This window comes from Oncorhynchus masou, chromosome 5, assembly GCF_036934945.1.
Source record: "Oncorhynchus masou masou isolate Uvic2021 chromosome 5, UVic_Omas_1.1, whole genome shotgun sequence".
NCBI lineage: Eukaryota > Metazoa > Chordata > Actinopteri > Salmoniformes > Salmonidae > Oncorhynchus > Oncorhynchus masou.
This window is the reverse complement of record NC_088216.1, coordinates 882,060-954,148: the sequence shown is the minus strand read 5'-3', so window position 1 is coordinate 954,148 and position 72,089 is coordinate 882,060. Positions and strand designations below refer to the sequence as shown.

The following is a 72,089-nucleotide window of genomic DNA, read 5'->3' as shown; positions in this document are numbered from 1 at the left end:
TTCTCCCCTGTATGTGTCCTTTCATGCTGCTTCAGGTTCTCTAACCACCTAAAATTCTTTCCACATTGGGAACAGAGGTAAGCCTTCACTCCAGAGTGAATTCTCTCATGTATTTTTAGGTGTGCTAATCGAGTATAACGCTTTCCACACTGGGAGCAATGGAAAGGCTTCTCTCCTGTGTGTATCCTCTCATGCTCTTTCAGGTGCCTTAACCATGTAAAACCCTTTCCACACTGGGGACATTGGAAAGGCTTTTCTCCTGTGTGTATTTTATCATGCTCTTTCAGAAGTGATGACTGGTTAAATCTCTTTTCACAATGGGAACATTGGAAGAGCTTTTTTACTGCGTGTGTTCTCTCATGCTCTTTGAGCTTAGATAACCACTTAAAACTCTTTCCACACTGGGAGCAGTTGTGTCGTCTCGTTGGTTTGGGAATCTCTGGGTCTGGATTCTCTGAAGGGCTCTTCCCACTGTCAGAGTGAGAGTCTGGTTTCTCTCCTGCCAAAGATAAAACAGATTATTTTGTTAAACAGAGACCTGAATGAATGATTAAACTGTTTTCCTATGAGGTTTAATCCAGACTAGATCCTTCAAAATAAAATCATTATAAAATGCTGATTGGTTGATATTCGCAATAATCTCAGGTAATGCCTTTTAAAAGTTCCATCCATCCTATTTTTTTAGGGGAATATTTAGGCTTTCTGATAATGTATTAACAATAATAAAACAAACAAATGTAAACCCACCCACACTGTGCCATGAGGTCACTGTTCAATCTGCTTTCTGCTGTTAAGGGAGAGGCAAGATCTAAAAAAAATGTTTTTTAAAAAGCCCACTTTAAATCTGAGATTTGTTTAACTATCTCATCCATATCTAAAAAAAACAAAACATGAAGTCTTTGTCCAAATGCCCAGATATTTATCGGAACCTGATCGATGGGAAAAACCATCCAGTGAATAAATATATAGTCCATCTGAAACATCCTGAACTACAGAACAACATGTATTTAGTCTTGTCCACATTACAGTACAAGTTTTAAACCAACCAGGGCGTTCTGTTAGGTAACAAGGTCAGATTGAAGGTCTAACATAGGCTGGCCAACAGTTGGGTCAATGGCATACCTCCAGTGCCTTCGGAAAATATTCAGACCCCTTGACTTTGTCCACATTTTGTTACATTACAGCCTTATTCTAAACATGGATTAAATGTTTATCCTCATCAATCTACAGACAATAACCCATAATGACATCACAATACCCCATAATGACATCACAATACCCCAAAGTGACAAAGTGAAAACAGGTTTTAAAAACCCCCAGAAATACCTTATTTACATAAGTATTCAAACCCTTTGCTTTAAGACTCGAAATTGAGTTCCGTTGCATCCCGTTTCCATTGATCATCCTAGAGATGTTTCTACAAGTTGATTGGACTCCACCTGCAGTAAATTCAATTGACTGGACATCATTTGGAAAGGCACACACCTGTCTATATAGAGCCTTCCCGAAGGACAACCATCTCTGCAGCACTCTACCAATCAAGCCTTAATGGCAGAGTGGCCAGACAGAAGCCACTCCTTGGTAAAAGGCACATGACAGCCCGCTTGGAGTTTGCAAAAAAGGGCACCTAAAGGACTGTCCGACCATGAGAAACAAGACAATCTGGTCTGATGAAACCAAAACTTAACTCTTTGGCCTGAATGTTAAATCTGGAGGAAATCTAGCACTAGCCCGACTGTGAAGCATGGTGGTGACAGAATCATACTGTGGGAATGTCGTTCAGCGGAAGGGCCAGGGAGACTAGTCTGGATCGAGGAAAAGATGAACGGAGCAAAGTTCAGAGATCCTTGATGAAAACCTGCTCAGGACCTCAGACTGGGGTCCTCATCTTTCCAACAAGACAACGACCCTAAGCACATATCCAAGACAACGACCCTAAGCACATATCCAAGACAACGACCCTAAGCACATATCCAAGACAACGACCCTAAGCACATATCCAAGACAACGACCCTAAGCACATATCCAAGACAACGACCCTAAGCACATATCCAAGACAACGACCCTAAGCACATATCCAAGACAACGACCCTAAGCACATATCCAAGACAACGACCCTAAGCACATATCCAAGACAACGACCCTAAGCACATATCCAAGACAACGACCCTAAGCACATATCCAAGACAACGACCCTAGGCACATATCCAAGACAACGACCCTAAGCACATATCCAAGACAACGCAGGAGTGGCTTCGGAACAAGTCTCGGAATGTCCTTGAGTGGTGGAACCTGATCGAACATCTCTGTAGAGACCTGAAAATAGCTGTAAAGCGACACTCCCCATCCAACCTGACAGAACTTGAGAGGATCTGCAGAGAAGAATGGGAGAAACTCCCCAAATACAGGTGTGCCAAGTTTGTAGCGTCATACCCAAGAAAACTTGAGGCTGTAATCACTGCCAAAAGATGCTTCAACAAAGTACTGAATACTTATGTAAATGTCATATTTCAGTTTTTATTTTTGTTATAATTAACAAAAAAATTATAAACAACCTGTTTTTGATTTGTTATTATGGGGCATTGTGTAGATTGATGAGGGGGAAAAAACGATTGAATCACTTTTAGAATAAGGCTGTAATGTAACAAAATGTGGAAATGCACACAACAGAGAACATGGAGGAGAGACACACAACAGAGAACATGGAGGAGAGACATACAACAGAGAACATGGAGGAGAGACACACAACAGAGAACATGGAGGAGAGACACACAACAGAGAACATGGAGGAGAGACACACAACAGAGAACTTGGAGGAGAGACACACAACAGAGAACTTGGAGGAGAGACACACAACAGAGAACATGGAGGAGAGACACACAACAGAGAACATGGAGGAGAGACACAACAGAGAACATGGAGGAGAGACACACAACAGAGAACATGGAGGAGAGACAACAGAGAACATGGAGGAGAGACACACAACAGAGAACATGGAGGAGAGACACAACAGAGAACATGGATGAGAGACACACAACAGAGAACATGGAGGAGAGACACACAACAGAGAACATGGAGGAGACACACACAACAGAGAACATGGAGGAGAGACACACAACAGAGAACATGGAGGAGAGACACACAACAGAGAACTTGGAGGAGAGACACACAACAGAGAACTTGGAGGAGAGACACACAACAGAGAACATGGAGGAGAGACACACAACAGAGAACATGGAGGAGAGACACAACAGAGAACATGGAGGAGAGACACACAACAGAGAACATGGAGGAGAGACAACAGAGAACATGGAGGAGAGACACACAACAGAGAACATGGAGGAGAGACACAACAGAGAACATGGATGAGAGACACACAACAGAGAACATGGAGGAGAGACACACAACAGAGAACATGGAGGAGACACACACAACAGAGAACATGGAGGAGAGACACACAACAGAGAACATGGAGGAGAGACACAACAGAGAACATGGAGGAGACACACACAACAGAGAACATGGATGAGACACACAACAGAGAACCTGAAACAGCATGAATACCATTGTTGCTGAGTGGCTGGGGGACAGCATGAATACCATTGTCGCTGAGTGGCTGGGGGACAGCATGAATACCATTGTTGCTGAGTGGCTGGGGGACAGCATTGATACCATTGTCGCTGAGGGGCTGGGGGACAGCATGAATACCATTGTCGCTGAGTGGCTGTGGGACAGCATGAATACCATTGTCGCTGAGTGGCTGGGGGACAGCATGAATACCATTGTCGCTGAGTGGCTGGGGCACAGCTTGAATACCATTGTCGCTGAGTGGCTGGGGGACAGCATGAATACCATTGTCGCTGAGTGGCTGGGGGACAGCATGAATACCATTGTCGCTGAAGGGCTGGGGGACAGCATGAATACCATTGTCGCTGGGTGGCTGGGGGACAGCATGAATACCATTGTTGCTGAGTGGCTGGGGGACAGCATGAATAACATTGTTGCTGGGTGGCTGGGGGACAGCATGAATACCATTGTCGCTGGGTGGCTGGGGGACAGCATGAATACCATTGTCGCTGAGTGGCTGGGGGACAGCATGAATACCATTGTCGCTGAGTGGCTGGGGGACAGCATGAATACCATTGTCGCTGAGTGGCTGGGGGACAGCATGAATACCATTGTCGCTGAGTGGCTGGGGGACAGCATGAATACCATTGTCGCTGAGTGGCTGGGGGACAGCATGAATACCATTGTCGCTGAGTGGCTGGGGGACAGCATGAATACCATTGTCGCTGAGTGGCTGGGGGACAGCATGAATACCATTGTCGCTGAGTGGCTGGGGGACAGCATGAATACCATTGTCGCTGAGTGGCTGGGAGACAGCATGAATACCATTGTCGCTGAGTGGCTGGGGGACAGCATGAATACCATTGTCGCTGAGTGGCTGGGGGACAGCATGAATACCATTGTCGCTGAGTGGCTGGGGGACAGCATGAATACCATTGTCGCTGAAGGGCTGGGGGACAGCATGAACACCATTGTCGCTGGGTGGCTGGGGGACAGCATGAATACCATTGTTGCTGAGTGGCTGGGGGACAGCATGAATAACATTGTTGCTGGGTGGCTGGGGGACAGCATGAATACCATTGTTGCTGGGTGGCTGGGGGGACAGCATGAATACCATTGTCGCTGAGTGGCTGGGGGACAGCATGAATACCATTGTTGCTGAGTGGCTGGGGGACAGCATGAATACCATTGTTGCTGAGTGGCTGGGGGACAGCATGAATACCATTGTTGCTGAGTGGCTGGGGGACAGCATGAATACCATTGTTGCTGAGTGGCTGGGGGACAGCATGAATACCATTGTTGCTGAGTGGCTGGGGGACAGCATTGATACCATTGTTGCTGAGTGGCTGGGGGACAGCATGAATACCATTGTTGCTGAGTGGCTGGGGGACAGCATGAATAACATTGTTGCTGGGTGGCTGGGGGACAGCATGAATACCATTGTTGCTGGGTGGCTGGGGGGACAGCATGAATACCATTGTCGCTGAGTGGCTGGGGGACAGCATGAATACCATTGTTGCTGAGTGGCTGGGGGACAGCATGAATACCATTGTTGCTGAGTGGCTGGGGGACAGCATGAATACCATTGTTGCTGAGTGGCTGGGGGACAGCATGAATACCATTGTTGCTGAGTGGCTGGGGGACAGCATGAATACCATTGTTGCTGAGTGGCTGGGGGACAGCATTGATACCATTGTTACTGAGTGGCTGGGGGACAGCATGAATACCATTGTTGCTGAGTGGCTGGGGGACAGCATGAATACCGAGGACTGTGAAGAGACAAACACAAAGGTACAGACACATGCATTGTGATATTGCTGTATTGTGTTGTAGATATGTAGTGGTGTAATAATGTTACATGATGTTTTATATTTTGTTTTCTGTGTAATGTAAGTGCCTTAATGTGTTTGGACCCCAGGAAGAGTAGCTGCCTTGGCAGGAACTAATGGGGATCCATAATAAACCCCAGGAAGAGTAGCTGCTGCCTTGGCAGGAACTAATGGGGATCCATAATAAACCACAGGAAGAGTAGCTGCTGCCTTGGCAGGATCTAATGGGGATCCATAATAAACCCCAGGAAGAGTAGCTGCTGCCTTGGAGGAATGGGTCAAAATACCAGCAACAGTGTGTGAAAACCTTGTGAAGACTTACAGAAAACATTTGACCTCTGTCATTGCCAACAAATGGTATATAACAAAGTATTGAGATAAACTTTTGTTATTGACCAAATACTTATTTTCCACTATAATTTTCAAATAAATTCATTAAAAATCCTACAATGTGATTTTTTGGAAAAAAATGCTAATTTTGTCTGTCATAGTTGAAGTGTACCTATGATGAAAATTACAGGCCCCTCATCTTTTTAAATGGGAGAACTTGCACAATTGGTGGCTGACTAAATACATTTTTTTGGCCCACTGTATTACAATTCTATTAATACATCATAATGTATTACAATTCTATAGCGCTTTTCATAACCATCTCATGTCTCAGTTTCAGCCTAATGGAACTACCTCCCTGCTTTGAGGAAATACAGTATTCATTTACATTATTCACAAACAAAGGAGTAAAACAAGCTTATATTTTGGGTTCGGAGTTCAGTGGACATTTATAAGCTGTATTCTCCAAGAATCAATGGCGAGGCCCAGAGCCAGATATTAAAACGATATATTAATTCAACAAGGACAGTTTGTGGCCCTGCTTTTAAGACGGTACTCACTGGTGTTAATCAGATCTTCAGTCTCCTCTTCCTCTCCTTCCACCTCCTCTTCATCTCCCAATACGTCTTCCTCCTCCTCTTTACGTAAGATAGCCTCCTCTTCCTCTCCAAAAGGTTCTTTCACTATAACATCCTCCTCTTCTTCTTTAAATGTTATGGCCTCCTCTTCCTCATTTTTCATTCTGAAAGCTTCTACCTCCTCTTCTTTCACTGTGACAGCCTCTATCCCCTCTTCATCTTTCACTCTAAAAGATTCCTCTACCTCTTCCTCCTCTTCCATTCTGAAAGCCTCTTCCTCTCCTTTTACTGGACCATCTTCCTCTTCTTTTACGACAATGTTCAGACCCAGAGCTTCTTTCTCCTTCCAGCAGACCTCTTCTTCTTTAGCAAGAGGGGAGTAGCTTAGTGAACTCATGGTTGATGATGCTAGTTAGCATTAACGAGTAGCCTGGTGCTAAGCTAGCTAGCTGTCTAACAACGTGAATATGAACTTAAATGGGGCAACTGGCTACACGAAAGAAGTTTAAAACACAAAGGCAAATATACACCGAAAGCGTCTAAAGAGCTCCAATGTTTCGACTATTTTGGATAGCAAGCCACAGAGGTGACTGACTACTGTCGTGAAACAGGTAAAATGAACTAAGTACTTCCGGGTCGCGGATTTTTAGAATCCTTCAGAATAAGAGTCATGCCCTGTATACTTTCTAAATGAATAATTAGTGAGAAAATTATGTGATTTATTTGTTTATTGTTATATATATATATATATATTTTTTATCCAACTGGTCAACATTTATTTTGTGTGTACTCCTATCATGTATTGTGGCGGCAGGTAGCCTGGTGGTTAGTGCGTTGGACTAGTAACCAAAAGATTGGATCGAATCCCCGAGCTGACAAGGTAAACATCTGTCGTTCTGCCCCTGAACAGGCAGTGAACCCACTGTTCACTGGTAGGCCGTCATTGTAAATAAGAGTTTGTTCTTAGCTGACTTGCCTAGTTAAATAAAGGTAAAATAAATATATTGAAAAAATTCCGCCGTACATAATCACCTGTAAAAAGGGTCCATTCTAATTTTCTTTTTTTTCATATCGGCCATAAAAGTCACAAAGTCAGAAGGCCCGCCTACTCGTGTGACGACACTATTACCGCTTTTACTGCTCTCGGGAAATGACCAATCAGATGAGGGTGTGTGATGACGCGTATGCCGACAGGCTTGCAGGGGCAGACAAGAGACAAGCATGTATTTTATCCAGCGTTTCATCAATTATATTTATCAGCTATAATAAAACCAACCGTTATAAATGATCCATCAATGATATGGTTATTTATTATCTATAATAAAAACCAACCGTTATAAATGATCCATCAATGATGTGGTTATTTATTATCTATAATAACACCAACCGTTATAAATACAAAATGGTAATTGGACGTCTTATTCAAACTCAGCTTGCAAACTCATCATGATGTTGGCTACTTACTTGTCCTAACTTACAGGTTTAACAAACTCATCATGATGTTGGCTACTTACTTGTCCTAACTTACAGGTTTAACAAGCTTATCATGATGTTGGCTACTTACTTGTCCTAACCCAAATGATGTTGGCTCTTACTTGTCCTAACTTACAGGTTTAACAAGCTTATCATGATGTTGGCTACTTACTTGTTCTAACCCAAATGATGTTGGCTCTTACTTGTCCTAACTTACAGGTTTAACAAGCTTATCATGATGTTGGCTACTTACTTGTCCTAACCCAAATGATGTTGGCTCTTACTTGTCCTAACTTACAGGTTTAACAAGCTTATCATGATGTTGGCTACTTACTTGTCCTAACCCAAATGATGTTGGCTCTTACTTGTCCTAACTTACAGGTTTAACAAGCTTATCATGATGTTGGCTACTTACTTGTCCTAACCCAAATTATGTTGGCTCTTACTTGTCCTAACTTACAGGTTTAACAAGCTTATCATGATGTTGGCCCTTAATCAGTTACTTGCCCTAACCCAAAATAGGTTTACTCTAACATCCGCATTGTTTTTTTTTTTTAATATATTTGTATTTAAAATGTGCACAGTTTCACAGCATTGTGCACAACAATTAAAATGTTTGAAATAGACAGATTTTTTTTGTCTGATATTAAGATGAAAACCGTTTAACTTTATGTGCCACTCTGGCACCTTCTTATAGTCATTTATTTATTTAACATCTGGAGATTTTTACTCAGTAAACAGTAAGTTGATATACTTCCTCGTATTTACCTGCAAACCAGGAAAGCAGATAACGTGGGCGCTGGTTAATATTGCCTTGCAGTTCGCCTTTTAAGTATTATGTATCCATTTCTGTCTCTGTACAAAGGAATGATCTTCAAGCTGTGGAAGATGGCAAAACATTTAATAATAATAATAATCGATTGGAATTACGTCACACTTTTCTAGACGCCCAAAAGCTCTTTACAGTGTACAGGGAAACTCAGCTCCCTAACCACACTTACATATTTTTGAAATAAGTGCCATGGGACCACAGCCACAGACCACAGAAGGCCCGCCTCCTCGACCAATCAGATGAGAGTGTGTGTGTGCTGACCGGCTTCATCAGTGCCATGGGATCTTTAACAACCACAAAGTCAGAAGGCCGGCCTCCTCGACCAATCAGATGACCAGCTTCATCAGTGCCATGGGATCTTTAGCAACCACAACGTCAGAAGGCCAGCCTCCTCGACCAATCAGATGACCAGCTTCATCAGTGCCATGGGATCTTTAGCAACCACAACCACAAAGTCAGAAGGCCAGCCTCCTCGACCAATCAGATGACCAGCTTCATCAGTGCCATGGGATCTTTAGCAACCACAACCACAAAGTCAGAAGTCCAGCCTCCTCGACCAATCAGATGACCAGCTTCATCAGTGCCATGGGATCTTTAGCAACCACAACCACAAAGTCAGAAGGCCAGCCTCCTCGACCAATCAGATGACCAGCTTCATCAGTGCCATGGGATCTTTAGCAACCACAACCACAAAGTCAGAAGGCCAGCCTCCTCGACCAATCAGATGACCAGCTTCATCAGTGCCATGGGATCTTTAGCAACCACAACCACAAAGTCAGAAGGCCAGCCTCCTCGACCAATCAGATGACCAACTTCATCAGTGCCAGGGGATCTTTACTGACCACAGAGTTGGAACACCCTGTTATAAAGTCCCATCATTCCATTGTTAGTTTAGTAATTCGACATGATTCTAATAAAGTGTATGTTGTACAAGTTCTAAGGTTCTAAAGTTCTGAACAACAGTGATTCTAATGAAGTGTATGTTGTACAAGTTCTGAGGTTCTAAAGTTCTAAACTACAGTGATTATAATAATGTGTATGTTGTACAAGTTCTAAGGTTCTAAAGTTGTAAACTACAGTGATTCTAATAAAGTGTTTGTTGTACAAGTTCTAAGGTTCTAAAGTTCTAAACTACAGTGATTCTAATAATGTGTATGTTGTATAAGTTCTAAGGTTCTAAAGTTCAAAAGTTGTAAACTACAGTGATTCTGTCTTTGAGCTTACTGCTTTCTTGTTACATTTCAGCAGCACGTTTCTCTTCGGCTTTTTGATTGTCTGTCTTTCCTCTTGTGGAGTAAAATTCTCTGTTGTTCCTTTTCAAGACGTGGACACTAACACGTATGAATACCACCAGAGGAAATGTATGTAATGGACACTAACACGTATGAATACCACCAGAGGAAATGTATGTAATGGACACTAACACGTATGAATACCACCAGAGGAAATGTATGTAATGGACACTAACACGTATGAATACCACCAGAGGAAATGTATGTAATGGACACTAACACGTATGAATACCACCAGAGGAAATGTATGTAATGGACACTAACACGTATGAATACCACCAGAGGAAATGTATGTAATGGACACTAACACGTATGAATACCACCAGAGGAAATGTATGTAATGGACACTAACACGTATGAATACCACCAGAGGAAATGTATGTAATGGACACTAACACGTATGAATACCACCAGAGGAAATGTATGTAATGGACACTAACACGTATGAATACCACCAGAGGAAATGTATGTAATGGACACTAACACATATGAATACCACCAGAGGAAATGTATGTAATGGACACTAACACGTATGAATACCACCAGAGGAAATGTATGTAATGGACACTAACACATATGAATACCACCAGAGGAAATGTATGTAATGGACACTAACACGTATGAATACCACCAGAGGAAATGTATGTAATGGACACTAACACGTATGAATACCACCAGAGGAAATGTATGTAATGGACACTAACACGTATAAATATAGTGACCGTATGTGCATACGTATATATTTGAGACTGTTGGACAACATAAATCTGGGTCGAACAACAGCCTATCGACCAGAACAATCAACTAAATGGGCTCAGCCATAATAGCGATTGATTCTTGAAGAATATAACTTAAAATAGCCTCAAATGTTTGACTGTATTTCCCCATCAGAAACCAAAACATAATCTTTGCATATCGCCACTGTTGGTAAACTAACACTGTATAGCCTCGGAATCAGGTTCAACCTATAATTTTGACCTTATGGATGGTCATATCATTATGACATCATTAATTAATTCTAGAATATACTATATATCCGAAAACCTGGTTAAACTATCATTATGACATCATTAATTAATTCTAGAATATACTATATATCCGAGAAACCTGGTTAAACTATCATTATGACATCATTAATTAATTCTAGAATATACTATATATCCGAGAAACCTGGTTAAACTATCATTATGACATCATTAATTAATTCTAGAATATACTATATATCCGAGAAACCTGGTTAAACTATCATTATGACATCATTAATTAATTCTAGAATATACTATATATCCGAGAAACCTGGTTAAACTATCATTATGACATCATTAATTAATTCTAGAATATACTATATATCCGAGAAACCTGGTTAAACTATCATTATGACATCATTAATTAATTCTAGAATATACTATATATCCGAGAAACCTGGTTAAACTATCATTATGACATCATTAATTAATTCTAGAATATACTATATATCCGAGAAACCTGGTTAAACTATCATTATGACATCATTAATTAATTCTAGAATATACTATATATCCGAGAAACCTGGTTAAACTATCATTATGACATCATTAATTAATTCTAGAATATACTATATATCCGAGAAACCTGGTTAAACTATCATTATGACATCATTAATTAATTCTAGAATATACTATATATCCGAGAAACCTGGTTAAACTATCATTATGACATCATTAATTAATTCTAGAATATACTATATATCCGAGAAACCTGGTTAAACTATCATTATGACATCATTAATTAATTCTAGAATATACTATATATCCGAGAAACCTGGTTAAACTATCATTATGACATCATTAATTAATTCTAGAATATACTATATATCCGAGAAACCTGGTTAAACTATCATTATGACGTCATGGATGGCCAGTCCTTATATTCAGTGTAGTGAATTCAAGGGGAGGCCCTGAGCTGAACTCAAACCGAGGTCCAGCGACTGTCAACACCTTTAACTGTTACACCAAGATGTCTGAACTTCTTGACGAGGTCGCTAGGTGTTGGGTTACGGTTGATATAATAGCTTTCTCTACGAATTTCAGAGTGGTTACATTTCTCCAGCCCCTATCCCTCAGCTGTTTACCAAACCACGTCTCTGGGCAGCCATTTTGTTTCTGTTTAAAACCTATGTTGTCCCTTTAAAACCTCTTCTGGATGGGACCCTTCATCTCATCTTAATTTCCACCTAAAATGACCGAAATCTAACTGGCTGAAGATCAGGACCTGAAGCAAGGACATCCATATTACTGATACTATTTGAACAGTTTGTGGACATTTGAAATTAATGTAGGAGAATATAATAATACTTTATTTAACGAGGCAAGTCAGTTAAGAATAAATTCTTATTTACAATGACGGCCTATCCCGGACAAAGCTGGGCCAATTGTGCGCCGCCCTATAGGACTCCCAATCACGGCTGGATGTGGGACAGCCTGGATTCAAACCAGGGACTGCAGTAAACGCCTCTTGCACCGAGAAGCAAGATGCCGTAGGCCGCTGCGATACAGCCCAGATTCGAACCAGGGTCTGTAGTACCTAAGACCGCTGCGCCACTCGGGAGCCAATAGATCTAAAATCAGATAAAACAAACAGAAAAACATTTGTTTCCTATTTTTATTTGATCATCGTTGAAATGCAAAAGAAAAAGGTCTTTCACATTGAGACAGGAAGCTGACAGGATCATTTAGCTGTTGTCCACAACATGGCAGCAGTGTGTGTGCACAGTGTCAGACTGATACATTGAAGAATGAGAGCGCTACATCATATTTTAGTATCACGTTTTCCCAGGTGTCCTTCGTGAGTTTGCCCAAAAGTTAATGACTATAGAGAACATACCAAAATGCTATGGCAATAAAAAAATAACAATTACGTTGACACACACCCAGGAATGTCATACATGATGGATCATTAGCTTCCCTACGTGAAAGGTACTAACATGAGACGAGAATGCTGATCCAACGCCTCCCAACACAGAAGTGTGAACTATAAGATAAGGGCCAAGTTAGCAGCTGACCCAATGTCATAAACGCACCACAAAGTGAGAAGGAAAAAACTAACAATTTACAATTTGATTTTTTGATTTTTAAACCCACAGTCCTCTACACAAGATTGTGCCCCTGATGCCAAGTCCCATAGCAGTTTCTTTCTGCTGTGAAGCAGAGGGTAACAGCACAAATAGTGCAGGTGATGGGAGATTTCTTGTGGCACAGAACACAACGACGCCTGCCTGCTTTGCTCTTTTGGCCCTGAGGCACATTCAGGTCTGCAGTGATGTATTCTGGCAGGTGAACACCACTGGTGACAGGAGTAGAGGGGACAGGAGTAGAGCGGAGAGAAGGTGCTGCAGTGGCCTTCGTGCCGCAGTCAGCAAGCTCCTGGATGAGCAGCTCTCTGAAGGCTCGCTGTGTCATGGAGGTCTGTCCACAGCTCTTAGCCATTTCCTTATGAAGGACGAATGCATTCACCACAGCAATGTCGATGAAATGATAGAACAATGTCCTGTACCATTTCATGGTCTTGTGAAGAACATTGTTGTAGCCAAGCAGAGCGTCTGACTGGTCCACACCTCCCATGCTCTTGTTGTAGTCCTTCACAGCAGCAGGAATGGGGACATCTTTAGTGGTCCATGCACCATTGGCATCCTTCACACGCCTGTTGACGTGATCGCCACTGAAGGACTTGTGGATAGTGGAGCACATGACCACCTCTCTGGCGTCCATCCACCTAACAAAGAGCAGGTCATGTTTCCGAATCCATCGCTGGTCCCCCGATCAGCCCTCCTTGGCATGGCGTTTACTTTTGTTTTGGGAAAACCTCTACTGTTGGTACGGATGGTGCCACAAGCCCACACATCCAGCTTCCTCAGGTCTGTGAACAGGGTGGGGCTTGTGTAAAAGTTGTCCACAAACAGTTTGAAGCCCGTCCCAAGCAGTGGAAAATCCAATAATTCCACAACGGAATCACAACTAACTCCTTTACCGGTGGCGGAGATGGATTTCCCCTCGTAAACCAAAAAATTCCAAGTGTAGGCACACACAGAATCGGCCAAAACAAACAGTTTGTACCCACACATACGTTGTCTGAGGCCATCTCCAGCCTCTGAGGCTACCATCCTCTCATCTATGGACAGGTTCTGGCTGGGCTGAAAATGGGTCTTGCAGGCCTCAACCATGCTGGAGTAGAGAGGTTTGATTTTGCAGAGCCTGTCAAAGCTTGCTGTGCCTCTCTTCTTGTCATTGTCGTCGTCAACTTGTGGGTCACTGATATGAAGGGCCCGCGAGATAGTCAGAAACCTGTTAGAAGACATGACAGTGGTGGGGAAAGGCAGTTGGTAGAGTGTTGACGTTCTCCAGTAGCTCTTCAGGGTTTTCAACTTCACCAACCCCATGTAAATAACCATTGAGATGTAACAGTACAGGTCTTGGATGGAAATGGGCTTCCATGCCTCTTTCTTGCCTGCTTGTTTCTTAGCCCCATACGTGTTGGTGTTAGAAACCAGCGAATCAAGAACTGACGAGGAGAAAAACATCTGGAAAAGATGCCGGGGCTGTACTCTGCAGTCATGTCCAGCTGAGGTCCCGGCTGCCTTCTCGGTCTAAATGTTGGTGGAAGTGGCTCCACATCATCTTCTAGCACAGTGTGCCAACGGTCCTCTGCCTCGGTGGTAGTTGTCGCTGGTTCACTGGCCCTCCTCTGCTTCTGGGCTGGCCTCTTCACACCTCTAGATGGCCGGGCGGGGGAAGGGGTGGAGCCGGAGACAGCAGGGGGCGTACTGGAGGAACCAGTTCCTACGTTTGAACGAGTAGGGGATGGAGGACTGTGGTCTCTTTGGAGTGGCACCCAGAGGTCATCAGAGTCAGAGTCTCTACCACTATTGAGGATTTAAAAAAAAACATTCAGTTAGATCTCAAGTTGACTGTTATTTTATTTAACCTTTAGTTTAGTAGAGGTGAGCCCGGCATCAATACATTACGGGTGAGAGCACTGCATCAATACATTACGGGTGAGAGCCCTGCATCAATACATTACGGGTGAGAGCCCTGCATCAATACATTACGGGTGAGAGCCCTGCATCAATACATTACGGGTGAGAGCCCTGCATCAATACATTACGGGTGAGAGCCCTGCATCAATACATTACGGGTGAGAGCCCTGCATCAATACATTACAGGTGAGAGCCCTGCATCAATACATTATGGATGAGAGCCCTGCATCAATACATTATGGATAAGAGCCCTGCATCAATACATTACAGGTGAGAGCCTGCATCAACACATTACGGGTGAGTGCCCTGCATCAACACATTACAGGTGAGAGCCCTGCATACAATACATTACCTGCATCAATACATTACAGGTGAGAGCCCTGCCGATTCGACATCAACACATTACAGGTGAGCCCTGCATCAATATGTGTTATTTCCTAGTTTTGATGTCGTCACTATTATTCTACAATGCAGAAAATAATTTTTACTAAGAAAAACCCTGGAATGAGTAGGTGTGTCCAAAATTTGACCGGTACTGTGTGTGTGTATGTACACACACACACACACACACACACACACATATATATATAAAAATGTCTCAAATGAATATGCAACCATTTAAACAACTGCATTAGCACAAGAAGCAAAAACCTATTTTACTTACTGATCTAAAAGTGGATCTTTTCCTTCCAAAAACATTTCTTCCACGCTGGAATCATAACTGTGGTCACTCACAGAGGATTCATCCATTCCTTCTGTGTCACTCTCAATTTCTGCAATAATATCATCAACATGTTTATACTTGGACTTTGATTTAGCTTTTCCACTTTTAGTAGCCACGTTTAACTTTTTCAGATTTGAGAAAAGTTTGTTGAAGAGAACGAACCGCTGCGCAATGTAAACTACCGTGTGTCCTGTTTCCGTTCACATACTGCTGGAAAGCCCAGTTTATTGGCTCTCTAGCTAGGTTTCAAAATGATAAGTGGTCTACGGACTAAACATTTTCAAACAAGTGAACTCCTGTTCTTCTCATTGGTGAGTAATGGTGGTTGACCTTCATGGTATAATTGACATGTTGCATAGCCAATACGTAATGTAGAACGATGAAACAAGTTTGGTTGTCTTCTAGAGTGTCTGGGGGATTGCACAGAAACCAAACTTGACCGGGTTAAACAACGTTTTGCAGATTCGATTTCATCAATTGTTTTGTTGCAAGTTCAAAGAGTCGGAATTCATGCAAAACGCTGTATACAACATGGATCGGGATATAAACATGGATTTTATCAAACAAAACTACTGGGACCCTCGGGATGACAAATCAGAGCAAGATTACTGAATGTAAGTACATTATTTACCATCAGAGCAGCAACTGTCCAGAGACACTGATCCTGTAGAAGTAAAAAGAAAAAGAAAAGCCACATCAATGAATCTGAACTCAAACCTGGGTCCAGCTACTGTCAAGTCAACACCTTATAAACGGTTACGCCAAGATGTCTGAACTTCTTGATGAGGTCACTAGGTGTTAGGTTACGGTTGCTACAATAGCTTTCTCTATGAATTTGAGAGTGGTTACACTTCTCCTTCCAGCTGTTAACCAAACCAAGTCTCAAAGCAGCCATTTTGTTCTGTTTAAATCCTAAGTTGTCCATTTAAAAAAGCCCCATCAACCAATCTGCAGCTCAACCAATAACAAACCTGTAATTCCACCACTATTTTGGTAATAAGATGATGATGGGGCTGGAGAAATGTAACTACTCTCAAATTCATAGACAGACCTATGGATGCAAGGACTGACCATCCATGATATCAACATTATAGTTTTAACCATGTTGAGGCTATACAGTGTTGGTTTACATTGTTTCTAAACAATTGGAGTAAAAAAAAAGCTTATTTTGGATTCTGACAGTTTAACTAAGCTAATGTTATAGGCATGTGTTATATTTAAGCAATAAGGCACGAGGGCTGGAAACGTTGGAAACCAGTTTATAAAAGCAATAAGGCACGGGGGGGGGGTGTGGTATACGGCCAATATACCACGACGAAGGGCTGTTCTTAAGCACGACGCACCGCGGACACAGCCCTTAGCCGTGGTATATTGGCCATTTACTACAAACCCTCGAGGTGCCTTATTGCTTTTATAAACTGGTTTCCAACGTAGTTAGAGCAGTAAAATGTTTTATCAAACCCGTGGCCTCAGCATCTACTTGTTTTTGTATAGTGACATCCTCCTCTTCTTTCTCCTCTTTCACGACAACGTTCAGCCACAGACCCTCTTTCTCCGTCCAGCAGACCTCCTCTTCTTTAGCAGGAGGAGAGTAGCTTAGTGAACACATGGTCGGAGATGTTAGCTAGCTAGGCTAATGCTACTTAACCAGCCAGCAAGATGACCAATAATAACAACACCGTAAATATTAAATTAAATCTGATAACTAAATAGACAACAGAAGTGTGTTTAAAACACAGTGGCTATTTAGTCTATCAAGCTACCGAAGTGTCTGACTAACTGTTGCTGCTGTTGAAAGAAGCGTTCCGTCCACTAGATTATACGTCACATCAGCAGCATCGCCTTAAAGTCTCAGACCGCCATCTGCTGACGGGAGGGGGTAACGCAGTTGAGAGAAATTTATATTTTAATTATCAGACAAGTTGTTAATTAAGGAAGCATGAAATTTTACCCACCAATGTAACAACAGTGTGGTTAAAGACTTAGTAACGTAGTTTCAGTCACGATCTGGCTACCTATATGTACAAAAGTACTAAATGTTTTTGCGTTATTACATATTTCTTAAACTATTTCCGGCTATCTTCTAAATTACCCACAATGCAATATTTTTGCAACGCTATATTGATCTACTCTGTACTACCGAGTTGGTTTGGTCATGTTGGTTCGCAGTTATAATATTGAGAAAGTTCCAGTGAAACTCTGCTTTTCATTAACAGCTTTACATAAGCATAATTTTTCTACACACATATATTATATATGAAATAATTGGGACGTATTGTATAAAAATACTTCTTTGTTTTTAGAATATTGTTTCCTAAATAATATGCTATTGTTGAGCCAACTGGTAAATGCAGAGGGTCTTTTACTTCATTATAAGGAATTCTGATCACTTCCCAAGATCCCTGTAACACCGAAACACGTTGCCATTGGAACTCTGATCACTTCCCAAGATCCCTGTAACACCGAAACATGTTGCCATTGGAACTCTGATCACTTCCCAAGATCCCTGTAACACCTGAATGTGTCAAGACCGTCAGAACATACCTACAATTAAACCTGTTGGCTCATCAGTAGGAATGATGTGTTTTTATTTTAGTCCATTCAACAACAATAGAGCTAAATGTTTCAAAATGATTTTGTATCTATTTTCTTATGTCATGCCTTATTGGAATGGTTTTATTGAGCATATCTGTTGGAAAAAAGTTTGAATGTTGCCACACACAAACCAATTTATTAACAAAATTAAGGAAATTTATTTTAAAATTGTTCATAAATATTATCCTGCCAACCACTCTATGAAGTAAAAAGAAAAACATAAATTCAAATTGTACATTTTGTAATCACCACCCAGAAACAGTGTTGTATCTTTTGTGGCAATGTATTCATGTAAGGAATCTGTGGTAAGACACCAGTAGATTTATAATTGACAGTGGTGGAAAAAGTACTCAATTGATTAGAGGCAGTAGGGATGACCAGGGATGTTCTCCGTTTGGTGAGTCCGTCAGATCAGAGGCAGTAGGGATGACCAGGTATGTTCTCTGTTTAGTGAGTCCTCCAGATCAGAGGCAGTATGGATGACCAGGGATGTTCTCTGTTTAGTGAGCCCGCCAGATCAGAGGCAGTAGGGACGACCAGGGATGTTCTCTGTTTAGTGAGCCCGCCAGATTAGAGGCAGTAGGGACGACCAGGGATGTTCTCTGTTTGGTGAGTCTGTCAGATCAGAGGCAGTAGGGACGACCAGGGATGTTCTCTGTTTAGTGAGTCCTCCAGATCAGAGGCAGTAAGGATGACCAGGGATGTTCTCTGTTTAGTGAGCCCGCCAGATTAGAGGCAGTAGGGACGACCAGGGATATTCTCTGTTTGGTGAGTCTGTCAGATCAGAGGCAGTAGTGACGACCAGGGATGTTCTCTGTTTGGTGAGCCCGCCAGATCAGAGGCAGTAGGGACAACCAGGGATGTTCTCTGTTTGGTGAGTCCGTCAGATCAGAGTCAGTAGGGACGACCAGGGATGTTCTCTGTTTGGTGAGTCCGTCAGATCAGAGGCAGTAGGGACGACCAGGGATGTTCTCTGTTTGGTGAGTCCATCAGATCAGAGGCAGTAGGGACGACCAGGGATGTTCTCTGTTTACTAAGTCCTCCAGATCAGAGGCAGTAGGGACGACCAGGGATGTTCTCTGTTTGGTGAGTCCGTCAGATCAGAGGCAGTAGGGACGACCAGGGATGTTCTCTGTTTACTAAGTCCTCCAGATCAGAGGCAGTAGGGACGACCAGGGATGTTCTCTGTTTGGTGAGTCCGTCAGATCAGAGGCAGTAGGGACGACCAGGGATGTTCTCTGTTTGGTGAGTCCGTCAGATCAGAGGCAGTAGGGACGACCAGGGATGTTCTCTGTTTGGTGAGTCCGTCAGATCAGAGGCAGTAGGGACGACCAGGGATGTTCTCTTGATAAGTGTGTGAATTGCACCATTTTCCTGTCAAAATGTACGGAGTAAAAAGTACATAATTTTCTTTAGGAATGAAGTGAAGAAAAAGTTAGCTGAAATAGAAATAGAAATAGTAAAAGTGCAGATACCAAAAAACGACTTAAGTAGTACTTTACACCACTTATAATTTAACACATTTATGAAGATTTTACACTATTATGGAGAGATGTACTGCTTGGATTCTTCACTTACGATAGAAATAAGATTTGACAATTTGATGCAAAATAAAAATTAAATTATTTTGGCCAAATTTCAAATTCACAAATGTAAATGTAAATGTACAAACAAAACACCACATTTTATTACCTTACAAAAAATAAATGTAACTATATTTTAAGATACTTTAAGATTTTAAATACTTTCTCAACAAAAATACAGTTATAACTGTGAGTATGTCCCTTTTAAGGTCCTTGTGTAATGTGATATTGCCCTGCCCACTCCTATCCCCCTAGCCTAAATGTCTTTCATATACACTGATAGAAACCATGTACTTTTCATATTAATTTGTGGTTAATAAAACATTCAAATAAAGTTTGTATGCTCGCTCGGTAGCTAGCTCAAGTTGGCTAATGTCAGCCACACCTCATGCCCTTCACAGACCGCGTGGCCAAATATTTGTATAATTTACCCAAGATAGACCAGAGCCTGTCGTTTCCAATGGGAGCAAATTAATCATAGTGGACAGAACAAGCAAGGCGGTGGGCAGAGCCCAGCAGGAGCTCGCCCGATCCTATTGGCGCGTTCTGGTATTATTTGCATATTTCCGCTAGGGAACGCCTACTGTGTGAAGTGCGCATGTGCAACAACTCAAAACGTCCTCGCACTCCTTCTAAACAACGCAATTTCTTTGAAACTTTGGCAAAAGGGTAAAGTCTACACCGTAGTCCACTCTGTATGTTACAGATTCTAGTTATGGAAACAGAAAACTCTATTGAGATCAAACGTTTCATCGATAAGAAATTAGCAAAATGTTGGCCAAAATCAATCTCGCAATCTTGTACCACTGAGCTTCCTCTCATCACCATATTTGGTAGTGGGGGTGTAATAAAGGCCATCCTGTCGGGCTATATCACCGCCTGGTACGGAAACTGCTCCGCCCACAACCGTAAGGCTCTCCAGAGGGTAGTGAGGTCTGCATAACGTATCACCGGGGGCAAACTACATGCCCCCCAGGACACCTACACCACCCGATGTCACAGGAAGGCCAAATAGATCATCAAGGACAACAACAACCCGAGCCACTGCCTGTTCACCCCACTATCATCCAGAAGGCGAGGTCAGTACAGGTGCATCAAAGCAGGGACCGAGAGACTGAAAAACAGCTTCTATCTCAAGGCCATCAGACTGTTAAACAGCCATCACTAGCATTGAGTGGCTGCTGCCAACATACTGACTAAGATCTCAAGCCACTTTAATAATTACAAATTGGATGTAATAAATGTATCACTAGTCACTTTAAACAATGCCACTTTATATAATTACTCATCTCATATGTATATACTCTATACCATCTACTCATCTACTGAGGAACGGATCTTTTTAAGGCGATGGGTTCCCCTACAGGAACTCCATCCCCCCGTTCAGCTGAAAAGGTGGCGCAGGGAATGCAAAAATATTCTTTAGACATATTTAACCTCCACGCATTAACCTGTCTGGCCCACCCGGGACGCAACCGCACCCCCTGCCAACAATAAATGCAAATGCGCTACGCCAAATGATAATAGCACTCGTTAAAACTCAAACGTTCATTAAAATTCACATGTAGGGTAGTCAATTCAAGCTACACTCGTTGTGAATCAAGCCAACGAGTCAGATTTGTAAAATGCTTTTCGGCGAAAGCATGAGTAGCTATTATCCGATAGCAGGCAACACGCCGAAATACCAGAAGGGACGTAAACAAAGGAATTAGCGTCGCTGGCGCTACACAAAACGCAGAAATAAAATATAAAACATTCATTACCTTTGACGAGATTCTTTGTTGGCACTCCTATATGTCCAATAAACATCACAATTGGGTATTTCTTTTCGATTAAATCGGTCCTTGTGTACCCAAAATGTCAATTTATGAACACCGTCAGATCCAGTAAAAACACATTTTTTAAACGCGACGTTATTTTTTTAAATTAAAAAAGTTGCCTATAAACTTTGACAAAACACTTCAAACTACTTCTGTAATCCAACTTTAGGTATTACTAAACATTAATAAATGATCAAATTGATCACGGAGCGATCTGTATTCAATAAGCACGAGTTTGGGAAACATAACTAACTTTTCCGGTTCCATTGTTTACAGCTGTGGACTTGTCAACCGGATGTGGGTATTACTCAGATGACCAAGGATTTAGTTTAATCGAAATCACAACACTGGCGACATCATGTGGAAGCTGTAGGAACTGTAATCTCACCCTAAATTATTTTTCCTTCCAATAGACAATACATGGGCTGGCGGATTGATTTTTTCTTCGTCGAATTAGTGACCAGGTTTTCTGGCGATTTTGACCACCGAACTCGTTCTGTTATAGTCACAGACACCATTGAACCAGTTCTAGAAACTCCAGAGTGTTTTCTATGCACACATACTAATCATATGCATATACTATATTCCTGGCATGAGTAGCAGGACGTTGAAATGTTGCGCGATTTTTAACAGAATGTTGAAAAAAGTAGCCCGATCTCTAATTTTAACAAGTTCAATACCTCAAATGAAATATAAACACCTTGTTCATCTACCCAGCGTGTCAGATTTTTCAAATATTTTACGGCGAAAACACAACATATATTTATGTTAGACCACCACCAAACCAAAGAAAAAACGTAGCTATTTTTTCCAGCAAAAGATAAAAATCACAAAAGCAGGATTAAAAAAAAATCAATCACTAACCTCTTGAAAATCTTCATCAGATGACAGTCATATGACATGTTACACAGTACATTTATGTTTTGTTCGATAATATGCATTTTATATCCATAAATCTCGCTTTACATTGACACCATGTTCAGAACATCCTCCAAAATATCCGGAGGAATTATAGAGAGCTACGCCAGATAACAGAAATACTCACCATAAACTTTGACTAAAGATACATGTTCTACATATAATTAAAGATACACTGGTTCTTAATGCAACCGCTGTGTCACATTTTTTTTTTACGTTACGGAAAAAGCCTAACATTGCAATAACCTGAGACGGCGCTCAGACGTAACAATATTTCTCCGCTATGTTAGAGTCAACAGAAATACAAAATTACAACATAAATATTCCCTTACCTTTGATGATCTTTCATCAGAATGTAGTGCAAGGAGTCCTAGTTCAACAATAAATCGTTTTGTTTCATAATGTTCAATTCTAGTGTCCAAGTAGCAGCATTTGCTACAACTTTCAGCTCAAATGCCCAAAAAAATGACTTCTGGTCCTGGATAACTTTGCATCAAAACTTCCAAATGACATATTACAGGTCAAAGAAACTGGTCAAACTAAGTGCAGAATCAATCTTCAGGATGTTATAATCTTATGTATCCAATAGCATTCCAACCGGATCATTGTTTTTCATCTGGGGCTGATTGGAACAGCCGAAGCACTCAAAGGCAAACGTGCCTCAATAAAATGGCATCCTTTTGCGACACCAACTACTTTCCTTCCCATTAGGTCAAAGTTCACAGCAAATGCTCCATTACACTTTCTACTGAATGAGGACATCTAGTGGAAGACATAGGAAGTGTTTCCAGATCCATAACTTGTTGGGAAGGGAGGGGGCGATGACGTCAAAGTTGCCCCAACTTTCAGAATTTCACTCCTTGTTTGGAAGATTGCCTGCCCTGTGAGTTCTGTTATACTCACAGACATAATTCAAACGGTTTTAGAAACTTCAGAGTGTTTGCTATCCAATATTAATAATAATATGCATATATTAGCAATTTAGGACAGATTTTGATGCAGTTCACTATGGGCACGCAATTCCTCCAAAGTGGAAATACTGCCCCCTATCTCTAACTGGGTGTTACTACCCTCTCCGCTACTGTCCCATCGATGTGGATGTGGGGGTGCTCCCTCTGCTGTTTCCTGAAGTCCACGATCATCTCCTTTGTTTTGTTGACGTTGAGTGTGAGGTTATTTTCCTGACACCACACTCCGAGGGCCCTCACCTCCTCCCTGTAGGCCATCTCACCGTTGTTGGTAATCAAGCCTACCACTGTAGTGTCATCTGCAAACATGATGATTGAGTTGGAGGCGTGCAGATGGGTTAGGGCAGTGTGCAGTGTGGTTGGATTGCGTCGTCTGTGGACCTATTTGGGCGGTAAGCAAATTGGAGTGGGTCTCGGTAGGGTGGAGGTGATATGGGCCTTGACTAGTCTCTCAAAGCACTTCATGATGACGGAAGTGTGTGCTACGGGGCGGTAGTCATTTAGCTCAGTTACCTTATCTTTCTTGGGAACAGGAACAATGGTGGCCCTCTTGAAGCATGTGGGGACAGCAGACTGGGATAAGGTTTGATTGAATATGTCCGTAAACACACCAGTCAGCTGGTCTGCGCATGCTCTGAGGGCGCGGCTGGGAATGCCGTCTGGGCCTGCAGCCTTGCGAGGGTTAACACGTTTAAATGTTTTACTCACGTCGGCTGCAGTGAAGGAGAGTCAGCAGGTTTTGGTAGCGGGCCGTGTCAGTGGCACTGTATTGTTTCGTCTGCCTGGGAGCAAGACATCCTGGTCCGCGACAGGGCTGGTTTTCTTTTTGTAATCCGTGATTGACTGTAGACCCTGCAAGCGCGGTAGCTTCGTGTTTTAGTTTCTGTCTACAGGCTGGACGCAACTAAATGGAGTCGTGGTAGAGCCGGGGGTGGTGTTTACCACTCCACCACGCCTTCAGCAGGCTGGAAAAGTGGAATTGATCTGTTTGATCCATTTGTTTGTTTTCATTGTTTGTTTGTTTTAATTCAACATGCACTGGATTCGTTAAGGTCGGTCATTGGGTTAATTTGTTTTGATTTTGTTTTAATCAAATCAAGCTTTATTTTTTTATAGCACATTTCAGACATGGACGAATAAAAACAATGAAAATTAAAACTGAAATATTTACTACACAACAAAACATAAGACGATTAAAAAAACTAAAATAGTGCAACACAACTTTCTTTTTTGTTAATCAAATAAATAGTACTCTTTCAATTCAGAACCTGGATTTTCCCCCTGATGAGGCTAATATCCACATCATGCTGAAATCAATAGAACAGGGGACAAACGTTTAGGGTTCTACATTGTGACATCATTAGAATACTCCTACTACAATGTTAAAAGCATTCAACTCCTTCATGAATGATGTTTCATCAGATATTTTATCAGAGTGTCTTTTGTCATGTTGTTTTCGGCTATGAGACTTCTCTCCTGTGTGTCTCGTCTGGTGTGATTATAAAAGTCCTGACAAAACAAAACTCTTTCCAGTCACAAGAATGATGATATTTCCTCCCCTGTGTGTTTTCTCTGGTGCTTAGTCAGCTGAGTAGATTCAGTAAAACTCTTCCCACATTGATCACAGCTATAAGGCTTCTCTCCTGTGTGTGTTCTCTGGTGTACAATCAGGCTGCTTGAGTGACTAAATCTCTTGTCACATTGATCACAGCTATACGGTTTCTCTCCTGTGTGTATTCTCTGGTGTGATTTTAAATATCCTGATAAAACAAAACTCTTTCCACAGTCAGAGCAGTTGTAAGGTTTCTCTCCTGTGTGATTGCTCTGGTGTAAAGTCAGCTGGCTCAATGTAGTAAAACTCTTCCCACAATGATCACAGCTATAAGGTTTCTCTCCAGTGTGAATTCTCTGGTGTGCTTTCAGTGAATCTGATCTTGAGTAACTCTTCCCACAGTCTGAGCAGTGGAAAGATTTCTCTCCTGTGTGTTTTCTCTGGTGTATAGTCAGCTTGCTTGATGTAGCAAAAATCTTCCCACATTGATCACAGCTATAAGATTTTTCTCCAGTGTGAATTCTCTGGTGTGCTTTCAATGAATCTGATCTTGAGTAACTCTTCCCACAGACAGAGCAGTGGTTAGATTTCTCTCCTGTGGGTGTCCGCTGGTGTTTATTGAAATGTTCTGATGTGGAGAGACTCTGCTCTGCACCATGTTGTTGTTCAGGCTCCCCAGAGGATCCATGATAGTCAAGTCTCTCTCCTGTGTGAACAACAAAGTCAGAAAGATGGTTAAAGGCCCACAACAGCAGAAATCCACTGTTTATTTCAGCTAAAAGCCCATGATGATGTGCAATAATTTGTCCTGAATGTTTTAATGCTTTGATAAACATATTTGACAATTGTCTTAGACAGTCAAGTGAGCAACAATAGTCATATTCTGTCTTATTTATTTCCTATTAGTAGTAAAGTGGATGATTGTAGGCCAGAAATAAGTTATTAAAGTTGCTGAAACTCTCAGCAGACATTGTCACCAATATAGTCCCCTCCAATACCGGACCATCCAATATAGGCCCCTTCAATACAGGCCCCTTCAATAACGGCCCCTCCAATACCGGACCCTCCAATATAGTCCCCTCCAATACCGGACCATCCAATATAGGCCCCTTCAATACAGGCCCCTTCAATAACGGCCCCTCCAATACCGGACCATCCAATATAGTCCCCTCCAATACAGGCCCCTCCAATACCGGCCCCTTCAATACCGGCCCCTTCAATACAGGCCCCTTCAATAACGGCCCCTTCAATAACGGCCCCTTCAATAACTGCCCCTTCAATACCGGACCCTCCAATATAGGCCCCTTCAATAACGGCCCCTTCAATACAGGCCCCTTCAATAACTGCCCCTTCAATACCGGACCATCCAATATAGGCCCCTCCAATACAGGCCCCTCCAATACAGTCCCCTCCAATACAGGCCCCTTCAATACAGGCCCCTCCAATACATGCCCCTTCAATACAGGCCCCTCCAATACAGGCCCCTCCAATACAGGCCCCTCCAATACAGTCCCCTCCAATACAGGCCCCTTCAATACAGGCCCCTCCAATACAGGCCCCTCCAATACAGGCCCCTCCAATACAGGCCCCTCCAATACAGGCCCCTTCAATACAGGCCCCTCCAATACAGGCCCCTTCAATAACTGCCCCTTCAATACCGGACCATCCAATATAGGCCCCTCCAATACAGGCCCCTCCAATACAGGCCCCTCCAATACAGGCCCCTTCAATACAGGCCCCTCCAATACATGCCCCTTCAATACAGGCCCCTCCAATACAGGCCCCTCCAATACATGCCCCTTCAATACAGGCCCCTCCAATACAGGCCCCTTCAATACAGGCCCCTCCAATATAGGCCCCTCCAATATAGGCTCTTCAATACAGGCCCCTCCAATACAGGCCCCTTCAATACAGGCCCCTCCAATACAGGCCCCTTCAATACAGGCCCCTCCAATACAGGCCCCTCCAATACAGGCCCCTCCAATACAGGCCCCTTCAATACATGCCCCTTCAATACAGGCCCCTCCAATACATGCCCCTTCAATACAGGCCCCTCCAATACAGGCCCCTTCAATACAGGCCCCTCCAATATAGGCCCCTCCAATATAGGCTCTTCAATACATGCCCCTCCAATACATGCCCCTTCAATACAGGCCCCTCCAATACAGGCCCCTCCAATACAGGCCCCTCCAATATAGGCCCCTCCAATATAGGCTCTTCAATACAGGCCCCTCCAATACATGCCCCTTCAATACAGGCCCCTCCAATACAGGCCCCTCCAATATCTCTGTCTGTGATTGCAAAACATTGCAGCATTAAGATCTGTGTTGCTGTTCACGAACTCCGCGCCGTGGGAGAAAACCCAGGGAGTTCTAATAGCCTCCATTTACTGGTTACAGCTTATGTGTGTATTTCACACTACTTTCTTAACTACAAATGTAAGGCTCATGTGAATGTCCTGCTTAATATGTTTGTGTCATCGTCGCAAAACAACTGTTTTAATACTTTTTTTTTTTAAAAACACTTCCGACTTCAACCAATAAAATGCTCTTTGGCTAGCTTTGTCAATGAGCGTTAGCATTCTAGCTAACAACCGCTGCATCCAAAATACATATTGTGCAACTAACACAACTTAAAAAAAGGCACATCTGAGCTGATCTTTTTGTTGCAGGTAAATGGGATAACATGAGAAAAAAGAAGAAGAAGAAACTCCCACACTGCTCTTTATTAAGCTTTCAAGGCCTTCGTCAGAGCTTCTACATGGTATCATACACTGTGATTGGAGGAAACATGAGGAAGTAATGACTCAGAGCTTCTACATGGTATCATACACTGTGATTGGAGGAAACATGAGGAAGTAATGACTCAGAGCTTCTCCATGGTATCATACACTGTGATTGGAGGAATCATGAGGAAGTAATGACTCAGAGCTTCTACATGGTATCATACACTGTGACTGGAGGAGAACATGAGGAAGTAATGAGTCAGAGCTTCTACATGGTATCATACACTGTGATTGGAGGAAACATGAGGGAGTAATGAGTCAGAGCTTCTACATGGAATCATACACTGTGACTGGAGGAGAACATGAGGAAGTAATGAGTCAGAGCTTCTACATGGTATCATACACTGTGATTGGAGGAAACATGAGGGAGTAATGACTCAGAGCTTCTACATGGTATCATACACTGTGATTGGAGGAGAACATGAGGAAGTAATGAGTCAGAGCTTCTACATGGTATCATACACTGTGATTGGAGGAAACATGAGGGAGTAATGACTCAGAGCTTCTACATGGTATCATACACTGTGATTGGAGGAGAACATGAGGAAGTAATGACTCAGAGCTTCTACATGGTATCATACACTGTGATTGGAGGAAAACATGAGGAAGTAATGCAATTTCGATCTTGTCTCATCGCTGCAACTCCTCGGGAAGTCGAAGGTCGAGTCATGCGTCCTCGAAAACACGACTCCACAAACTGCGCTTCTTAACACCCGCCCGCTTAACCAGCCGCACCAACGTGTCGGAGGAAACACTGTTCACTTTACGACTGAACTCGACCTGAAGGCGCCCGGCCCGGCCCGCCACAAGGGGTCACTAGAGAGCAACGAGCCAAGTTGATACCAGCAGCTGTACTCAGCTTCAACCAGTTCACACTGCTTTATCCACGGTAGACAGAGCTGTGTTGATACCAGCAGCTGTCGCCAGGACAACCAGTTCAGACTGCTTTATCCACGGTAGACAGAGCTGTGTTGATACCAGCAGCTGTCGCCAGGACAACCAGTTCACACTGCTTTATCCACAGTAGACAGAGCTGTGTTGATACCAGCAGCTGTCGCCAGGACAACCAGTTCACACTGCTTTATCCACAGTAGACAGAGCTGTGTTGATACCAGCAGCTGTCGCCAGGACAACCAGTTCACACTGCTTTATCCACGGTAGACAGAGCTGTGTTGATACCAGCAGCTGTCGCCAGGACAACCAGTTCAGACTGCTTTATCCACAGTAGACAGAGCTGTGTTGATACCAGCAGCTGTCGCCAGGACAACCAGTTCACACTGCTTTATCCACGGTAGACAGAGCTGTGTTGATACCAGCAGCTGTCGCCAGGACAACCAGTTCAGACTGCTTTATCCACAGTAGACAGAGCTGTGTTGATACCAGCAGCTGTCGCCAGGACAACCAGTTCAGACTGCTTTATCCACGGTAGACAGAGCTGTGTTGATACCAGCAGCTGTCGCCAGGACAACCAGTTCACACTGCTTTATCCACAGTAGACAGAGCTGTGTTGATACCAGCAGCTGTCGCCAGGACAACCAGTTCACACTGCTTTATCCACAGTAGACAGAGCTGTGTTGATACCAGCAGCTGTCGCCAGGACAACCAGTTCACACTGCTTTATCCACGGTAGACAGAGCTGTGTTGATACCAGCAGCTGTCGCCAGGACAACCAGTTCAGACTGCTTTATCCACAGTAGACAGAGCTGTGTTGATACCAGCAGCTGTCGCCAGGACAACCAGTTCACACTGCTTTATCCACGGTAGACAGAGCTGTGTTGATACCAGCAGCTGTCGCCAGGACAACCAGTTCAGACTGCTTTATCCACAGTAGACAGAGCTGTGTTGATACCAGCAGCTGTCGCCAGGACAACCAGTTCAGACTGCTTTATCCACAGTAGACAGAGCTGTGTTGATGAAAGCAGCTGAAAGATGTAGCAACACTTTGCTTGTAGTCCAAGATGACAATATCAATAGATCCAAATGGATCTTTGAAATCTCCACGGTAACAGAGAGGGGGGTGTGCCATTTGACAGAGAAGCCTTGAGTCACAGAATGGATTTTCTTTCTCGTGAATGTCCCAGCCCCCTCATCATCTCCACCAATCACAGTATGTCCCAGCCCCCTCCACCAATCATGGCTATGCTACATTCTGTATTTTCTCCATGTCTAAACAGCTTTGTGAAATCACATTTTATTTATATTTCCAGATTACATAAGAGTTTGTTATTAAAGCACATGAAAGTTCACATGTTCAAGGAGGAATTTCTGCCAAAAAAAAGAGACATTTTGATCAAGTTTAGTTTTTTTATGTTCAAATGTCTCTCCTGTGAAGTAGTGGCGTGCAAAACACACCCAGCTTTCTGTAACGGATCACATGACCGACCAGCTCGATTCTGTCTTATGTAGAGACATTAGAAAAGGTGTTTTTAATATTGGATAAAAGTAGAGACTCTGAGCTAGAAAATGGTATATCATTACACTACAGTTGAGGAACGTAATTCTGCTTTTAAAGTTGATAAACTTGTAACTTTTGAGAAAAACGTCCCTTGAATGTTTTGTTAGACCGACTGGACAGCTCTTCTTTGTCTACAAATATCTATATAAGGTCCCACAGTTTCAGAGCAAAAAACCAAGCCATGAGGTCAAAGGAATTGTCCATAGAGCTCAGAGACAGGATTGTGTCAACGTACAGATGTGGGGGAAGGATACGAACACATTTCTGCAGCTTTGAAGTTCCCCAAGAACACAGTGGCCTCCATCATTCTAGAGGCCACAGAGCTAAATAACCTTCAGAACTGTGTTGAACCCAACAAAGATTATCTATTTACCAAGAAAAAGCAAACGTGATTTTACAGAACTTAATTGAAACTATGTTTGTTAGAAATCGGATGTTTATTTTGGTGTGGCGGCAATGATTCTGACGTGACGCAGAGACACACTTAAATGAACGCAGAGTAAACACTGACTGTATATTTGCGACTGTTCGACTAACAGCCTGTCGACCAAACAATCGACTGAATGGGGTCAGCCCTTATAGCATCATACGTCATTATGACATCATAATAGCCATTGGTTCCTGAAGAATAGAACTCATAAATAAATGCCTCAAATGTTTCAACCGTATTACCCCACCAAAAACCAAAACATAAGCTAGTATAACTCCACTGTTGGTAAATTAACACTGTATAGCCTCAATCTGGTTAAAACTATCATTTTGACCTTATGGATGGCCAGTCCTTGTATTCATAGTGTAGTGAATTCAGGGGAGGCCCTGAGCGGGACTCAAACCTGGGTCCAGCGACTGTCAAGCCAACACCTTATAACTGTTACGCCAAGATGTCTGAACGTCTTGACAAGGTGGCTACAATAACTTTCTCTGTGAATTTGAGAGAGGGGTCCATTTCTCCACCCCTCAGCCATTCACCAAACCAAGTCTCAGGGCTGACATTTTGTTGTTGTTTAAATCCGAGGTTGTCCCTTTAAAAAAAGCCACAATCAAATCAACCAATCTGCAGTTGAAACAATAAAGCGTCATTCCGCCACTTATAAACGTTTATGATGTAACAATGATGTGATGATGTAATTACACATTCCAACACTGTTTTGGTAATAAGATGATGATGGGGCTGGAGAAATGTAACTACTCTCAAATTCATAGACAGACCTATGGATGCAAGGACTGACCATCCATGATATCAACATTATAGTTTTAACCATGTTGAGGATATACAGTGTTGATTTACATTGTTTCTAAACATTGGATTAAAAAAAGCTTATTTGGGGATCTGATGGGGTACAACAGTTGAACTAAGCTCATGAGGCATGTGTTATATTCTTCAAGAATCAATGGCTATAAATAAATAATTTAAAAGTCCAAACATGGAATGTAGAAACTACAGATTTCCCCTTTAACACCAAACATCAGTTCAACAACTGCAGAGTTTGTGCCTCTGTTTTTAAGACAGTACTTACTAGTGTTAATCAGGGAACGGTTTCTCAAAACCATCTTAAGGCTAAATTCATCGTTACCATTGGATGCCTTAAGTTGCGTTTGGGAAAACGGGCCCAGATATCCAGTTTCCTCCTCCTCCTCTTTCGATGTGACAGTCATCTCCCCCTCCTCCTCCTTCACTCCAAAAACTGCACCCTCCTCTTTCTCTTCCTCCTCTTCTTTTACTGTAACATCCTCCTCCTCTTTCACTCTGAAGGCATCTTTCTCTTCTTCTTTCACTGCAACAGCCTCACCGTCTACTTGTTTTTGTATTGTAACAGCCTCCTCTTCCTCCTCCTCTTTCACGAGAGCTTCTTTCTCCGTCCAGCAGATCTCCTCTTCTTTATCAGGAGAGTAGCTTAGTGAACTCATGGTCTGATATGTTAGCTAGCTAGGCTAATGCTAACTGAACCAGCCTGCTAGTTGAATAATAATAACAACAACACCGTAAATATGAAATTAAATCGGATAACTAACTAGACGACAGAAGTGGGTTTAAAATACAGTGGCTATATGAAAGCGTCTAAAGAGCTTTATTGGTTCGTCTCTTTTGTCCTAAGCTACCGAGGTGTCTGACTCACTGTTGCTGCTGTTGAAAGAAGCGTTCCGTCCACTACATTATACGTCACACCAGCAGCATCGCCTTAAAGTCGCAGATCGTCATCTGCTGACTGGAGTGGGAAAAATAGTGGGAAAAATAGTAACTTAGTTCTCGTCACGATCTGGTTACCTACTTACTATTAAGTACAAACAGTTATGTTTTTGCGTTATTACATATTTATTATCTTCTAAACTACCCACAATGTACGATGTTGCAATGTCAAATTGATATACTCTGTGCTATGCAGGTCTTATACTAGCTGGGTGGTTAACGTCAGTCAGCAACACATCATGCTCTTCACGGACTGTGTGGCCAAAGATTTTTATAACTAACCCAGATAGACCAGAACCAATGGGAGCAAATTAATCATATTGGACAGAACAAGACAGGTGGGTAGAGCCAAGCAGGACCTAGCGAGATCCTATTGGCGCGTTTGAGTATTTATTTGCATATTTCATTAGGGAACGCCTACTTTGTGAAGTTTACCGGTGTGAAATAACTCAATACGTCCTCGCACTCCTTCTAAACAACGCCATTAAAAAAAACTTTTGCAAAAGGGTCAAGTCTACAAAACGTAGTCCACTCTGTTTGTTACAGATTCTAGTTATGGAATCAGAAAACTGTATTGAGATCAAACGTTTGATCAATGAGAAAATCAGCAGAAGCCATCCGGCTACTTCTTCTCCCATTAGGCTTCCTCTCATCACCATATTTGGTAGTGAGTGAAAAAGCCAACCGGATGTTTCACATTTATTCCTCAGGTGAAACATCTGCCTCATTGTTCTATCTGTAGTGGTTGTGTTATTAGGTGGTGGGCCGAAGCTCGAAAAGAGTTAACTTAATGGGTCCCAGTCGAGGGAGGACCTGATTTTTTTGTATATGACAGTAAAACATTGTTATGATGACTATAACATTTGTTGTCACCTTCAATTCTCGCACATTTTCTCATAAAAAGCACATTTCAACACTCTGTCTTCTCAAGAAAATTTGACTAACTCCCAACTCCTAAACTTGGAACCAATCAGAGTACATACCCCCGGTGATGTAGGCAGCCACTATGGTATTTATCACTATCTATGTGTATATATTTCTATGATCTATGTATGTGCTGTTTAACATTACCTCGTTTCTATAGTTGCTCTCCTGTCTGACTGTGTGTGTGTCTCTTTAATGCTCACAATCTATGTGTATGTCGTGTTTGATGTGTATTTCTCCCTTCTGGAAACTTTATCTATAGAGTTGACTGTCGATCGGACATGAGGTCTCACCCGTACAACTATAAGCTATTACCCAGGGGTCGTAAATCCCTAGTTAACCTCCTATTTCATGTTGTGTCCGAGGACTTTTAAAGAACACCAATATCTTGTATCTCAGTCCGCTGTATTGGGCTTCCCTCTCCTCCTTTCTGGACTTTATTTCAGTACTGTCTGTTGGATCGGATCGATGGACTTTATTTCAGTACTGTCTGTTGAATCGGATCGATGGACTTTATTTCAGTACTGTCTGTTGGATCGGATCGATGGACTTTATTTCAGTACTGTCTGTTGAATCAGAACAATGGTGAATTCACCCTGAGTTTAATTGACCATTCAAGTTATCTTGTACGCATAGAATCACCTTCCTATTTCACCAAGCCCAGTTTATATCCTCACTCTATCTTCTCACACTCTATTCAGGACTTTATTTAGGTAGGCACCTAGATCTATTAAGACTTAATATCCTCTCTGGTCACCAAGATCTATTAAGACTTAATATCCTCTCTGGCCACCAAGATCTATTAAGACTTAATATCCTCTCTGGCCACCAAGGCACCCAGATCTATTAAGACTTAATATCCCCTCTGGCCACCAAGGCACCCAGATCTATTAAGACTTAATATCCCCTCTGGCCACCCATTTACATTTACATTTACATTTAAGTCATTTGGCAGACGCTCTTATCCAGAGCGACTTAGAAATTGGTGAATTCACCTTATGACATCCAGTGGAACAGCCACTTTACAATAGTGCATCTAAATCATTTAAGGGGGGGGGAGGGTGAGAAGGATTACTTATCCTATCCTAGGTATTCCTTGAAGAGGTGGGGTTTCAGGTGTCTCCGGAAGGTGGTGATTGACTCCGCTGTCCTGGCGTCGTGAGGGAGTTTGTTCCACCATTGGGGGGCCAGAGCAGCGAACAGTTTTGACTGGGCTGAGCGGGAAAACTGTACTTCCTCAGTGGTAGGGAGGCGAGCAGGCCAAGGGTGGATGAACGCAGTGCCCTTGTTTGGGTGTAGGGCCTGATCAGAGCCTGGAGGTACTGCGGTGCCGTTCCCCTCACAGCTCCGTAGGCAAGCACCATGGTCTTGTAGCGGATGCGAGCTTCAACTGGAAGCCAGTGGAGAGAGCGGAGGAGCGGGGTGACGTGAGAGAACTTGGGAAGGTTGAACACCAGATGGGCTGCGGCGTTCTGGATGAGTTGTAGGGGTTTAATGGCACAGGCAGGGAGCCCAGCCAACAGCGAGTTGCAGTAATCCAGACGGGAGATGACAAGTGCCTGGATTAGGACCTGCGCCGCTTCCTGTGTGAGGCAGGGTCGTACTCTGCGGATGTTGTAGAGCATGAACCTACAGGAACGGGCCACCGCCTTGATGTTAGTTGAGAACGACAGGGTGTTGTCCAGGATCACGCCAAGGTTCTTAGCGCTCTGGGAGGAGGACACAATGGAGTTGTCAACCGTGATGGCGAGATCATGGAACGGGCAGTCCTTCCCCGGGAGGAAGAGCAGCTCCGTCTTGCCGAGGTTCAGCTTGAGGTGGTGATCCGTCATCCACACTGATATGTCTGCCAGACATGCAGAGATGCGATTCGCCACCTGGTCATCAGAAGGGGAAAGGAGAAGATTAATTGTGTGTCGTCTGCATAGCAATAATAGGAGAGACCATGTGAGGTTATGACAGAGCCAAGTGACTTGGTGTATAGCGAGAATAGGAGAGGGCCTAGAACAGAGCCCTGGGGGACACCAGTGGTGAGAGCGCGTGGCGAAGAGACAGATTCTCGCCACGCCACCTGGTAGGAGCGACCTGTCAGGTAGGACGCAATCAAGCGTGGGCCGCGCGGAGATGCCCAACTCGGAGAGGGTGGAGAGGAGGATCTGATGGTTCACAGTATCGAAGGCAGCCGATAGGTCTAGAAGGATGAGAGCAGAGGAGAGAGAGTTAGCTTTAGCAGTGCGGAGCGCCTCCGTGATACAGAGAAGAGCAGTCTCAGTTGAATGACTAGTCTTGAAACCTGACTGATTTGGATCAAGAAGGTCATTCTGAGAGAGATAGCGGGAGAGCTGGCCAAGGACGGCACGTTCAAGAGTTTTGGAGAGAAAAGAAAGAAGGGATACTGGTCTGTAGTTGTTGACATCGGAGGGATCGAGTGTAGGTTTTTTCAGAAGGGGTGCAACTCTCGCTCTCTTGAAGACGGAAGGGACGTAGCCAGCGGTCAGGGATGAGTTGATGAGCGAGGTGAGGTAAGGGAGAAGGTCTCCGGAAATGGTCTGGAGAAGAGAGGAGGGGATAGGGTCAAGCGGGCAGGTTGTTGGGCGGCCGGCCGTCACAAGAAGCGAGATTTCATCTGGAGAGAGAGGGGAGAAAGAGGTCAGAGCACAGGGTAGGGCAGTGTGAGCAGAACCAGCGGTGTCGTTTGACTTAGCAAACGAGGATCGGATGTCGTCGACCTTCTTTTCAAAATGGTTGACGAAGTCATCTGCAGAGAGGGAGGGGGGGAGGGGGAGGAGGATTCAGGAGGGAGGAGAAGGTGGCAAAGAGCTTCCTAGGGTTAGAGGCAGATGCTTGGAATTTAGAGTGGTAGAAAGTGGCTTTAGCAGCAGAGACAGAGGAGGAAAATGTAGAGAGGAGGGAGTGAAAGGATGCCAGGTCCGCAGGGAGGCGAGTTTTCCTCTATTTCCGCTCGGCTGCCCGGAGCCCTGTTCTGTGAGCTCGCAATGAGTCGTCGAGCCACGGAGCGGGAGGGGAGGACCGAGCCGGCCTGGAGGATAGGGGACATAGAGAGTCAAAGGATGCAGAAAGGGAAGAGAGGAGGGTTGAGGAGGCAGAATCAGGAGATAGGTTGGAGAAGGTTTGAGCAGAGGGAAGAGATGATAGGATGGAAGAGGAGAGAGTAGCGGGGGAGAGAGAGCGAAGGTTGGGACGGCGCGATACCATCCGAGTAGGGGCAGTGTGGGAAGTGTTGGATGAGAGCGAGAGGGAAAAGGATACAAGGTAGTGGTCGGAGACTTGGAGGGGAGTTGCAATGAGGTTAGTGGAAGAACAGCATCTAGTAAAGATGAGGTCGGCGTATTGCCTGCCTTGTGAGTAGGGGGGAAGGTGAGAGGGTGAGGTCAAAGAGGAGAGGAGTGGAAAGAAGGAGGCAGAGAGGAATGAGTCAAAGGTAGACGTGGGGAGGTTAAAGTCGCCCAGGACTGTGAGAGGTGAGCCGTCCTCAGGAAAGGAGCTTATCAAGGCATCAAGCTCATTGATGAACTCTCCGAGGGAACCTGGAGGGCGATAAATGATAAGGATGTTAAGCTTGAAAGGGCTGGTAACTGTGACAGCATGGAATTCAAAGGAGGCGATAGACAGATGGGTAAGGGGAGAAAGAGAGAATGACCACTTGGGAGAGATGAGGATCCCGGTGCCACCACCCCGCTGACCAGAAGCTCTCGGGGTGTGCGAGAACACGTGGGCGGACGAAGAGAGAGTAGTAGGAGTAGCAGTGTTATCTGTGATGATCCATGTTTCCGTCAGTGCCAAGAAGTCGAGGGACTGGAGGGAGTCATAGGCTGAGATGAACTCTGCCTTGTTGGCCGCAGATCGGCAGTTCCAGAGGCTACCGGAGACCTGGAACTCCACGTGGGTCGTGCGCGCTGGGACCACCAGATTAGGGTGGCCGCGGCCACGCGGTGTGGAGCGTTTGTATGGTCTGTGCAGAGAGGAGAGAACAGGGATAGATAGACACATAGTTGACAGGCTACAGAAGAGGCTACGCTAATGCAAAGGAGATTGGAATGACAAGTGGACTACACGTCTCGAATGTTCAGAAAGTTAAGCTTACGTAGTAAGAATCTTATTGACTAAAATGATTGAAATGATACAGTACTGCTGGAGTAGGCTAGCTGGTAGTGGCTGCGTTGTTGACTTTGTAGGCTAGCTGGCAGTGGCTGCGTTGTTGACACTACACTAATCAAGTCGTTCCGTCGAGTGTAATAGTTTCTACAGTGCTGCTATTCGGGGCTAGCTGGCTAGCTAGCAGTGTTGATTACGTTACGTTACGTTAAAAGAACGACAATAGCTGGCTAGCTAACCTAGAAAATCGCTCTAGACTACACAATTGTCTTAGATACAAAGACGGCTATGTAGCTAGCTAGCTACGATCAAACAAATCAAACCGTTGTACTGTAATGAAGTGAAATGAAAATGTGATACTACCTGTGGAGCGAAGCGGAATGTTGACCGGGTTGTTGAAGTTCCATTCGGTAGACATTGGCTAGCTGTTGGCTAGCTAGCTAGCAGTATCTCCTACGTTAAGGACGACAAATAGCTGGCTAGCTAACCTCGGTAAATTAAGATAATCACTCTAAGTCTACACACTCTAAACTACACAATTATCTTGGATACGAAGACAGCAAAGACAACTATGTAGCTAGCTAACACTACACTAATCGTGCCGTTCAGTTGAGTGAATAGTTTCTACAGTGCTGGTATTCGTTAGCTAGCTGCTGGGCAGATAGCAGTGTAGACTACGTTAGGACGACGAAATACGATAATTACGCAATTATCTTTGATACAAAGACGGCTATGTAGCTAGCTAAGAAGAAATTGCTAAGATTAGACAAATCAAACCGTTGTACTATAATGAAATGTAATGAAAATGTAATGAAAAGTTATACTACCTGCGGACCGAAGTGTAGATGCGACCGCTCGCTCCAACCCGGAACCGGAAGTTCCTTAATAATAGTTCCACCCAGATCTATTAAGACTTAATATCCCCTCTGGCCCCCAAGGCACGCAGATCTATTAAGACTTAATATCCCCTCTGGCCACCAAGGCACCCAGATCTATGAAGACTTAATATACCCTCTGGCCACCAAGGCACCCGGATCTATTAAGACTTAATATCCCCTCTGGCCACCAAGGCATCCAAATCTATTAAGACTTAATATACCCCCTGGCCACCAAGGCACCTGGACCTATTAAGACTTAATATCCCCTCTGGCCACCAAGGCACCCAAATCTATTAAGACTTAATATACCCCCTGGCCACCAAGGCACCTGGACCTATTAAGACTTAATATCCCCTCTGGCCACCAAGGCAACTGGATCTATTAAGACTTAATATCCCCTCTGGCCACACAGATCTATTAAGACTTAATATCCCTTCTGGCCACACAGATCTATTAAGACTTAATATCCCTTCTGGCCACCCAGATCTATTAAGACTTAATATCCCTTCTGGCCACCCAGATCTATTAAGACTTAATATCCCTTCTGGCCACCCAGATCTATTAAGACTTAATATCCCCTCTGGCCACCAAGGCCCCGGATCTATTAAGACTTAATATCCTCTCTGGCCACCAAGGCACCCAGATCTATGAAGACTTAATATCCTCTCTGGCCACCAAGGCACCCAGATCTATGAAGACTTAATATCCACTCTGGCCACCAAGGAACCCAGATCTATGAAGACTTAATATCCTCTCTGGCCACCAAGGCACCCAGATCTATGAAGACTTAATATCCTCTCTGGCCACCAAGGCACCCAGATCTATGAAGACTTAATATCCCCTCTGGCCACCAAGGCACCCAGATCTATGAAGACTTAATATCCCCTCTGGCCACCAAGGCACCCAGATCTATTAAGACTTAATATCCTCTCTGGCCACCAAGGCACCCAGATCTATGAAGACTTAATATCCCCTCTGGCCACCCAGATATATTAAGACTTAATATCCTTTCTGGCCCCCAAGGCACGCAGATCTATGAAGACTTAATATCCCCTCTGGCCACCAAGGCACCCGGATCTATGAAGCTAATTGTATTTATGGTAGTGCACCTTACCTCAGGTCATTTCGGACCGGCCCAGTTATCAATATATGTGTATTGGTCATACAAAACCCAGAGAATCTGTTTGGAATAGCGCAGCTCCTATTATTGATACATTTGAAACATTTTAGAACGTCAAATCATAGATATCTTAATTAATTCCCCTCAAATTCGAGAATACAGACTACTGACCTGGTCTCGCAGAAAAGCAATGCCGGTTGGATCTCGTCACCGTTCCTGTCAACCTTGGGTGCACGGTTCTTGGTTTGTTACTTTCAAAGACAGGAACAGATATTTAGATCCAGGTTTGAAGGTCCAAATGTTAGATGAATTCAGTTCTTATGTGTTCCTTAACCAATTCAATTAAAACACTCTGTCCGTTTCTAATTTGTACTGTACTTATTTGCATAAAATGGACAGAGACCAGCCACCGAAATTAATCAATACGATTTCAAAATGTTCAACAAAAATGTACTGGATTGGTTGTTCTGCCTGCGGCTATGGAACCCTGACCTGTTCACCGGACGTGCTACCTGTCCCAGACCTGCTGTTTTCAACTCTCTGGAGACAGCAGGAGCGGTAGAGATACTCTTAAAATGATCGGCTATAGAAAAGCCAACTGACATTTACTCCTGAGGTGCTGACTTGTTGCACCCTCGACAACTACTGTGATTATTATTATTTGACCATGCTGGTCATTTATGAACATTTGAACATCTTAGCCATGTTCTGTTATAATCTCCACCCGGCACAGCCAGAAGAGGACTGGTCACCCATCATAGGAAGAAACCTAGAGAGGAACTAGGCTTTGGCCTTTCTAGGGAGTTTTTCCTAGCCACCATGCTTCTACACCTGCATTGCTTGCTGTTTGGGGTTTTTGGCTGGGTTTCTGTACAGCACTTTGAGATATCAGCTGATGTAAGAAGGGCTATATAAATACATTTGATTTGAAAAGTGATAAAATGTACATAGGATGCACTATTTATTTAGACATAGTGGAAAATACACTTTTTTTTTTTTTTTTTACATTTCATTTTTTTCAATTTAAACTTCATTTAACAAGTCAGTTAAAAACAAATTCTTATTTACAATGAAGGTGGGGAACAGTGGGTTAACTGCCTTGTTCAGAACGACAGATTTTTAACTTGTCAGCTCAGGGATTTGATCCAGACACCGTTCGGTTACTGGCCCAACGCTGTAACCACTAGGCTACCTGCAGCCCTATACTGAATGTATAGTTTATCATACTAAGATCGACCAAGATGTGTGTTGCTTTAGCACATATTTGTTCATTGGTTTAGCAAGAGTATGTTGATTGGTCAGTCATTGTTTGTTTTTGTTTTGCAATATGTTCAAATCAAATCAAGCTTTATTTATACAGCACATTTCAGACATGGATGCAAGACAATGACTTCACAGGAATTTTATTGAAATTAACTGAAATATTTAGTACACAACCATCATAAGGATAACAAATTAAAGAATAACAATAAAAACTGAAAGACTAATGAGTATTCTAAGGAAAATACATTAACATAGTAAGAACAGGATGTAATGTCCAACCAGCAATATAAGCTTGTTTTACTACATTGTTTTATAAACATTTATACAAACTGTAAGTTGGTTGCAAACGTTACATGAATTGAAAATGTTATGTAATATTCAATATCAAAACCAAATGTTCACCCCTTTGTTAATAGGTATTAGCAACAATTAACATAAGGCAATGGAATAATAAAACATGTATATTTTGTCAGGCTGAATGTTTGAAATATGAGGTGATTTGAGTCATGCTTCTTCAGTAGTGGAAAAAAGCCTATTAGCAGAAGACAGTCATCTACATTTTTGGAGTGATGCATTTAAATTTAGGGGTCCCCAAAACGAAGAGAAATGCAACACTTATTTGTCATCACTCATATCGATATCACCTGGAAATACATTTTGTGATGGGGGGGGGGGGGGGGGGGGTTGCATGTCCTGTTAAAACTAACAGCTCAAAAACCACAAGGAATCTGGGAATAATGTGTACATCACTGGTTAGAGGACATCGTGTAGAAAACAGCTAACTACATTTTGAAGTGTTGCATTTTGATTCAAGTGGGCCACCAACAGGGTAAATGTAACAAAACACTTTGTATGTTTAACTCTTTCAATTCAGAACCTGGATTTTTCAACTACAATGTTAAAACATTCTACATTGTGACATCATTAAAACATTCCTACTACAATGTTAAAACATTCTACATTGTAACATTATTTCATTGATATCATGAAACAACTCCATGTATTTTCTGATGTTTAATCAGAGATCTTTTATCAGAGTATCTCTTGTCACATAGTTCACAGCTATGAGATTTCTCGCTAAGAGAGTTCTCACGTGTGTGTTCGCTGGTGTCTTCTTAGTGAATCTGATCTGTGGAAACTCTTCCCGCAGACAGAGCAGTGGTAAGGCTTCTCTTCTGTATGCGTTCTCTGGTGTGATATCAGGTTCTTTGACTGAGTAAACATCTTCCCACATTGATCACAGCTATAAGGTTTCTCTCCTGTGTGGATTCTCTGATGTCTTTTGAGGTCTGAAAAAGTGGTGCATCTCTTCCCACAATAAGAGCAGCGGTGATATTTCTCTCCAGTGTGTATTCTCTGGTGTGATATCAGGTTGCACGACTGAGTAAAACTCTTCCCACATTGATCACAGCTATAAGGTTTCTCTCCTGTATGTATTCTCTGGTGCGCTTTTAAATGTCCTGACAAAAGAAACCTCTTCCCACAGTCAAAGCAGCTATAAGGTTTCTCTCCTGTATGGCTTCTCTGGTGTACTTTTAGGTTCTCTGCTCTTGAGAACCTCTTTCCGCAGCCAGAGCAGTGGTAAGGCTTCTCTCCTGTGTGTGTTCTCTGGTGTGATATCAGGTTGCTTGGCTTAGTAAAACTCTTCCCACATTCATCACAGCTAAAATGTTTCTCTCCTGTGTGTGTTCTCTGGTGTAATTGTGATTTTTTCTCTGCCTCGTCAGCATCATGCTGTTGTTGAGGCTCCCCAGAGGATCCACGATAGTCACATCCTTCTCCTGTGTGAACAACAAAGTCAGACAGATGGTTAAAGGCCCACAACAGTAGAAATCCACTGTTGATTTGAGCTAAAAAGGTGATCCCCATGATGTCGTACAACAATTTACATCCTTAATGAATGTTTAAGTGCTTTTACAAACTTATTTGACAATTATCTTAAAAAGACAGTCAAGTGAGCAACAATAGACATGTTTTGTATTATTGTTTCCACAGTAGTATAGTGGATGATTCCAGGCTATAAATACATTATTACAGTTGCTGAAACCCGAAGCAGTGTGTCAGATTACTTTTTTTCTGTTGTTGTACAGCTACAGTGCTGCTCTTTGTTCACAAAACATTAATCCGTGGGAAACATATTATTTAGAAAAGGAATACTTTCACCACATTGCCTTAATGGATACTCTGAACATTATATCACCAGGTTCCCCCATTAGGCAAACCATTAACAGTATTTATCTCACCAGGTTCCCCCATTAGGCAAACCATTAACAGTATTTATCTCACCAAGTTCCCCCAAACCATGAACAGTATTTATCTCACCAGGTTCCCCCATTAGGCAAACCATTATCATTACTACATTGTCCATTGCTGTATATATTCAGTGCTGCTCTTTGTTCACACCCTCTCAAGCCTTAGACCCGCCCATTTCTTAAAGAACATATTATTTAGAAAAGGAATAGTTTCACCAAATTGACAGTATTTATCTCACCAGGTTCCCCCATTGGGCAAACCATTATCATTACTACATTGTCTATTGCTGTATATCTTCAGTGCTGCTCTTTGTTCACACCCTCTCAAGCCTTAGACCCGCCCATTTCTTAAAGAACATATTATTTAGAAAAGGAATAGTTTCACCAAATTGACAGTATTTATCTCACCAGGTTCCCCCATTGGGCAAACCATTATCATTACTACATTGTCTATTGCTGTATATCTTCAGTGCTGCTCTTTGTTCACGCCCATTTATCATCTTTCACTTCCTCTAGAGCCTTAGACCCGCCCATCTCTTAAAGAATTCACATTGGAACATGAGAATGTGGCCATGTGATAAAGCAGTGAGGCTTAAAAAAACAAAGATGTCAACAATAAAATACTTTATTAACTTCAAGTAGATTACAATTACGAGTGTAGCGAAATGCTTGAACATGGGAATGTGGCTTAAAACAAAACAAAGATGTCAACAACAAAAGACTTTATTAACATCAAGTACTAAAGGTCGTAGATTACAATTGGCCCAGAAGAAGGGTTTGCATATATTTGGTAGCATTGAATAGAAAACACTTTGCCGTTTGTCTGAGGTTTGAGACTATAACACAATTGATATGGCAGGCAAAAATCCAAAGAAAAAACAACCAGATTTTTTGTTGTCGTGAGGTCCCAGGCTCTTATAATAGAAAGGTATGGGTCCTATGTAATTCCGGCTCCCAGATTGCAATTCCAATGGCTTCCACTAGATGTCAACGGTCTTAGTTCATTGTTTCAGGCTTGTTTCTTCAAAAACGAGCACGAATTTTTGAGTTTTTGTACAAAGAGTCCCGGTACAATATCAGTCTGTCGTCGCGCGATGAAGAGGACCCATTTTACTTTCTATTGAACATACTGCTTTCCATATGAAACATTATAGTTTATTTACATTTTAGGGTACCTGAGGATTAAATAGAAATGTAGTTGCGAAATATTATATTATTATAATATAAATAACAAAATTTAGCGGTAGCTTTTTTGATTCCTTTGTTTGCATGTTGAACGAGTGGCGCCAACTAAACTGACTTCTTGGGATATAAAGAAGGATTTTATCTAACAAAACGACCATTCATGTTGTAGCTGGGACCCTTGGGATTGCAAACAGAGGAGGATTTTCAGAAGTAAGTGATTTATTTAAATCGCTATTTGTGAATTTTTACGAGGAGCGCCGTCCTCAGACAATCGCATGGTATGCTTTCGCTGTAAAGCCTATTGAAATTGGACAACGCAGTTGGATTAACAAGAATTGAGTCTTTTAAATTATATAAGATACTTGTATGTTCATGAATGTTTAATATTACAATTATTTATTTGAATTGCGCGCCCTCCAATTTCACTGGATGTTGTCGACATGTGTCCCACTAGCGGGACGGCTAGCCTTAAGAAGTTGTTTTGTAAAATTTTATTTCACCTTTATTTAACTTCTTGAAACTCCCCATCCCGGATCCGGGATCGTGACTAAAGCCTCAGGCTCATTAGCATAACGCAACGTTAACGATTTCTGAAAATCGCAAATAAAATGAAAATAATGCGCCTACTCTCAAGCTTAGCCTTTTCTTAACAACACTGTCATCTCAGATTTTCAAAATATGCTTTTGAACCATAGCAATTCACTAATTTGTGTAAGAGTATGCTAAGCTAGCTTAGCATTTTGAGTAGCATTTAGCACGCAACATTTTCACAAAAACCAGATAACCAAATAAATAAAATCATTTAACTTTGAAGAGCTTCGGATGTTTTCAATGAGGAGACTCTCAGTTACATAGCAAATGTGCAGTTTTTCAAAAAATATTATTTGTGTAGGACAAATCGCTCCGTTTTGTTCACGTTTGGCTATGAAAAAAACCTGTATACAGTTATAGCCTGAAGCTCATTAGCATAATGTAACGTTAACGATTTCTGAAAATCGCAAATAAAATGAAAATAATGCGCCTACTGTCAAGCTTAGCCTTTTCTTAACAACACTGTCATCTCAGATTTTCAAAATATGCTTTTGAACCATAGAAATTGACTAATTTGTGTAAGAGTATGCAAAGCTAGCAATGCATTTTGAATAACATGTAGCACGCAACATTTTCACAAAAACCAGATAACCAAATAAATAAAATCATTTACCTTTGAAGAGCTTCTGATGTTTTCAATGAGGAGACTCTCAGTTACATACCAAATGCGCAGTGTTTCCTGAAAGCGTCTGTGTGTAGGAGAAATCGTTCCGTTTTCCACATTGCGTCTGGCTACCGAAACGAACCGAAAATTCAGTCACCTACAACGTAAAACTTTTTCCGGATTAACTACATAATATCGACCGAAACATGGCAAACGTTGTTTGGAATCAGTCCTCAAGGTGTTTTTTCACATATCTCTTCATTGACATGCAGTTCGTGGAAGCTTGCTTTACTCTCTGTATCCCTTGGAAAAATAGTGGCAGGTGACTTTTGCGCACCAATTTCGGCGCAGGACACCGGGCGGACACGTGGTAAATGTGGTCTCTTATGGTCAATCTTCCAATGATCTGCCTACAAATACGTCACAATGCTGCAGACACCTTGGGAAACGACAGAAAGGGCATTCTCATTCCTCTCGCATTCACAGCCATATAAGGAGACAAGGGAAAACAGAGCCTCAAAATCCTGTCCATTTCCTGGATGCCGTCTCATCTTGGTTTTGCCTGAAGCTCACGTTCTAGGGCACGCATAGAAAATATCTTTGTATTTCTGGACACGTCAGAGTGTTTTCTTTCGAATCGTAGCAATTATATGCATAGTCGAGCATCTTTTTGTGACAAAATATCTTGTTTAAAACGGGAACGTTTTTCATCCAAAAATGAAATTGCGCCCCTAGAGTTTCAACAGGTTAACCAGGTAGGCTAGTTGAGAACAAGTTCTTATTTGCAACTGCGACCTGGCCAAGATAAAGCATAGCAGTGTGAACAGACAACACAAAGTTACACATGGAGTAAACAATAAACAAGTCAATAACACAGAAAAAAAGTCTATAAGTCTATATACATTGTGTGCAAAAGGCATGAGGTGTTAGGCAAATAATTACAATTTTGCAGATTAACACTGGAGTGATAAATGATCAGATGGTCATGTACAGGTAGAGATATTGGTGTGCAAAAGAGCAGAAAAGTAAATAAATAAAAACAGTATGGGGAAGAGGTAAGTAAAATTGGGTGGGCTATTTACCGATAAGACTATGTACAGCTGCAGCGATCGGTTAGCTGCTCAGATAGCAGATGTTTGAAGTTGGTGAGGGAGATAAGTCTCCAACTTCAGCGATTTTTGCAATTCGTTCCAGTCACAGGCAGCAGAGAACTGGAACGAAAGGCGGCCAAATGAGGTGTTGGCTTTAGGGACGATCAGTGAGATACACCTGCTGGAGAGCGTGCTACGGGTGGGTGTTGCCATCGTGACCAGTGAACTGAGATAAGGCGGAGCTTTACCTAGCATGGACTTGTTGATGACCTGGAACCAGTGGGTCTGGCGACGAATATGTAGCGAGGGCCAGCCGACTAGAGCATACAAGTCGCAGTGGTGGGTGGTATAAGGTGCTTTAGTGACAAATTGGATGGCACTGTGCATCCAGTTTGCTGAGTAGAGTGTTGGAAGCTATTTTGTAGATGACGTCGCCGAAGTCGAGGATCGGTAGGATAGTCCGTTTTACTGGGGTAAGTTTGGCGGCGTGAGTGAAGGAGGCTTTGTTGCGGAATAGAAAGCCAACTCTAGATTTGATTTTCGATTGGAGATGTTTGATATGAGTCTGGAAGGAGAGTTTACAGTCTAGCCAGACACCTAGGTACTTATAGATGTCCACATATTCAAGGTCGGAACCATCCAGGGTGGTGATACTAGTCAGGCGTGCGGGTGCAGGCAGCGAATGGTTGAAAAGCATGCATTTGGTTTTACTAGCGTTTAAGAGCAGTTGGAGGCCACGGAAGGAGTGTTGTATGGCATTGAAGCTCATTTGGAGGTTAGATAGCACAGTGTCCAAGGACGGGCCGGAAGTATACAGAATGGTGTCGTCTGCGTAGAGGTGGATCAGGGAATCGCCTGCAGCAAGAGCAACATCATTGATATATACAGAGAAAAGAGTCGGCCCGAGAATTGAACCCTGTGGCACCCCCATAGAGACTGCCAGAGGACCGGACAGCATGCCCCCCGATTTGCAGGGCAGGATGGATATAGGTCTGTAACAGTTTGGGTCCAGGGTGTCTCCCCCTTTGAAGAGGGGGATGACTGCGGCAGCTTTCCAATCCTTGGGGATCTCAGACGATATGAAAGAGAGGTTGAACATGCTGGTAATAGGGGTTGCGACAATGGCGGCGGATAGTTTCAGAAATAGAGGGTCCAGATTGTCAAGCCCAGCTGATTTGTACGGGTCCAGGTTTTGCAGCTCTTTCAGAACATCTGCTATCTGGATTTGGGTAAAGGAGAACCTGGAGAGGCTTGGGCGAGTCGCTGCGTGGGGGGCGGAGCTGTTGGCCGAGGTTGGAGTAGCCAGGCGGAAGGCATGGCCAGCCGTTGAGAAATGCTTGTTGAAGTTTTCGATAATCATGGATTTATCGGTGGTGACCGTGTTACCTAGCCTCAGTGCAGTGGGCAGCTGGGAGGAGGTGCTCTTGTTCTCCATGGACTTCACAGTGTCCCAGAACTTTTTGGAGTTGGAGCTACAGGATGCAAATTTCTGCCTGAAGAAGCTGGCCTTAGCTTTCCTGACTGACTGTGTGTATTGGTTCCTGACTTCCCTGAACAGTTGCATATTGCGGGGACTATTCGATGCTATTGCAGTCTGCCACAGGATTGAGATTGAGGGCATCTAGCTTAGATTGTAGGACTGCTGGGGTGTTAAGCATATCCCAGTTTAGGTCACCTAACAGAACAAACTCTGAAGCTAGATGGGGGCGATCAATTCACAAATGGTGTCCAGGGCACAGCTGGAAGCTGAGGGGGGTCGGTAGCAGGCGGCAACAGTGAGAGACTTATTTCTGGAGAGAGTAATTTCTAAGATTAGTAGTTCGAACCTTTTGGGTATGGACCTGGAAAGTAAGCCTGCAAAGTAATGTCAATCTCTGCAGTAGACTGCAACTCCTCCCCCCTTGGCAGTTCTATCTTGACGGAAAATGTTATAGTTGGGTATGGAAATCTCAGAATTTTTGGTGGCCTTCCTGAGCCAGGATTGAGACACGGCAAGGACATCAGGGTTAGCAGAGTGTGCTAAAGCAGTGAGTAAAACAAACTTAAGGAGGAGGCTTCTGATGTTGACATGCATGAAACCAAGGCTTTTTCGATCACAGAAGTCAACAAATGAGGGTGCCTGGGGACATGCAGGGCCTGGGTTTACCTCCACATCACCCGCGGAACAGAGGAGGTGTAGTATGAGGGTGCGGCTAAAGGCTATCAAAACTGGTCGCCTACAGCGTTGGGGACAGAGAATAAAAGGAGCAGATTTCTGGGCATGGTAGAATATATTCAGGGCATAATGCGCAGACAGGGGTATGGTGGGGTGCGGGTACAGCGGAGGTAAGCCCAGGCACTGGGTGATGATGAGAGAGGTTGTATCTCTGGACATGCTGGTTGTAATGAGTGAGGTCACCGCATGTGTGGGAGGTGGGACAAAGGGGGTATCAGGGGTATGAAGAGTGGAACTAGGGGCTCCATTGTAAACTAAAACAATGATAACTAACCTGAACAACAGTATACAAGGCATATTGACATTTGAGAGAGACATACAGCGAGGCATACAGTAATCACAGGTGTTGAATTGGGAGAGCTAGCTAAAACAGTAGGTGAGACAACAACAGCTAATCAGCTAGCACAACAACAGCAGATAAAACGGCGTTGACTAGGCAGGGAGGGTCGGATTAACTACACACAGAGCCTGAGTGTGGCTGGGGCCGACAGATAAAACATAAACAAGCAGAATGGAGTACCGTGATTAATGGACAGTCCAGCATGCATCAGCTATGTAGCCAAGTGATCAGTGACCAGCGGTGGATGGGGCAGGGAAGCTGGACTGGCGAGTATTATCCAGGTAAAAACTGGCTAGTTGTGCAGAAGGTAAAGCCGCTAGCAGTGGCTAACCATGGCTAAATAGCTTGTAGCTAGTTATCTGGTTAGCTTCTGGAGGTTCTTGAATGTGTTCTAAAAATGTAAAATAACAGCAGATTCCATATCACATTGGGTGAGGCAGGTTACCGGGAGCTATAATCAAATTAAAGTAAATATGGGTCCAGTGAGTGGTTGGGCTGGCTGGGGATGCGGCGATTCAGACAGTTAGCAGAGAATGTTATTAGGAAATGCATTGGAAAGCGGCCATCTTATGGGATCCTAACCAACTGTTCCCTTTGGCGTGTTTTCTTCTTCTTCCCTGATCATAACTGATCATAACTGAACATAACATAATTCATGTAGATAAATATGTTCACGTCACCAAATAATTTATTAAAAGTCTCATGCTACCACTAGAGTGAAAGCACCGCCAGCATTCAAAAGTGACCAAAACATCAGCCAGGAAGCATAGGAACTGAGAAGTGGTCTGTGGTCCCCACCTGCAGAACCACTCCTTTATTGGGTGTGTCTTGCTAATTGCAAATAATTTCCACCTGTTGTATATTCCATTTGCACAACAGTATGTGAAATGTATTGTCAATCAGTGTTGCTTCCTAAGTGGACAGTTTGATTTCACAGAAGTGTGATTGACTTGGAGTTACATTGTGTTGTTTAAGTGTTCCCTTTATTTTTTGAGCAGTGTATATTCGCGTCACCAAATTATGTATTAAAAGCGTGATCCTGGACAACACCCTGTCGTTCTCAACTAACATCAAGGCGGTGGCCCGTTCCTGTAGGTTCATGCTCTACAACATCCGCAGAGTGCGACCCTGCCTCACACAGGAAGCGGCGCAGGTCCTAATCCAGGCACTTGTCATCTCCCGTCTGGATTACTGCAACTCGCTGTTGGCTGGGCTCCCTGCCTGTGCCATTAAACCCCTACAACTCATCCAGAACGCCGCAGCCCGTCTGGTGTTCAACCTTCCCAAGTTCTCTCACGTCACCCCCCAGTTGAAGCTCGCATCCGCTACAAGACCATGGTGCTTGCCTACGGAGCTGTGAGGGGAACGGCACCGCAGTACCTCCAGGCTCTGATCAGGCCCTACACCCAAACAAGGGCACTGCGTTCATCCTCCTCTGGCCTGCTCTCCTCCCTACCACTGAGGAAGTACAGTTCCCGCTCAGCCCAGTCAAAACTGTTCGCTGCTCTGGCCCCCCAATGGTGGAACAAACTCCCTCACGACGCCAGGACAGCGGAGTCAATCACCACCTTCCGGAGACACCTGAAACCCCACCTCTTCAAGTAATACCTAGGATAGGATAAGTAATCCTTCTCACCCCCCCCCTTAATGATTTAGATGCACTATTGTAAAGTGGCTGTTCCACTGATGTCAGAAGGTGAATTCACCAATTTGTAAGTCGCTCTGGATAAGAGCGTCTGCCAAATGACTTAAATGTAATGTAAATGTAAAAGACTGTGTTTCAATGAAGGCAGTAGCCACAACAGCACTCTGTTGGGTTGCACCAGTGTTGGAAAAAAGTACCCAAATTGTCATACTTGAGTAAAAGTAAAGATAATTTAATAGAAAATGACTAATCACCCAGTAAAATTCTAGTAAAGGTCTAAAAGTATTTGGTTTAAAATATACTTAAGTATCAAAAGTGAGAATATAAATATGTTCAAATCAGAGCTCTGTTGTATATACATTTACATTTACATTTAAGTCATTTAGCAGACGCTCTTATCCAGAGCGACTTACAAATTGGTGAATTCACCTTCTGACATCCAGTGGAACAGCCACTTTACAATAGTGCATCTAAATCAATTAAGGGGGGGGGGGTGAGAAGGATTACTTTATCCTATCCTAGGTATTCCTTAAAGAGGTGGGGTTTCAGGTGTCTCCGGAAGGTGGTGATTGACTCCGCTGTCCTGGCGTCGTGAGGGAGTTTGTTCCACCATTGGGGGGCCAGAGCAGCGAACAGTTTTGACTGGGCTGAGCGGGAACTGTACTTCCTCAGTTATCAGAGCTCTTACAGCATGAACTGACATGTTGTCCACGCAATCAAAGGATCAGAGAATTAATCTAGTACTGAAAACATAACCTACAGATAGTTCAACAGTTTAAAACAAATTAATTTCTTAAATTAAGGAAAAGCAAGTGTCATTTTTTTTAGTTTGACTTACTTAGCTAGCAAATGCAGCTAGCTAGTTTAGCCTACTGAAACACCCTGCTCAAACAGAGGGATGCTATGTTAGCTAGCTGGCTATAACAGAGGGATGCTATGTTAGCTAGCTGACTATAACAGAGGGATGCTATGTTAGCTAGCTGGCTATAACAGAGGGATGCTATGTTAGCTAGCTGGCTATAACAGAGGGATGCTATGTTAGCTAGCTGGCTATAACAGAGGGATGCTATGTTAGCTAGCTGGCTATAACAGAGGGATGCTATGTTAGCTAGCTGACTATAACAGAGGGATGCTATGTTAGCTAGCTGGCTATAACAGAGGGATGCTATGTTAGCTAGCTGGCTATAACAGAGGGATGCTATGTTAGCTAGCTGGCTATAACAGAGGGATGCTATGTTAGCTAGCTGGCTATAACAGAGGGATGCTATGTTAGCTAGCTGACTATAACAGAGGGATGCTATGTTAGCTAGCTGGCTATAACAGAGGGATGCTATGTTAGCTAGCTGGCTCTGACAGAGGGATGCTATGTTAGCTAGCTGGCTATAACAGAGGGATGCTATGTTAGCTAGCTGGCTATAACAGAGGGATGCTATGTTAGCTAGCTGGCTCTGACAGAGGGATGCTATGTTAGCTAGCTGGCTATAACAGAGGGATGCTATGTTAGCTAGCTGACTATAACAGAGGGATGCTATGTTAGCTAGCTGGCTATAACAGAAGGATGCTATGTTAGCTAGCTGGCTATAACAGAGGGAAGCTATGTTAGCTCGCTGGCTATAACAGAGGGATGCTATGTTAGCTAGCTGACTATAACAGAGGGATGCTATGTTAGCTAGCTGGCTATGACAGAGGGATACTATGTTAGCTTGCTGGCTATGATTCTCCAACACAACATTGAACTCTTCCAAATCAAAGGTAAGCTTCTAATTTTACAAAGGAAAACCAATGTGGCATGCCGGTGTAACTGCTAAACTGCTTACTGACTGTACACTGTAAAGTTACTGCATGATTGTAGCAGGTTTACTAATGCGTTAGTCCTATTAGCTGTGTTGACTATGACGTTACTTTAGCTAATATGGTGACAATGATGTAGGCTGTGTGTAGCAGTTTTGATATGGTTTGGCTTGGAAAGTTTTTTTTTATCCTGGTCACGTACAGATGATGTGTTATGCATTGAAGTCCACAAACGAAAATGTGAGAGGAGAGGAGAGCGCGTAGATGCGAGAAGGTATAACTCAAATGTTTCTCTCAACCTGTGCACCCTACGTTGTTGTAAACATTAATTTGAGATGGGTAGCAACCTCATGATGGGTACAGTGAAAATTTGAGTATCATTTACTGGTTGACTGAAATATGACATTCATCCAATATGCTCTTGGTTTCACGCGCCAGTGAGATCCACACAGACAGGAAGTAATCTGGTCTATTTTCTGATGTCTCCAATGAATCAGAGGACGACTTATATATTTTTGCAGTGTTTATCTAAAAGGGAACTACCTAAATCTGCCACATCGAGGAACTATTGTCATTCTCAATGGATGTAAAAACAGACTTTGTTTACTTGCTGTTTGAGGTGAAGAAAAAATATACTTCTTGATTAACAGGAGCACGACAAGCAATTAAAATAAATTGACAAAACTAATAAATGGAATGAAATAAACCAACATGTTTCTCACCAGTGTAGCATAGGTTATAAGCTCTGCAAACATAGGTTATAAGCTCTGTAAACATAGGTTATAAGCTCTGTAAACATAGGTTATAAGCTCTGTAAACATAGGTTATAAGCTCTGTAAACATAGGTTATAAGCTCTGTAAACAACGGTTATAAGCTCTGCAAACAGGTTATAAGCTCTGCAAACAGGTTATAAGATCTGTAAACAGGTTATAAGCTCTGTAAACATAGGTTAAAAGCTCTGTAAACAGGTTATAAGCTCTGCAAACATAGGTTATAAGCTCTGTAAACAGGTTATAAGCTCTGTAAACATAGGTTATAAGCTCTGTAAACATAGGTTATAAGCTCTGTAAACATAGGTTATAAGCTCTGTAAACATAGGTTATAAGCTCTGTAAACATAGGTTATAAGCTCTGTAAACATAGGTTATAAGCTCTGTAAACAACGGTTATAAGCTCTGTAAACAACGGTTATAAGCTCTGTAAACAGGTTATAAGCTCTGCAAACAACGGTTATAAGCTCTGTAAACAAGGTGTCCACTCTTGCCATGGTAAGACTGTAATAATATTACATGGGGTGCATTAACAGGAGTTACCGTCACCAAACACACATTGTAGATGACAAATTATGGTAATTAATGGTACATCTCTCCTGCTGGAGTACTACTACTACTAGTAGTAGTAATACTAGTAGTAGTAGTACTAGTAGTATAAGTATTAGTAGTAGTATTAGTAGTATTAGTACTAGTTGTAGTAGCATCAGTAGTAGTAGTATTAGTACTAGTTGTAGTAGTATCAGTAGTAGTAGTATTAGTAGTAGTAGTATCAGTAGTATTAGTACTAGTTGTAGTAGTAGTATCAGTAGTAGTAGTATCAGTAGTATTAGTCGTATTAGTACTAGTTGTAGTAGTAGTATCAGTAGTATGAGTAGTATCAGTAGTAGTAGTATTAGTAGTAGTAGTATCAGTAGTATTAGTCGTATTAGTACTAGTTGTAGTAGTAGTATCAGTAGTAGTATTGGTAATAGCCCTAGTCGTAGTCTATACAATGTTATCATCTCCATGGCTTCTTCTCTTGTGAGCTCTCATTGGCTATTTCTGATCACCATTCTCAAAACTGGTCGTTCCACATCTCACCACTACAAAAGCATTGTAGATTAGGGCCAAAAAAAATCAAACACGTTTTGAAATTATTGGGACATCTGGGACGGTTCAAAGACATGATTGTCTCTCTGACCAGCCGGCATTAAATGAGTGTTGGTGACGGCTGCACACCCCGAGCAGGTAACGACATGGGGACTTTGTCCTGATCACAAAAACTTGTCTGACACAGCTAAATCAGGGACAGAATCGTGTCGTCTACACCTGGCATGTAGTATACACACCACTTCTTGTATTGTGCCACCCCCACAGCCTCCACAATGGATTAGTCCACGGAGACAGGAGCGAATCAGACAAGTGGATTAGTCCACTGAGACAGGAGCGAATCAGACAAATGGATTAGTCCACTGAGACAGGAGCGAATCAGACAAATGGATTAGTCCACTGAGACAGGAGCGAATCAGACAAATGGATTAGTCAACTGAGACAGGAGCGAATCAGACAAATGGATTAGTCCACAGAGACAGGAGCGAATCAGACAAGTGTCTATTGTGCCATAAAAAATATCTATATTTGCGACTGCTCAACAAAAAGATATTGGTCAACCAACAGCCGATCGATCAAACAATCGACGAAATGAGGTCAGACATTATATCATTATGACATCATAATAGCCATTGATTCTTGAAGAATAGAACTTATAAAAGCCTCCAATGATTCAATTGTATTTCCCCCATCAGAAACCAAAACATAAGCTTGTTAAACGAGATTGTTCATGAACAAACACTGTATAGCCTCAAAATCTGGTTAAAACTATCATTTTGACCTTCTGGATGTCCAGTCCTTGTATACATAGTGACTGCCAAGCCTTATAATCGTTAAGCCAAGATGTCTGAACTTCTTGACGAGGTCGCTTGGTGTTGGGTTATGGTTGCTACAATAGATTTCACTATGAATTTAAGAGTGGTAACATTTCCCCAGCCCCCAACCCTCAGCTGTTAACCAAACCATGTCTCTGGGCAGCCATTTTGTTGCTGTTTAAATCCGAGGGTTGCCCCTTTAAAAAATCACATCAATCAATCAACCAATATGCAGTCAAAACAATAACACAGCTGTAATTCCACCACTGTTTTGGTAATAAGATGATGATGGGGCTGGAGAAATGTAACTACTCTCAAATTCATAGACAGACCTATGGATGCAAGGACTGACCATCCATGATATCAACATTATAGTTTTAACCATGTTGAGGTGATAGTGTTGGTTTACATTGTTTCTAAACATTGGAGTAAAAAAAAGCTTATTTGGGGTTCTGATGTGGTAAACAGTTGAACTAAGCTCATGAGTCATGTGTTATATTCTTCAAGAATCAATGGCTATAAATAAATAATTTAAAAGTCCAAACATGGATGTAGAAACTACAGATTTACCCTTTAACACCACACATCAGTTCAACAACCGCAGAGTTTGTGCCTCTGTTGTTAAGACAGTACTTACTAGTGTTAATCAGGGAACGGTTTCTCAAAACCATCTTACTGCTCAGTTCATCATTAGATGCCTTAAGGTGCTTTGGGGAAACCGGGCCCAGATATCCAGTTTCTTCCTCTTCCTCCCTTTTCACTCCAAAAACTGCATCCTCTTCCTCTTTCACTCTGAACGCGTCTCCCTCTTCTTCCTTCACGGTGATAGCCTCATCCTCATGTTTTTGTATTGTAACAGCCTCCTCTTCCTCCTCCTCTTTGACGAGACCTTCTTTCTCCGTCCAGCAGACCTCCTCTTCTTTATCAGGAGGAGAGTAGCTTAGTGAACTCATGGTCGGGGATGTTAGCTAGCTAGGCTAATGCTAACTTAACCAGACCGCTAGCTGACTAATAACTACAACACCGTAAATAATAAATGATTGGATAACTCACTAGACGACAGGAGTGGGATAAACCACATTGGCTAATATACACTAAAAATCTTTATTGGTTCGTTTATTTTGTCAAGAAAGCTACCGAGGTGTCTCACTAAATGTTGCTGCTGTTGAAAGAAGCGTTCCGTCCACTACATTATACGTCACACCAGCAGCATCGCCTTAAATTCCCAGACCGCCATCTGCTGACTGGAGTGGGTAACGCAGATGAGTAAAACGTAGAGTTTATATTTAATTTTCAGTAAAACTGAATGCTTTTATTTACTTTTATTTACAACTGAATGCTTAATTTCAGCCTCTTCTGAAAACATGAGCTGCTGTCTGATGAAGAGAAACAGACGTATCTAGCTCCCAAAGGCTGAAATTAGATAATAATATGTTTTAGAGTGCACTTACAATATTCAGCTGCAATAAGAATTATCTTGATAGTATGAAGAGGTAACTCCATGGACCATTTATCCAATGTATTGTAAAGCTAGCCAATGTTACAGTTTGAATAGCCGAGCGAGCTACTGTAAATGTCCATTGGTGTTTCATTAGCTACCTATCCATGTCAGTGAATAGCATTTTTTAATCATGTCATGATTATATGTCTCATTTCAAGTATCTAGCTGCTGGCTTAACAAAACGTTCCAATCATATACAGTACCAGTCAAAAGTTTGGACACACAAGGGTTTTTCTTTATTTTTACTCTTTTCTACATTGTAGAATAATAGTGAAACAATACAAAATATATTTTATATTTCAGATTCTTGAAGTAGCCAAACTTGACTGAAAAATACCCCTACAGCATGATGCTGCCACCACCATGTTTAGGATAAACTTCCAGAAGGACAACCATCTCTGCAGCATTCCACCAATCAGGCCTGTATGGTAGAGTGGCCAGACAGAAGCCACTCCTCAGTAAATGGCACATGACAGCTCTCTTGGAGTTTCCCAAAAGGCATTTAAAGGACTGTCATGGAAATTCAACAAAGGGACACTCAAAGTCAATAGTTAATCAATAATTCTTTATTGTCAGCTTGCTGGAGAGGTTCCAATCAACTCAATGCACCATAGTACATGTCTGTCAGGAGCTGTACAGGGGCAGTCCCGTTAGTTCTCGCATATACTGCAAACAAGTTATATTTGTATGATTTAGCTTATTAATTATTCATAATGAATTAACGTTTGCTTCATTCACGTGACCGACCAATAGTGGTTCATAACATGTGACAGACCAATAGCTCACAAGGCTTCTTCTCTCTAATCTGAGACCTTGAAACTGAGATATCTTTCGTTCTCAAAACAAGGGTCTGGACGTACTGCCAAATTGCATATCCTGACAATGAGGATTTGTTCAATCAGTCACTTGCATGAACACAGAAATGTGTTTAATTGGTCACTAGAAATTGGTTAATTTGTCACCTCTGGTGTGTCACAATATCTGTTTCTCCTTCACATGTCCACCCGAAAAGTTGTTTTCAGTGAAACTCTGGACCCTGGGTATGCAGACGATGTCGGGCTGTCCCGAGCCGTACCATTAACCAGCATCAAAGAGGACATTTCCATGGGCTGGGAGGTAAAGCAGCTGGAAGAGTGGGCCACATCCATCAACATGCTCCTGAATGGGAAAAAGTCTGTGGAAATTCAGATGTGTTTTTTTTAGAGACCATCCACAACCTGCACCACTAATCCTAGGAGGACAGGAAGTATCAGTGGTAACAACAACCTGTAACACTAATCCTAGGAGGACAGGAAGTACCAGTGGTAACAACAACCTGCACCACTAATCCTAGGAGGACAGGAAGTATCAGTGGTAACAACAACTAAGTATCTTGGTTTTCATCTAGACTGTAACCTCATCATTCACACATCAACCTGCACCACTAATCCTAGGAGGACAGGAAGTACCAGTGGTAACAACAACTAAGTATCTTGCTTGGTGGGAGGAGCCCAATGTCAAAACACAGTTTTAACGTGTCCAAATCAATAACCAATATGCAGAAAACTTCAACGTAAAATGTACTAAAATGACAAATTGAAATGACAAAATGACAAAACATGCCACAACAGTAATCATATTACTGGTATTTGCAGAAGACTGTAGGCTACATTGGGTCCCCAAAACTAAGAGAAACGCAACACTTATTTGTCATCACTCGTTGAAATTAATTTGCTCGAGATAAGGTTGCACGTCCTGTCAAAACTAACAGCTAAAAAAACCCACACAGAATCTGGGTACATCATTGGTTAGAAGACGATTTGTAGAAAACAGCTAGCTATATTTAGAAGTGTTCCATTTTGATTCAAGTGGGTCACCGACAAGGTAAGTCTAACATAACACTTTGTTAATCACTTTTTCCCCCTGAGGCTAATATTCATATCATGCTGAAATCAATAGAACAGGGGGCAAACGTTTAGGGTTCTACATTATGACATCATTAAAATACTCCTACTACAATGTTAAAACATTCTACATTGTGACATTATTTCATTGATATCCTGAAACAACTTCATCATGTATGTATTTTCTGATGTTTGATCAGAGGTCTTTTATCAGAGTATCTCTTGTCACATTGATCACAGCTATGAGATTTCTCACCTGTGTGTGTTCTCTGGTGTAATTGTAAATGTCCTGATGAAACAAAACTCTTTCCACAGTCAGAGCAAAGGTAAGGTTTCTCTCCTGTGTTTTCTCTGGTGTATAGTCAGCTGTCTAGATTCAGTAAAACTTTTCCCACATTGATCACAGCTAAAAGGTTTCTCTCCGGTGTGAATTCTCTGGTGTACTTTTAGTGAATCTGATCTTGAGTAACTCTTCCCACAGTCAGAGCAGTGGTGAGTTCTCTTCCCTGTGGGTCTCTGCTGGTGTTTATTGAGGTGTTCTGATTTGGAAAAACTCATGAGGTTGTTGAGGCTCCCCAGAGGATCCACGACAGTCACGTCTCTCTCCTGTGTGATGACAAAGTCAGACAGATGTTTAAAGGCCCACAACAGAAATACACAGTTTATTTTAGCTGAAAGGTGATGCCCAGGATGTTATACAACAATTGACATCTATTGTATGTTGAATGTTTAAATGCTTTTACAAACTTATTGGACAATTATCTTAAAAAGACAGTCAAGTGAGCAACAATAGACATGTTTTGTATTATTGTTTCCACAGTAGTATAGTGGATGATTCCAGGCTATAAATACATTATTGCAGTTGCTGAAACCCTAAGCAGTGTGTCAGATTACTTTTGGTCACCAATATAGGCCCCTTTCTGTGATTGCACAAAAATCGCAGCATCAAGATCTGCGTTGCTATTCACAAACTTACCCTTGGTTAACGCAGTTGAGTAAAATGGATCTATTTTATTTTCAGACAAGTTGAAGGGAAGGAAGCATGATTTTTTTTTTACACACAAATGAAACAAGGGAGTGTAGTTAAAAAGTTAGTAACTTAGTTGTAGTCACGATCTGATTACCTATTAAGTACAAACAGTTATGTTTTTCGTTATTACATATTTATTAATTTATTCCCGGATATCTTATAAACTACCCACAATGTACAATTTTGCAAAGACAAATTGATATACTCTGTGCTACCGAGTTCATATGGCCAGAATCCATCTCATATCTTCTCCCACTGCGTAAAGTGTGGTCGTGCAATAACTCAATTCGCTCTTGCACTCCTTTTAACGCCATTTTAAAGCAACACGTAGTACACTCTGTTTGTTACAGATTCTAGTTATGGAAACAGAAAAATGTATTTAGATCAAACGTTTCATCGATGAGAAAATGTGCAGAATGTTGGACAAAATCCATTTCACTCTATCATCTCCCACTCATCTTTCACTGGGCTTCCTCTCAACGCCATATTTGGTAGTGAGTGTGTAAAAAGTACATCCTGCTCCTCTCCTCTCTACCTCACGTCCCCTCACAGTCCCTTCAGTGTCCCCTAAATCCCGTTATATTGGCTGCTCAGCCTACCTAAATTATCCCTCACCCATCATAGCCCTGCAAATTCCCAACCAATCAGAGCGCTTCGAAATGCGCATCCGGACACTACACCCGCCCACTCAGGTCAGAGTGTTGTCGTTGTCCGAAGGGAGAAGACGCTTGTTTGTGAGGACTTTTTATTGACGACAGTAACACAAATGTCTGAATGTTGTGAGTGCATCGAAATATAAGCATTTCACTGTTGTATTCGGCGCATGTGACAAATAAAGGTAATAAAATTTGATTTGATATCATTCAGACATACAGTACCAGTCAAAAGTTGGACACACTCACTACTCATTCAAGGGTTTTTCTTAATTTGAACTATTTTCTACATTGTAGAATAAGAATTAAGACAACACAACAAAGTGTGAAACAAATCTTCTTTTTTAAACAAGCTCCTTATAAGCTCCTTATAAGCACCAAAAACGCTGTTTTGACAACTGGCAATACATCATTGCAGAAGATAGTCAGCTACATTTCAGAGTGATGCATTTAAATGTAGAGGTCCCCAGAACGAAGAGAAATGCAACACTTATTTGTCATCACTCATATTGAAATCACGTTGAAATCAATTGCGCGAGAGGGGGGAGATGAGGTTGCACATCCTGATTAAACAAACAGCTCTAAAACCACATGGAATCTGGGTTTAATGTGTACATCACTGGTTAGAGGACAACCTGTGGTAAACAGCTCGCTACATTTTGAAGTGTTGTATTTTGATTCAAGTGGATCACCGACGAGATAAGTGTAACGCAACACTTTTTGTTAATCACATAAATAGTACTCTTTCATTTCAGAACCTGGATTTTTCCCTTGATGAGGTTAATATCCATATCATGTTGAAATCAATAGAACAGGGGACAAACATTTAGGGTTCTACATTGTGACATTTTATTGATATCATGGAACAACTCCTTCATGTATTTTCTGATGTCTCATCAGGGATCTTTTACCAGAGTATCTCTTCCCACATTGATCACAGCTATACGATTTCTCTCCTGTGTGTGTTTTCTGGTGTGCAGTCAGCTTGCTCGATGAAACAAAACTCTTCCCACATTGATCACAGCTATAACATTTCTCTCCTGTGTGTGGTCTCTGGTGTACAGTCAGCTGGCTAGATGAAACAAAACTCTTCCCACATTGATCACAGCTATAAGGTTTCTCTCCCGTGTGAATTCTTTGGTGTGTTTTCAGGCTGCTTGGAACATTAAAACTCTTCCCACAGTCAGTGCAGCTATAAGGTTTCTCTCCTGTGTGAATTCTTTGGTGTGTTTTCAGGCTGCTTGGAACATTAAAACTCTTCCCACAGTCAGTGCATCTATAAGGTTTCTCTCCCGTGTGAATTCTCTGGTGTCTTTTCAGGCTGCTGAGATCAGTAAATCTCTTCCCACATTGATCACAGCTATAAGGTTTCTCTCCTGTGTGGATTCTCTGATGTCTTTTGAGGTCTGCTGAAGAGGTGAATCTCTTCCCACAGTCAGAGCAGCGAAGAGGTTTCTTCCCTGTGCGTTTCCGCTTCTGTTTCTTGAGATGTTCTGATGCGGAAAAACTCTCCTCTGCCTCTTCAGCTTCATGATGTTGTTGAGGCTCCCCAGAGGATCCACGATCGTCATGTCTCTCTCCTGTGTGAACAACAAAAACAAAGTCAGACAGAAGGTTAAAAGACCCACAACAGAAATTCACCGTTTATTTTAGCTGAAAGGACAGGCCTCATGCCCATGATTTTGTGTTCAAACTTGTTTGACAATTGTCTTAAAAAGACCAGTCAAGCAACAATAGCCATATTTTGTCATATTTTTTCCACCTCAGTAGTAAAGTGGATGATTGTAGACTAGAAATACATTTTTAAAGTTGCTGAAACTCTAAGCAGTGTGGTAGAAGACTTTTGGTCTCCAATACAGGCCCTTTTCTGTGTTGCTAAAATTGAGGGCCGATGCACAATTTGGTTGCAGAAACTCGTCGATGCTCATGAGGAAATGGATGTAGTTATGGATGTAGTATATCTGGTAATGAGGAAACCACTAGTTATGGATGTAGTATATCTGGTAATGAGGAAACCACTAGTTATGGATGTAGTATATCTGGTAATGAGGAAACCACTAGTTATGGATGTAGTATATCTGGTAATGAGGAAACCACTAGTTATGGATGCAGTATATCTGGTAATGAGGAAACCACTAGTTATGGATGTTGCATATCTGCTAATGAGGAAATGTATTCTGAATATTACAGTGCAAGATCAGCATGCTACTGAAGGAAACTCACATTAAGCTCTGTGTCTATTCACTAATTCACCACCGTGGGGGAAAACTCAGGGGAGTTCTCATAGGCTGACAGCAATAATAGCCTCCATTTACAGGTTGCTTATAAGTGCATTTCACATTACTTTTGGATTATAAATGTAATATAATGTGTTATTGTCACAAATCAACTGCTTTATACTTTAAAAAAAAACACTTCAACCAGTAAATGCTCTTTGGCTAGCTTTGCTACCAGCCTGTCAATGAGTATTAGCATTCAAGCTAACAACTTCTGCATATAATAAACTGTAGTTGGAGGAAACATGAGGAAGTAATGACTCAGAGCTTCTACATGGCGTATCATAAACTGTGATTGGAGGAAACATGAGGAAGTAATGTAGATTTAAAATTTACACTTAGAATGCCATTCAGGACAAAAGGGCATTCAAACATTTTGCTGTGATTTTCACACTTGTGCAACATTAAATCATTGGGAAATATATTATTTAGAAAAGGAATACTTTCACCAAATTGACAGTATTTATCTCACCAGGTTCCCCCATTAGGCAAACCATTAACAGTATTTATCTCACCAAGTTCCCCCATGAGGCAAACCATTAACAGTATTTATCTCACCAGGTTCCCCCAAACCATTAACAGTATTTATCTCACCAGGTTCCCCCATTAGGCAAACCATTAACAGTATTTATCTCACCAGGTTCCCCCATTAGGCAAACTAACAGTATTTATCTCACCAGGTTCCCCCATTAGGCAAACCATTAACAGTATTTATCTCACCAGGTTCCCCCATTAGGCAAACCATTAACAGTATTTATCTCACCAGGTTCCCCCATTAGGCAAACTAACAGTATTTATCTCACCAGGTTCCCCCATTAGGCAAACCATTAACAGTATTTATCTCACCAGGTTCCCCCATGAGGCAAACCATCAACAGTATTTATCTCACCAGGTTCCCCCATTAGGCAAACCATTAACAGTATTTATCTCACCAGGTTCCCCCATTAGGCAAACCATTAACAGTATTTATCTCACCAGGTTCCCCCATTAGGCAAACCATTAACAGTATTTATCTCACCAGGTTCCCCCATTAGGCAAACCATTAACAGTATTTATCTCACCAGGTTCCCCCATTAGGCAAACCATTATCATTAATACATTGTCTATTGCTGTATATCTTCAGTGCTGCTCTTTGTTCACGCCCATTTATCATCTTTCACTCCCTCTAGAGCCTTAGACCCGCCCATCTCTTAAAGAATTCACATTGGAACATGAGAATGTGGCCATGTGATAAAGCAGTGAGGCTTAAAAAACAAAGATGTCAACAATAAAATACTTTATTAACTTCAAGTAGATTACAATTACGAGTGTAGCGAAATGCTTGAACATGTGAATGTGGCCATGTGCAGTGAGGTAGTGCTTAAAAAAACAAAGAAAAGATCTCAACAATAGGCCTTTATATCACAAGTTGCGCTTCACTATATTGGATCGAAGGTTACTTCGTATGTAACCATGGTTACGTTTCACTATTTTTTTAAAAATTGTACCTTTATTTTACTAGGCAAGTCAGTTAAGAACAAATTCTTATTTTCAATGACGGCCTAGGAACAGTGGGTTAACTGCCTGTTCAGGGGCAGAACGACAGATTTGTACCTTGTCAGGTCGGGGGTTTGAACTTGCAACCTTTCGGTTACTAGCCAAATGCTCTAACCACTAGGCTACCCTGCCGCCCACTATATTGAATCGAAGGTTACTACGTATGTAACCACGGTTATGTTTCACTATATTGAATCGAAGGTTACTACGTATGTAACCACGGTTACGTTTCACTATATTGGATCGAAGGTTACTACGTAACCGGGTTCGTGGGTTCTCTGCTAATGACTAATTACTGAACGACGGTGGGGTCCCTCTCCTGCCCCATCGTCTTGTGCTGGGGGACGACAGAGGGGGAGGGGGGGGGGGCACTGCATGCAGTGGAGATACGACCTGTCAATCGTCACCGTCATAGGGACGTGCCTGGGTGACCCAGGCACTCAGGGCGCCATAGGAGAGGCGGACCCCGGCAATACCCCTTCCCAGGCCTCGGCCACTTCTCCCAGTCTCAAAGGGCAAATTATGAGGGTGTGAAGTTCCCCTAGGGTATTGTCCACAATGCTCGAGGGTTACCGACTCCAATTCCAGCCCCCGTCCTTCACCTCGGTGGTCGACCCCCTGAAGAAAACCCTGCGGCTGGAGATTATTGTTATTTATTTACCAAGAGAATGTATCTGTATTTGTAATTGTAAGCCTATGAGAACCCCAAAAGTGTTTTTATTTACAAGTAATAACCTGGTAAATCTAGACTGTTGAATGGTCCCTGATGGTATACAGTTTATTTAGTAATAACCTGGTAAATCTAGACTGTTGAATGGTCCCAGATGGTGAACAGTTTATTTAGAAGTAATAACCTGGTAAATCTAGACTGTTGAATGGTCCCAGATGGTGAACAGTTTATTTAGTAATAACCTGGTAAATCTAGACTGCTCAATGGTCCCTGATGGTATACAGTTTATTTAGTAATAACCTGGTAAATCTAGACTGTTGAATGGTCCCAGATGGTGAACAGTTTATTTAGTAATAACCTGGTAAATCTAGACTGTTGAATGGTCCCAGATGGTGAACAGTGTATTTAGTAATAACCTGGTAAATCTAGACTGTTGAATGGTCCCAGATGGTGAACAGTGTATTTAGTAATAACCTGGTAAATCTAGACTGTTGAATGGTCCCAGATGGTGAACAGTTTATTTAGTAATAACCTGGTAAATCTAGACTGCTGAATGGTCCCAGATGGTGAACAGTTTATTTAGAAGTAATAACCTGGTAAATCTAGACTGTTGAATGGTCCCAGATGGTGAACAGTTTATTTAGAAGTAATAACCTGGTAAATCTAGACTGCTGAATGGTCCCAGATGGTGAACAGTTTATTTAGTAATAACCTGGTAAATCTAGACTGTTGAATGGTCCCAGATGGTGATCAGTTTATTTAGTAATAACCTGGTAAATCTAGACTGTTGAATGGTCCCAGATGGTGAACAGTTTATTTAGAAGTAATAACCTGGTAAATCTAGACTGTTGAATGGTCCCAGATGGTGAACAGTTTATTTAGTAATAACCTGGTAAATCTAGACTGTTGAATGGTCCCAGATGGTGATCAGTTTATTTAGTAATAACCTGGTAAATCTAGACTGTTGAATGGTCCCAGATGGTGAACAGTTTATTTAGAAGTAATAACCTGGTAAATCTAGACTGTTGAATGGTCCCAGATGGTGAACAGTTTATTTAGTAATAACCTGGTAAATCTAGACTGTTGAATGGTCCCAGATGGTGAACAGTTTATTTAGTAATAACCTGGTAAATCTAGACTGTTGAATGGTCCCTGATGGTATACAGTTTATTTAGTAATAACCTGATAAATCTAGACTGTTGAATGGTCCCAGATGGTGAACAGTTTATTTAGTAATAACCTGGTAAATCTAGACTGTTGAATGGTCCCAGATGGTGAATATCAGTTGTTTCCCCCACGGTGGTCATTCTACTCGTTTATGACATGACTCTGAGTCATCAGGTTGCCATGGGCTACATGGGGTGTTTTGGTTTCACTCTGGGTTGAGCAGACAAACAGAGAGGGGACAAAGTCTCTCCTATTTCAGTGGTTGATAATACAGGGGGCGATCCAGGATTGGTCCATTTTAGTTTTAAACTAATACTATACTGTATATGAGTCTTCATGTTAATAAAGAGGACAATGTGGGACATTGGGATCACATGTCTAAATGACTGGAAACAAAACAAAAACAAACTGTTGTTTTTTTCTTCCTGGGGGTGGGGGGGCTGTGAGAGGGGTCTCGAATGGTTGAGGGACAGATATTGGGGAACTGTGGGGGGGGATCTTGGAGGGTTCGGGTTCCCATTTTTTGGCCTGGTGGTAGATCTGTCAACGTGCCCTTGAGCAGGGCATTGACCCTGGATGCTTCTGTGTGTCTCTGAATGGGAATCTGTTGGATGACTGGTGTGATGTCGTCATTGAGCGGCTTCACTGCGAGTAAATTGTATGTTTTGAATATTCAATAAAAAATAAAATAAAAACATTTAATACAGTTCCACATGTGAACTTACAGGGACAGAAATATTTATACACCGAATGATATGTTCCTTATTGATGTCCCTTGTTAAATCCAGTCCAATCAGTGGTGATGAAGTGGAAGAGACAATTAGCGTAATACAAAACCCCCCATAAAAAAATGTGTCTGTTTAAGTGAAAACCTTCTCATAACAACATCTGCTCAGTGTGTGGAAAGGTAGTGAAGACAACTAACAATCAAATGGCAAACAATTCACACAATGAAGTTAGGAAACAATGAAGGCGCAAGAAGAAGTAGGTGGGAGAGAGAAGGTCTTCTGGAGAGAGAGAAGGCTTTCTGGAGAGAATGTCTTCTGGAGAGAGAGAAGGCCTTCTGGAGAGAGAGAAGGCCTTCTGGAGAGAGAGAAGGCTTTCTGGAGGGAGAGAAGGCTTTCTGAAGGGAGAGAAGGCTTTCTGGAGGGAGAGACATGCCTTAAGCATCTTATGCCAGGTGGATCACTAAACGACTGTCAAAATCCATTGCTGAGCATTGCATATTTTGTGCAGATAAAAATCAAACCCGTTTGAAAATATCAGGACGTCGGGGACTGCTCAAAGACGTGATCAGTAGCCCTCAGATTGTGTCTCTGACCAGCTCACATTAAACGAGTGTCGGTGACGGCCGCACACCCTGAGTAGGCAACAATCACAAAAACACGTCAAAGACAGCTAAATTGGGGCCAAAATCATGTAGGGTACACACACCCCTTCTTGGACTGCACTACCCCCACAACCTCATCAATGGATTAGTCCACTGAGACAGGCGTGAATCAGACAAGGTGTCTCTTGTGCGATAAAACATGTATATAATTTGCGACTGCTTGACAAGAAAGATCTTGCTCAACCAACAGCCTGTCGACCAAAACAATCGACCAGCTGACTGAATGGGGTCAGACATTATATGAGCCTCAACAGCCTTGGTTTCTCAAATGATTGCCTCGCCTGGTTCACCAACTACTTCTCTGATAGAGTTCAGAGTGTCAAATCGGAGGGTCTGCTGTCCGGACCTCTGGCAGTCTCTATGGGGGTGCCACAGGGTTCAATTCTTGGACCGACTCTCTTCTCTGTATACATCAATGAGGTCGCTCTTGCTGCTGGTGAGTCTCTGATCCACCTCTACGCAGACGACACCATTCTGTATACTTCTGGCCCTTCTTTGGACACTGTTAACAACCCTCCAGGCAAGCTTCAATGCCATACAACTCTCCTTCCGTGGCCTCCAATTGCTCTTAAATACAAGTAAAACTAAATGCATGCTCTTCAACCGATCGCTACCTGCACCTGCCCGCCTGTCCAACATCACTACTCTGGACGGCTCTGACTTAGAATACGTGGACAACTACAAATACTTAGGTGTCTGGTTAGACTGTAAACTCTCCTTCCAGACCCACATCAAACATCTCCAATCCAAAGTTAAATCTAGAATTGGCTTCCTATTTCGCAACAAAGCATCCTTCACTCATTCTGCCAAACATACCCTTGTAAAACTGACCATCCTACCAATCCTCGACTTTGGCGATGTCATTTACAAAATAGCCTCCAATACCCTACTCAACAAACTGGATGCAGTCTATCACAGTGCAATCCGTTTTGTCACCAAAGCCCCATATACTACCCACCATTGCGACCTGTACGCTCTCGTTGGCTGGCCCTCGCTTCATACTCGTCGCCAAACCCACTGGCTCCATGTCATCTGGTGCGGCAGGGTAGCCTAGTGGTTAGAGCGTTGGACTAGTAACCGAAAGGTTGCAAGTTCGAATCCCCGAGCTGACAAGGTACAAATCTGTCGTTCTGCCCCTGAACAGGGAATTAACCCACTGCTCCTAGGCCGTCATTGAAAATAAGAATTTGTTCTTAACTGACTTGCCTAGTAAAATAAAGGTAAAATAAATAAATAAAATAATTTAAAAAGACCCTGCTAGGTAAAGTCCCCCCTTATCTCAGCTCGCTGGTCACCATAGCATCTCCCACCAGTAGCACACGCTCCAGCAGGTATATCTCTCTAGTCACCCCCAAAACCAATTCTTACTTTGGCCGCCTCTCCTTCCAGTTCTCTGCTGCCAATGACTGGAACAAACTACAAAAAGCACTGAAACTGGAAACACTTATCTCCCTCACTAGCTTTAAGCACCAACCGTCAGAGCAGCTCACAGATTACTACACCTGTACATAGCCCACCTATAATTTAGCCCAAACAACTACCTCTTTCCCTACTGTATTTAATTAATTAATTAATTTTGCTCCTTTGCACCCCATTATTTTTATTTCTACTTTGCACATTCTTCCATTGCAAATCTACCATTCCAGTGTTTTACTTGCTATATTGTATTTACTTTGCCACCTTGGCCTTTTTTTGCCTTTACCTCCCTTATCTCACCTCATTTGCTCACATCGTATATAGACTTGTTTATACTGTATTATTGACTGTATGTTTGTTTTACTCCATGTGTAACTCTGTGTCGTTGTATGTGTCAAACTGCTTTGCTTTATCTTTGCTTTAACTCTTTGCAATTGTAAATGAGAACTTGTTCTCAACTTGCTACCTGGTTAAATAAAGGTGAAATAAAAAAAATAAAAAAAATATGACATCATAATAGCTATTGATTCTTGAAGAATATAACTTATAAACGGCTCAAATGTTTCAACTCTATTTCCCCATCAGAAACCAAAACATGAGCTCTTATAACGCCACTGTTGGTAAATTAACACGGTATAGCCTCGGAATCTGGTTACACTATTATTATGACATCATGGATGAATTCTAGAATATACTGTATAGCCTCGGGAATCAGGTTAAACTATCATTATGACATCATGGATTAATTCTAGAATATACTGTATAGCCTCGGAATCTGGTTAAACTATCATTATGACATCATGGATGAATTCTAGAATATACTGTATAGCCTCGGAAACTATCATAATGACATCATGGATGAATTCTAGAATATACTGTATAGCCTCGGAATCAGGTTAAACTATCATCATGACCTCATGGACGGCCAGTCCTAAATAATTTATAGGTCCAAATATGGATGAAGCAACTGCTGATTTCCCCTTTAACACATCAGTTCAACAACTGCAGAGTTTGTGCCTCTGTTTTTAAGACAGTACTTACGAGTGTTAATCAGGGAATGGTTTCTCAAAACCATCTTACGGCTAAGTTCATCATTTGAACCATTGGACGCCTTAAGATGCCTTTGGGAATCCGGGCCCAGATATCCAGTTTCCTCTTCTTCCTCCTCAACCTTTTTCTCTTCCTCCTCTTCTTTTACTGTAACATCCTCCTCCTCTTTCACTCTGAACGCGTCTTCCTCTTCTTTCACTGAAACGTCTTTCTCTTCTTCTTTCACTGAAACGTCTTTCTCTTCTTCTTTCACTGTAACAGCCTCACCAGCTACTTGTTTTTGTATTGTAACAGCCTCCTCTTCCTCCTCCTCTTTGACAACAATGTTCAGCCCCAGATCTTCTTTCTCCGTCCAGCAGACCGCCTCTTCTTCAGCAAAAGGGAAGTAGTTTAGTGAGCTCATGGTCGGGATGTTAGCTAGCTAGGCTAATGCTAACTTAACAAGCCCTCTAGCTGACTAACAACAACACCGTAAATATGAAATTAAATGGGATAACTAACTAAACGACTGAAGTTGATTTAAAACACAGTGGCTAATATACACGAAAGCGTCTAAAGAGCTTTATTGCTTCGTCTATTTTGTCTATCAAGCTTCCGATGTGTCTGACGAACTGTTGCTACTGTTGAAAGAAGAGTTCCGTCCACTACATTATACGTCACACTAGCAGCATCACCTTAAAGTCGCAGACCGTCATATGCTGACTGGAGTGGGTAAAATATCACAATAAAATAGTGTTATGACTATAACATTTGTTGTCACCTTCAATTATTGCGCATTTTCTTATAAAAAATTAGATTTTAACACTGTCTGCTCAGGCAAAATTGCCAAACTCCTAAACTTGGAACTTGGAACTAATCAGATGTCCCGTACATGGTGATGTAGGCAGCCAATGGCCTGCTTTTATCTACGATGTAACTACAGCCTTTTGTGAAGAACGTGAGCTGCTGTCTAATGATAAATATAAGTTTCAGAGTGCATTTGAAATATTCAGCAATAAGAACTATCTTGATTGTAAGATTTAAAAAACATGAACTTTCCTACTAAAAGAAGAAGGGAAGTAAAGACAGGACCTTGTTTTTTCTAGCAGCTTGAAGGCTGGTGGGAGTGAGAGGAGTGAGGGACAGAGGGTATAAGGCTGGTGGGAGAGAGAGGAGTGAGGGACAGAGGGTATAAGGCTGGTGGGAGAGAGAGGAGTGAGGGACAGAGGGTATAAGGCTGGTGGGAGAGAGAGGAGCGAGGGACAGAGGGTATAAGGCTGGTGGGAGAGAGAGGAGCGAGGGACGGGGACAGAGGGTATAAGGCTGGTGGGAGAGAGAGGAGCGAGGGACAGAGGGTATAAGGCTGGTGGGAGAGAGAGGAGTGAGGGACGGGGACAGAGGGTATAAGGCTGGTGGGAGAGAGAGGAGTGAGGGACAGAGGGTATAAGGCTGGTGGGAGAGAGAGGAGTGAGGGACAGGGACAGAGGGTATAAGGCTGGTGGGAGAGAGAGGAGTGAGGGACAGAGGGTATAAGGCTGGTGGGAGAGAGAGGAGTGAGGGACAGAGGGTATAAGGCTGGTGGGAGAGAGAGGAGTGAGGGACAGAGGGTATAAGGCTGGTGGGAGAGAGAGGAGCGAGGGACAGGGACAGAGGGTATAAGGCTGGTGGGAGAGAGAGGAGTGAGGGACGGGGACAGAGGGTATAAGGCTGGTGGGAGAGAGAGGAGTGAGGGACAGAGGGTATAAGGCTGGTGGGAGAGAGAGGAGTGAGGGACAGGGACAGAGGGTATAAGGCTGGTGGGAGAGAGAGGAGTGAGGGACGGGGACAGAGGGTATAAGGCTGGTGGGAGAGAGAGGAGTGAGGGACAGGGACAGAGGGTATAAGGCTGGTGGGAGAGAGAGGAGTGAGGGACGGGGACAGAGGGTATAAGGCTGGTGGGAGAGAGAGAGGAGCGAGGGACAGGGACAGAGGGTATAAGGCTGGTGGGAGAGAGAGGAGTGAGGGACAGAGGGTATAAGGCTGGTGGGAGAGAGAGGAGTGAGGGACAGGGACAGAGGCTATAAGGCTGGTGGGAGAGAGGGGAGTGAGGGACAGAGGGTATAAGGCTGGTGGGAGAGAGAGGAGTGAGGGACAGAGGGTATAAGGCTGGTGGGAGAGAGAGGAGTGAGGGACAGGGACAGAGGGTATAAGGCTGGTGGGAGAGAGAGGAGCGAGGGACAGAGGGTATAAGGCTGGTGGGAGAGAGTGGAGTGAGGGACAGAGGGTATAAGGCTGGTGGGAGAGAGAGGAGTGAGGGACAGAGGCTATAACGCTGGTGGGGAGAGAGGAGCGAGGGACAGAGGGTAT

At 42.6% G+C, this 72,089-nt stretch overlaps 4 protein-coding genes across 5 annotated transcripts in view; all 4 read right to left on the bottom strand.

The window, feature by feature from the left end:
- LOC135530528 (zinc finger protein OZF-like) overlaps nt 1-6,901 on the bottom strand; it is an 8,089-nt gene extending 1,188 nt beyond the window's left edge. The window contains exons 1-2 of the mRNA XM_064958835.1: nt 6,287-6,901; nt 1-499 (exon numbers count right to left, since the gene is read on the bottom strand). The exon at nt 1-499 is cut by the window's left edge and continues 1,188 nt beyond it. Of these exons, the coding sequence (XP_064814907.1) occupies nt 1-499; nt 6,287-6,701 (914 nt within the window). The 5' untranslated portion in view covers nt 6,702-6,901. The remainder of the gene's footprint in view (nt 500-6,286) is intronic.
- Nucleotides 6,902-24,641: 17,740 nt separating this feature from the next.
- LOC135530571 (zinc finger protein 239-like) lies at nt 24,642-32,444 on the bottom strand. 2 transcript variants are annotated; one of them, XM_064958872.1, is made up of 2 exons: nt 31,830-32,444; nt 24,642-25,778 (listed from the first exon to the last, which is right to left on the bottom strand). In XM_064958872.1, the coding sequence occupies exons 1-2, from the start codon at nt 32,218-32,220 to the stop codon at nt 25,054-25,056; spliced, it is 1,116 nt and encodes a 371-aa protein (XP_064814944.1). In that variant the 5' UTR covers nt 32,221-32,444; the 3' UTR covers nt 24,642-25,053. The 2 variants fall into 2 exon arrangements, with proteins under 2 accessions (XP_064814944.1, XP_064814951.1); XM_064958879.1 differs by having other exon boundaries at nt 31,887-32,444.
- Nucleotides 32,445-40,925: 8,481 nt separating this feature from the next.
- On the bottom strand, nt 40,926-56,361 carry LOC135530585 (zinc finger protein 271-like). Its single transcript, XM_064958889.1, has 2 exons — nt 55,830-56,361; nt 40,926-42,582 (listed from the first exon to the last, which is right to left on the bottom strand). Exons 1-2 carry the CDS (start codon nt 56,143-56,145, stop codon nt 41,891-41,893), a joined length of 1,008 nt encoding a protein of 335 aa, XP_064814961.1. The 5' UTR covers nt 56,146-56,361; the 3' UTR covers nt 40,926-41,890.
- A 4,565-nt stretch (nt 56,362-60,926) lies between these two features.
- Nucleotides 60,927-70,380, bottom strand: LOC135530561 (zinc finger protein 239-like). Its single transcript, XM_064958862.1, has 2 exons — nt 69,756-70,380; nt 60,927-61,839 (listed from the first exon to the last, which is right to left on the bottom strand). The coding sequence occupies exons 1-2, from the start codon at nt 70,165-70,167 to the stop codon at nt 61,118-61,120; spliced, it is 1,134 nt and encodes a 377-aa protein (XP_064814934.1). The 5' UTR covers nt 70,168-70,380; the 3' UTR covers nt 60,927-61,117.
- Between the last annotated feature and the right edge of the window lie 1,709 nt (nt 70,381-72,089).

Bases quoted from the DNA above. Each gene is read 5' to 3' on its own strand.
- LOC135530561 (XM_064958862.1), bottom strand. From the start codon at position 70,167: ATGAGCTCACTAAACTACTTCCCTTTTGCTGAAGAAGAGGCGGTCTGC. The intron at 61,840-69,755 runs GTAAGTACTGTC...TTGTTCACACAG, and splicing joins CCATTCCCTGATTAACACTC to GAGAGAGACATGACGATCGT.
- LOC135530585 (XM_064958889.1), bottom strand. From the start codon at position 56,145: ATGAGTTCACTAAGCTACTCTCCTCCTGATAAAGAAGAGGAGGTCTGC. The intron at 42,583-55,829 runs GTAAGTACTGTC...TTGTTCACACAG, and splicing joins CCGTTCCCTGATTAACACTA to GAGAAGGATGTGACTATCGT.
- LOC135530571 (XM_064958872.1), bottom strand. From the start codon at position 32,220: ATGAGTTCACTAAGCTACTCTCCTGATAAAGAAGAGGAGATCTGCTGG. The intron at 25,779-31,829 runs GTAAGTACTGTC...TTGTTCACACAG, and splicing joins CCGTTCCCTGATTAACACTA to GAGAGAGACTTGACTATCAT.